At 40.3% G+C, this 72,089-nt stretch overlaps 2 protein-coding genes across 3 annotated transcripts in view; both read right to left on the bottom strand.

Moving 5' to 3' along the window:
- LOC132568263 (regucalcin-like) overlaps window positions 1–10,112 on the bottom strand; it is a 16,645-nt gene extending 6,533 nt beyond the window's left edge. The window contains exons 1-3 of one of the 2 annotated variants that reach the window (XM_060233890.1): window positions 10,014–10,112; window positions 7,258–7,499; window positions 3,465–3,647 (exon numbers count right to left, since the gene is read on the bottom strand). In XM_060233890.1, coding sequence (XP_060089873.1) covers window positions 3,465–3,647; window positions 7,258–7,420 — 346 coding nt within the window. In that variant the 5' untranslated portion in view covers window positions 7,421–7,499; window positions 10,014–10,112. Of the gene's footprint in view, window positions 1–3,464; window positions 3,648–7,257; window positions 7,500–8,533; window positions 8,666–10,013 lie in introns of those variants that run through there. The other variant, XM_060233892.1, reaches the window with a different exon arrangement.
- Window positions 10,113–15,197: 5,085 nt separating this feature from the next.
- Window positions 15,198–65,053, bottom strand: LOC132568262 (protein Jade-3-like). The gene is made up of 11 exons (XM_060233889.1): window positions 64,851–65,053; window positions 43,725–43,784; window positions 41,186–41,268; window positions 32,539–32,696; window positions 29,255–29,445; window positions 26,157–26,368; window positions 24,136–24,303; window positions 23,410–23,526; window positions 20,494–20,967; window positions 19,250–19,367; window positions 15,198–18,279 (listed from the first exon to the last, which is right to left on the bottom strand). Exons 2-11 carry the CDS (start codon window positions 43,771–43,773, stop codon window positions 17,384–17,386), a joined length of 2,466 nt encoding a protein of 821 aa, XP_060089872.1. The 5' UTR covers window positions 43,774–43,784; window positions 64,851–65,053; the 3' UTR covers window positions 15,198–17,383.
- Window positions 65,054–72,089: the final 7,036 nt, after the last annotated feature.

The following is a 72,089-nucleotide window of genomic DNA, read 5'->3' as shown; positions in this document are numbered from 1 at the left end:
GAAGATAAGGAAGATGGTTGTTGACTGTGCTGATTGTCTGTGGAATGTACTGGTTGTTCTGTGACTTTCTGCGATTTATAGTCTGTAGGGTGTTTTGCAGAACAGGGTACCAAGATTGGTGGATGAAAATGCCTTCTTCCTTTCTGTTAAAATTGTGCTGGTGTTTGTAAATCTCAATAGCTTCTCTGTTCAGGCGGGTATGATAATGTGAGACCGTAGAAAGGACTTCAGTTCTTTCAAAGTGGATGACGTGGTCTTCTTCTTGAAGTGCATGTTCAGCTACAGCTGATTTTTCTGGCTGAAACAAGCGACAGTGTCTCTTGTGTTCGGTGAGACGGGTGTTGATACTGCGTTGGGTAGTGCCAATGTAGACTGCACCACAGGAGCAGAGTATTTTGTAGACTCCAGGGGTTGAAAGTGGATCTCTCATATCTTTGGCCGAGTGCAGCATGTGGCGGATCTGTTGTGTGGGCTTGAAGACTGTGTCAACATTGTGACGTTTGAGAATTTTGCCAATGCGGTCAGTGACAGATTTTATGTAGGGCAGGAAGGCAGTACCCACATTTGTGTGTGGCTCGGGATTTGAACTCACCAAACTCACCGAACATTTGAGCCCGAAAGATTCTACAAACCCTGTGGCCCAGTCTCCGAAGGGAGGGGACCATGCTCTGCTTCAGTATGTCACAGTACATGTTGGCATTCATAGTTCTCTCAAAGAAATGTAGCTCCCCAGTGCCGGCAGCACTCATGCAGCCCCAGACCATGACATTTCAACCACCATGCTTGATTGTTGGCAAGACACAATTGTCTTTGTACTCCTCACCTGGTTGCCGCCACACACACTTGACACCATCTGAATCAAATAAGTTTATCTTGGTCTCACTGGACCACAGGACGTGGTTCCAGAAATCCATGTCCTTAGTCTGCTTGTCTGCAGCAAACCGTTTGCAGCCTTTCTTGTGCATCATCTTTAGAAGAGGCTTCCTTCTGGGACGACAGCCCTGCAGACCAATTTAGTTCAGATGGTGTCAAGCGTGTGTGGCAGCAACCAGGTGAGGAGTACAAAGACAAGTGTGTCTTGCCTACAGTCAAGCATGGTGGTGCTGGTCATGGTCTGGGGCTGCATGAGTGCTGCCAGCACTGGGGAGCTACAGTTCATTGAGGGAACCATGAATGCCAACATGTACTGTGACATACTGAAGCAGAGCATGATCCCCTCCCTTCGTAGACTGGAACCATGAATGCCAACATGTACTGTGACATACTGAAGCAGAGCATGATCCCCTCCCTTCGTAGACTGGACCGCAGGGCAGTATTCCAACATGATAATGACCCCAAACACACCTCCAGAATGACCACTGCCTTGCTAAAGAAGCTGAGGGTAAAGGTGATGGTCAAGCATGTCTCCAGACCTAAACCCTATTGAGCAACTGTGGGGCATCCTGAAATGGAAGGTGGAGGTGTACAAGGTCTCTAACATCCACCAGCTACATATATGTCCGATAAATTATCTATGGGCAAGACAATTCTTGAATCTCTCTTCCAGTGCAACCAAAGATGCCCACCATTTTGAGCTGTTGTGGGACGAGGAAAATATGAAAGTTGTGCTCTGTGGGAAAGCTCAGGTAGTTCCAAACCTTAATCTTCCACCAAATTGGAATTCCACAGAACTTTCAGAGCCAAAGAAAGACCCAGACATTCCTACTATCCCACCCCCTACTATACAACAGAATCATCAGAACATACCCCAAGTTCTCCTGTTACATTTGTTCATCAAAACAAAGTGTACACAGAACGATAAAAATTGCTTTTTGGCTTTTAGTTCTCACTACAGTAGGCTTGCAGGCTGTGTTCCATTGACAGGGCATTTATATATTTTATTGTGTTTTCCCCCTTCTCTACATATATTTTATGGGTTTTGAAGAAAGTCAAGGTAGTTTTGAGGAGTAAGGAATAATTTAAGTGCAAAATGACAAAAACAATGCATTATCAATACTATTGAGCAAACTTTTAAGTGTCAGCAAAAAAGAAATAATAAACAAACTATGGCAATTCTTATTTTCAGAGATATTTTAAGTCTGCTCAGAAACATAAGCCTGGGAGATAAATGGGTTTATAACAGTTAACAGTAATTAATTTTACAATAAAAAAAACCTACCCCAGTGAAAACAGACATTTAATCATTTGGAGACTGGCAATAATTGTCCCAACAAATTTAACAGAATGCACAAAAATGGGCTGGATTTTTTTTTAAAGAAAAACACAATCACATCCAGAACTAATAGCAAAATCCTAATATATTTTCCTGGAAGTAAGCAACACTGAATAGATCATTTTAGGATTGTTCTCTGAGCGTGTGGGGATCCCTGTTGAAGGAAGGCCAAAGCTTAACTGCTACTCAGCCAGTATCATAATGCCCCTGTATAAATCAATGGCGTGGTCTCATTTGGAGTACTGTGTGCAATTCTGGTCACCGCACCTCAAAAAGGATATTATAGAATTGAAAAAAGTCCAGAAAAAGGCTACTAGAATGATTAAAGTTTGGAACACTTTTCCTATGAAGAAAGGTTAAAACGCTTGGGGCTCTTTAGCCTGGAGAAACGTCGACTGCGGGGTGACATGATAGAGGTTTACAAGATTATGCATGGGATGGAGAAGGTAGAGAAAGAAGTCCTTTTCTCCTTTTCTCGCAATACGAGAAATTGCTGAGCAGTCAGGTTAAAACGGATAAAAGGAAGTACTTCTTCACCCAAAGGGTGATTAACATGTGGAATTCACTGCCACAGGAGGTGGTTGCGGCTACAAGCATAGCCAGCTTCAAGAGGGGATTGCATAAAAATATGAAGCAGAGGTCCATCAGTGGCTATTAGCCACAGTGTGTGTGCATGTGTATATATATTGGCCACTCTGTGATACAGAGTGTTGGACTGGATGGGTCATTGGCCTGATCCAACATGACTTCTCTTATGTTCTTACTGGATGGGTAATTGTAGCCAGGTCTGATGCCATTAATAATGTGCAACAACATGGGACCTGACTCCCGGCCTTACCCATCAATGCAGCTGGACATCTGTTTGGAGTGTGCACCTACAAAGATTTGCATATGCACACCCATACATGCACACATAACATGCACACTGCAAACATGTGTGGGCTGGTCTAATGAACTACTGATGTTATTTATGAAGGCTATAATCTCAAAAGATACTTAAACCTCTGGTAGGGTTTTTCTCCCCTTGGTCCTTTCTGTTTGCATAGCAAATCTCCATGGTACATCACAAGGCTGTTTCTCAAACTTTCCTTAGTTTCAAGCAAGGATTATGAGAGATTACTGTTCATGAAACAAATCCAAAGCAATGGAATTAGCCACACAATTAATTACAACCAAAACCAAATATTCTACAACCAAAACCAAAAATTAAATAAAATGAAGATGCTTAAAAATGTAATTATGATCAACTAACCTGCAAACAGTCTTCCTGCAGGATCCACCTTTCCATCATTAAACCGATTATTGGATTTATCCTCATCCACATGATTAATGGTGGTTACAGACTTGTTTTGCCAGTTCAGAGAAGCAAACCGGGTTCCTTGTGTAATAATGTAACCACCACATTTGCGAAGAGACACTAAGCTCACTGGAGCATCTGGAAATTAGGGATGACAAGTTATACGAAAAAAACAAAACCAGCAGTAGAGTAAGTGCTTCAATAGTTTATTTTATTTATCTTTATTTTATTTTTTATTTGATTTGAGTTATATCCCGCCCTCCCCACCGCAGCAGTGCCTTGAGAACCTCTTGTTCAAAGATGGTAGATATTTAGGACTGGGCCTTATCAGATGGAAAATATGGGAATCTTATGTAAGCCAATTTGTACATACAATTGCATTTGGCAAATGTTTGGATTCTATAGTTAACACATTTCCTCACCATCTTAGACAAATCTACTCTGACTGAATCTTTATTTTTTTTTCCCTTGGGTCTTGTTTTCATTTGAGTTCTAGACAGTAACATCATGCATCTCTCTTTTGTATTTCTGAACATTCTAGCATCACTTTGTAATAAAAATTGCCTCCCCCTCCTTATCTGTACTTAGGTATGCACCTATATGATGAAATAGGTTCATGATCTTGAAAGCATGCACCAAAATATATTTGCTAAATTTCTTTGTGATTTTAGCTAACATGCTGTTCCACAGATTCACCAAGAACAGGTCCAGCATTCTCAGTACAATGCCACACTGTCTCTCAACAGTGTGCTCTACATGAAGATGCCTTTCCAAAAAATTAAGATAGATCAAAATGCCACCACCTGTTGGTTATGTTCTTATCTCATTCTGGACCTATTTTGGTCATCTATACTGACTCCCAGTGCGATTTCTGCCAGGTTGAACTCAAAGTGCTGATTACAATTTTACAGACCTACACAGTCCAAAAATTGCTTAATTTAGGAAATACTTCTTTCTGTATGCGCCTCTGTTTGCCCAAACAAGATTTGTGAGCACCCCAAACTTAGTATTTTTTAGTGGCATCAAAGTTGTGGAATTGCTTTTCTGGAGACTCAGAAGACTGCAACAGTGAATTATTTTAGGCTGCTTTCAAAAATATTCCTATTTTATCAGCCTTGGCAAACAGTATCTGAAAAATATCATATTCTGGTATTTCCTCCTCTATAAACATGTGGTGGGTGTGGGGATTTTATGGTGGGTTTTTAAAATATCTATGGTCTTATGCCTTTTTCAGAAAGTTTCACAATTGTTAATGTATCGTCATGTTGTGGGCCTTGTGCAGAAAAATGGCATACTAATTAAAATAGTGGAACTATTTAATGGTGCAGATCTGACCTCACAACTGAACAGGGTACTTCTACTGAGAAGAGTGCATGGAAAGAATTAAAAAAAAGAATATATATCTTTATATCCCATTTAAATAGGTAAGATAAATGTGAGGTGGCATCTGAATGGGTAAGATTTTCAGTATAAGTCCACTTCTGCTCACAGTTAAACTACTTAAATCCCACTGATTTCAATGCAATTTAAATAGCCAAAATATATGCAGGATTAATGCATGAGTCTTGCCTGGATCATAATTCAAAGAGACTTCAACAAGTTCCTGACTGAATTCTGGTCCATCATTTGTCTGATTGGATTGTGTTCCAGGCATCTGATTGCCTATCCAATTTTGAAAATCCTTCAGATGAGATGAGAACCAAGTTTCTATAACTAAAGTCTATATACATTTCTGACTTCAGAATCCCTTTTATCTTCTGTTATAATCTAAATACTTCTCTGACACTAACATGAATGGTTGCTGACCTCAACTTCTAATTCTACAAGGGCTCATTGTTTAGAAAACTGCCCTTTTCATCTGGCTTCACAGCCCAATAGATAATACACAAACAACACCAAGGGATAACCAAGAACCCCTCAAATAACATGGGGGCCACATAAAAGAAGATGTTGAGGGATAACTATGACAGCAGTTGACAGTCCCTTCAGAAAATCATGATTTAATATTGAAAGACAAGATTTCAACTTGAAAGTTTGTATCTTCAGATCAACAATACTTCACACCTCCACAGCAGGACAACATATGTGTGACTAATTCAGAACAGTGCTTCCACAAGATACACAGATAGTATCTTCATCAGATGAACTTATAGGCGCTTGAAATAATCCATTAGGACTTCAACAACCCAATTATCCAGCTGAACAAGTACAAATCCATCCAGCATACGCACCTGATGGATACCATCCTCACAATCTCAGGTTGTTAGTCTTCAGGGTGTCACAAGGCTTGCTGTTGCTTTTTCTTTAAAATGTATTCTTACCAATTTGTAAAAGTGTGCTTATATATCCTATGTGTATGCTCCAAGGATGCATGTGGATCAGAGGGTTTCTCCGGGTATGAACCAGAAAAAGCAGTGCACTTTGTACCCTATTCTGGAAAAAGTTACTGACTGGCAGCCAACTTGAAATACGTTTTGTAGAAAACAGAATGATTGGGGCTTAGACTGCTTCTATGTATTCTTAAATAATGTACATTTTTACTTGTTGTTGGGTCTTTCTATGACTTGAGATATTTCAGTTTTTAGCTATTGCTATTATTCATTATGTTGGTTTTAAATCTAATATTTGCTATATTTATAGTCTAACTTTCTCAGAATGCGTTGCACAAACATAAGCTGATACAATCAGTGTGATGAGTCATCTAATAAGCAGTGTACTAGGATTACCAAAAATTTAACAAGCATAACATATGATATAGTGCAGGGAAATGTTATTAACATCAGCAGAAAATAACACAGTGACAACAGGATAATATGTGCAGCAAACAGATAATATCCCCTGTCCTTTTATATAGTGCCTTCCCAAACCATTCTATTATATTATAGCCCCATTACCCTTACAGAAAAAGCCCTTCTGAACAACTCCATGACAGAAGCGTGGGAGCTCTCCTGAACTCATCAAGCAGGCCATTCTGTTAAGAGCCAGTGTAGTGTAGTGCTTAAGAGCGGTGGCCTTGTATCTAAGAGACCTGAGTTCAAATCCCCCCGGGTGACCGTGGGCCTGCCACAGTCTCTCAGCCCAACCTACCTCACAGGGTTCTTGTGATGATAAAATGGAGGGCAGGAGAACAATATAAGATGCTTTGGCTTTCCACTAGGGAGAAAGGCAGAGCATATAAATACATAATTCCACAAAGTGGGGCCACAACAGAGACAACACATTGTTATTACTGTCACTCACCAGTGGTGACATTAATTTAATTTTTTTTCTTATTAATGATTCTGTGCAAGCCTCTTCAAAAACCTTTCTGCCTGATTTCATAGCACATATGTCTGTTCACATATTCTCATTTTGTACTCCTACTTGTATCTGATGATGGGAACTTTGCTACTTTGCGTCTTGAACACACATAATCTGGCACTCTTTTTGGTCTGTCCTTAAGGTGCTACTGGATTCGTCTTGTTCTTTTACTGCAGACTGATGTAGGTACCCTCCTGATACATTCCATTCTGTTACGCAGTTTTCAGACTTTCTTAACATAGAGTGCTCTTACTGCAGAGAACAGCCCCTACATGCACAGGGAAAAGTTTAGAAGCTACCAGTCTCTGTGGTAACCTCCTCCCAGAGAGAGTTCCCAAAGGCATGTGATGCTACTTCTGATCACCTAATTTTTAAGATCACTCAAAGAGAAATATTTCAGCATGACTAAGAGCAATATCAGTAGAGTTTTTTGACTGCTTGCTCTTACCCACAGGAACACTTTGTATTTCCTTAGTAAGTGAATTCCATCGGAAGACCTTTTTGCCAGTTATATCCACAAAGAGGAGTGAATTTTCCTTTTCCTCCCATACAGGCGACTCTCCAAGCTTGCAATGCTCTTTCACGGCAACCTCAATTTTTACAGAAGACATTGCCTTTGGAGGAAAGCAGCAATGCAGGTGAAGAACAGGGAGAAAGTTGAGAAGAAATGTCTGTGTTGATTCAGCTGACCTGAAACCCAATATAAAAAATGAACATTCCAGTTTTAACATCTTCACATAGAGGTAAGCCTAATAAATTTAAGTGGAACTATTTACAAACAAATATGGATGAGAAAATTATTGATCCAACACAGTGGCAAAGGCATGTTGTAATTTTAGAACTACATCTATCACACAGAGAGTCCTTTATTTGAGAATTTTCCAAAAGCATTTTCCTAGAGTCGACTGTTGGGACAGAACACTTTACTAGATAGTTCTTTGGTCTGATGTGGCAAGGTAATCCTTACATTCTTCATTATGTTAGGAAAGAATGAGAGTTCCCAGGTTCAACCTGACTCTCTGCTAGGTGCAAGGCTACAATTATTCCTCTATAGCTTCCTCAGATGTTTCAGCTATTTGTCCTAAAACAAAACTTTGATAGAAAGCATATATATGCTGCTTCCCTGCCACTGTCAGCAAAGTCCCTGCCATGGTATGTGCATTTGTTAGTGTGATCTCAAGGTCTGGAATATTCCTTTTCACCTCTATGCAAACCTGACCCTTAAATGTTTGTATAAATTTGATGCTGGTGTAACCCATTATGTCCTTACACATACTGTTTAGTGCAAGCTACAATGCATTTTAGAGGACAGCAAAATAAATGGTTTGTGTTTTTGAAGAACACAAATCCACTTTAAAAAAAAAACCTGCTTTATGTGCACTTAACCCCCCCCCACTTTATGTGCACTCTAAAAAACCCCACTGTAATGTTTAAATCTCTTGCAACTGTTTTAGAAATCTGTGCCCCACTTTTCCATTCCAAAGAACATCCAAGAAAGTTAAAAAAAAATAAGTATAAATGCTAAAATACCAAATGAGGTCCAAGACAATTCACAAAGCCACTCTAAAACTATACCAATAAAACAACAATAAAGCAGAAGAAGAAACTTAGTTTTGTGGCAGGAATGTGTCTTGAGGTTTTATTTCCGATACAGTTCAGTAATTACATATCTTTGTAAAACCTGGCAATTAAAAGACCAACAGTAGGTGATAAAAGTGCCTTACAGAATCCAGTACCAGTTGAGTGCATAGATCAGAAGTTCTGGATGGTGAAGCTCTGTGGAACAGCTGAGATTTCTGGACTACAGCTCCTGAAAACTTATGCCAGAATCTGACTAGCAGACCTCATGACCAACCCCTGGCTCTACAGACTTTAATTACACTTTAAAATTGTCAGCAACCTTAAAGCAGCTGGCAGTGCTAATCTTTAATGTCATGTATTATCTTCACAGTCAAACATTGCTGCATTCTTGCTGAATACGATCTTTTTTGTGAGCTGGAAAAGTAGGGCAAACTTCAAAGTCCTTGGTTAACATTCTACCCATGAATTGGGTGGTGGGGAGTGCGATACTGAGGTTTAGTTTTCGTACTGGGCAACAGTTCTATAACATGTAACAAAAATTAAACAAGGGCAAATTTAAATACAATGTTATAAAAGGCACCTCACAATACTATATAGCTAAAACTAAAGTTACTCTAATGTATTTACCTGTGGAGAACTTTTTGGCATAGAAACTTTAAAATGACCAATTTGATTAAACTTGGACTCAGTGGGGACTGGTTAGTTCACAACAGAAAGGAACTGTCCCCTTGTGTACACCATTCAGGTTTGTCGTGATTTTCTGAGGAGACATACCCATGCAAATGCAGGCATCTGCTGTTGGGATTGGCTCATTAAAGTTTATTTATTTAAGATATTTTTGTGTTGCCTCTTCAGAGTCTTGGCGCAAGGTGGTTTACCATTTAAACCATTATTAATACATTGGACAAAAGCAGTATAAGAATGAGTTGTAAAACAGGCTATTCTTACTCTCACAAGTTGACACATAATACTTTTATGGCGATTTAACAAACACAGACAAATTTCACGCTAGATCTTTAATCCTGGTTTAGCCCTGTCCCCAAGCTTACATTCTACACTAAAATCATAGAGTTGGTTTCTCTGATTCTAGTGTAGAATGTCAGTTTGGGGACAGGGCTAAACCAGGATTAAAGGTCTAGTGCAAAATTGGTCCAGCAGTGCTTGCTGGAAGTGAGCTACAGAGTAGATCAGGATAGCTATTCAAGGAATAATCGTAACTGTAAAAAGTAAATCTCTTCCGCATGTTCACAGAGATCTATGTCGACTTTTGGGAGCACAGAATTGAAGAGAACCATGAAGGAGGGGGACCGGCGGCAGAGGCGTCTTCAAAGGGTGGACTGAGTTCGGAAAAGGGGCAGAATTTAAAAACTATGTTCGAATCTACTCTTTAGACCTTAAGTCAGGGATCTCTGCTATAATGAGAACGGACGACTTTGCAGCGTTTTCTCCAAGATTCGGGACCTATTTTTGCAGGAGTTTGGAGTTAGTTGGGCCTCTCTTTACCTAACGCCAGATCGGGGGAAACTGTATAAAAAGCTGTATCCCCAGCTGCCGATGTGCCTTGAAGGAAATGAAGGTCCTGCTAGTTCTGGCTTGCAGTCACGAATGCCAATGTTTACTCACTCGCTCTGGAAGCTACGGATGCGGCAGCCACCATTCCATTCCCTCTTTCCAGCCCGCCCCACGAGGCTTGAGGCGCCCTATGGGAGGCATGCTTGCCACTCCCTCTATCCGGGAATCTCTAGCGAAAGAGTTTATCTGCGGCTGGAGTTTACCGCTGTTGAAGAGAACTACTAGTAAAAATGGACTGTGAAGCTCGGGATCACTATTTTTTATTTTTATTAATTTGTGCACCTCTTAGCCCTGGAGTGTCAAATTTAGGGGTGACCAATTCTCAAAAAGGATATTATAGCATTGGAAAAAGTGCAGAAAAGGGCAACTACAATGATTAAAGGTTCGGAACACTTTCCCTATGAAGAAAGGTTAAAACGCTTGGGGCTCTTTAGCTTGGAGAAACGTCGACTGCGGGGTGACATGATAGAGGTTTACAAGATTATGCATGGGATGGAGAAAGTACAGAAAGAAGTACTTTTCTCCCTTTCTCACAATACAAGAACTCGTGGACATTCAAGGAAATTGCTGAGCAGTCAGGTTAAAACGGATAAAAAAAGGAAGTACTTCTTCACCCAAAGGATGATTAACATGTGGCATTCACTGCCACAGGTGGTGGCAGCTACAAGCATAGCCAGCTTTAAGAGGGGATTGGATAAAAATATGGAGCAGAGGTCCATCAGTGGCTATTAGCTACAGTATATATATGTATATGTGTGTGTGTGTGTGTGTATACACACATATATTGGCCCCTGTGTGACACAGAGTGTTGGACTAAATGGGCTATTGGCCTGATCCAACATGGCTTCTCTTATGCTATGTTCTTAAGTGGTAATTTAGCAGGGAGATATTTCCAAGTAAATTCCCTGTGCATCAGTGTCAGGGCCATAAGTTAATTCCTACATAACCACGCTGAAGGCCACAGTCATCGTCAGGTGTCCTCTCCCCCGCCCAAAGCAACAAAAGCCTTTAAAGCCAACCTTCGACTTTGGTTAAATGATAAGAGCAGAGAATCCTTTTAGCTGCGACCAAATCCAATGGTAGGTGCACAGTAAAACCCAGCCAATTATTTTTAATGTTTTATAGATAACGGATTTTATGACTTAAGTGTATTTTGAATTGATTTTGTATCTTTTATATGCCTATCAATTGGTCTGTGAGCATCAATAAATTGATGATGATGAAAACCCTGCCAAGGAAAGCATGTTACTATGGTAGGAAATCAGCAGCAGCAGATAGAAGTTGCTTCTAATATCCTGCTTTTCTCTAACATCAAGGAGTCTGAAAGCAGCTTATAGTTGTGTCCCCTTTCCCTCTCCAAAACAGATAGATAAAGCTGCAAGAACTGTGAGTGGCCTAAGACCACCCAGCAAACTGCATGGGACATCTAAGCCGGCCTTCCAGATTAGAGTCCACTGAGCTTAATCACTACACTACGCTGGTTCTCCAGGGTGCCTGTGGGGGTGCCAAAATGGAAAAGACAAACCAGAGATGTTAGAAAGCTGCAAGTTATGAGAACCCCCATCACTGTGGTAGTAATAGACCTTTTGCTTCACCCTCCCTGGGTGGCTCCCACCTTCCTTCCTTCTCAGCACTTCCCAGGATCTGCACACATACATTTTGGGAGCCCTGGGCCTTTCCCTCTATGAAATATGAACACTTCTCACCCTAAAACTTGCAGGTATTTGAAGAGATTTCTTGCCAGGATTCATGGTGTGCTTTCAGAAAGTTGCAGGGTCCAGAGATGTGACGCTATAAGCTACTGTGATCAGAGCTGCCAAGCATTTTCTAGTATATGGAGCCCTGATTCAGATCAGGACAAGGATAGTGAGCCTTTAACCCTTTCCTCCTGCACTGTTTCCTTCAACTTGAAATGTGTCTCCATAAAGCATGGGTTGCCCTATATAGCCAATTCCATACTACTCTTGCTCTACAATTCATCTGCTTTTTTAACCGTACTTTTTTCTTGCTAATATACCTGTAATAAGAAATCGGGTGTTTTCCTTTTTAGCTCTAGACCTCCACTTACTGAATACAGTCTCCTATAGTGTAGTGACATCAGAAAATATTAAAACAGCAGAGACCATACTTTGCCTCTCATAAGTGTTGTATAACTTGGGACAGCCTCCTACAGCAATACATTTTCATATTATCAAAACCAAGTTAGCTTCTGGTCCTAAGTTCAAATGCCTTGTTGTTCTGTATATTGTGCTGGTTATACTTTGGGAAAAGATGCATTTTGGGGGGAAATATGTCTCATATCAAATGTAGCACAAAGCAACATTATAGAAGGAAGGATGCTGAACAATGAGCACTGCTTATCTCTCTCAGCAGCACACCCAACTGAGCATTTGCTGCTAGATGCTCAGCATGCGGCAATTTTGTGTCCTTATCACCCACTCTCTCCTAGGACTGCATCAGCCATGGCTTGCAGCACCCACTCTCTTGCAATGTATCTGCATAGCACAGCTCTGCCAGGCAGTCTGTGGGCTGGAACAGTGACACTTGGCAGTTCATTGCTGCATTTCTCATCCTGAAGGCAAGAGAGGCCTCAGTCCAGCACCAGCAGACTAGCAAAACACTGCAGCAGAACAGGTAAGATCCCGAATGCAAAACACTGCAGAACAGGTGAGATCCTGAATGCAAGTGAGGTGACTGCTATATGCAACACAGCTCTATGCAATATGCAGTATGCTGATTTAACTGCAGGGGCATCTAGACTTTTTGAATGAAGGGAATCCAAAGAATATTCAATAGGTGCCAGTCCAGTGTGGTGAGAGACAACACATCATAACTGTTCCAGAGGACAGCAGTGTTGGTCTGCACTAGAACAGTTAGGTCCAGTAGCACCTTAGACCAAAATGTGTTTCATAGTGTAAACTTTCAAAAGTCAAAGTTTCCATTGTCAGACACATTTGACTAGTGATGGACTCTTATGTTTTGCTTGCTCCTATATGACCTTGAAGTTAGTTAAGATTTGTCCCATTCTCACAGTCTGTGTCCCCCATCTTTGAAGATGAAGTGAATGGCTGCCAGAAACAACACTATCACCGTAGAGGCCTCTCTGTTATGGGACTTCATGCTATCTGCTTAGTTCTGTTAGTGTTAAGGACTAGGTTAAATAACTTCTCGTTTTCTGGTGCTTTGGGACATGTAAACACTCTAATTTTGAAACAGGAACAGGAAATAACTTATGTTTACATGGGTTTTGGTTAATCACTGTGGAGATTAGAGGGGCTGTTTCACCTACCCATCTTCTCAGTGATACTGCAAGAAAATCTACCCCATTGACTAGGAAAGTGCAAAGGGTACGTGACTGCTAACACAAGTTTTATGCTCCACTGAACTAGAACACCAATGGCCAAATCCCTGGACTTTTGTACTTTGAACTCAGTGGTATAACCCATTGTGACAGATTACTGCTCCCCTACCCCCCAGCATAGGTCCCTACAGGGGATGGCCTCAATGGTAAGCCGTTTTTGTTTTCAGTAACATAATCAGTAACAATGCTGTTTGTTTGAACACTAATTACATACCAGAGCTTCTTTTGGAGTTTCCGAAGCAATTTAAGTATTACAGGGATTTCATTTACAGAGCACGTGCAAAGGGACTTTCCTCAGAACTCCTTCTGCCAGCTCAATTTTTGCCCAGCCTTAAATTCATAGGGGGCAGCCATAGGTGTGCCTTTCCTGGTTTCTAAGGAAAAGCAGACCAAATCCCTTTCACTAAGAGCAGTACATGGGTATTTTGCCTTCTCCTGATGAGATCTTTTTAAAGCAAAACAAAAAAAAATGATGAGGGATCCTGTTAAGTAACCCCCCCACACACACTACTGTTACCTCCTAGCATTCACGGCAGATCATCCTCCCTCTTTAGGTAAAGGCAGGCTATTGCTGCTGCTTGCATTGGCTAGCTGGACACTCCAGATAGTCTTGTTCTTTGCTTAGTGTAATGTTCTTTTCTAAGCAGCCAGAATAGGCAGTGATGGCCAGGGCAACGACAGCATACCTTATCCCATTTTCTTTCCAATTCTGTCAGTTTATTCTCCCAGTGCACATAATTCTTAGGTGAGTACTCTCTTGTACTAATGTGGAACTAAACTGCTGCAGCTTAAAGATCTATGTTAAGTAACCGGACAATTCCAACACGGTGTGTGTGTGGGGGGGAGAAACCATCCTATTGAATTTGTATTTCATCAAAGGAAGCATTGGTGTATTTCAGATTGAATGGCTACCAATGGCTTGCTGAGTGAACTTCTTCCCTTCCTGTACAACCAGTTAATTAAACTATTATTTTTCATGAGAGGGGAGAAAAAATAATTACTGCTATATAATCTTAACTAACCATTATATGTGTTATCCCACAACCAAAATTCCAGCTACCCTCTGCAATCCTCATTAGTTTGACAGTTCTAATGAAATAAACTAATGGTTTACTTCAAAAACAATCTAATTAGTTGACCACGCATGGTGGGAAGACCTAGGGTCAACCTGAAAATGACAGAAAACTGGTGGCTACCACAAGTTTGCACTCACGACTTTAAAGTGGTTTTAAAAGACTGTGAGGGCTCAATCTTGATTGGGTTCACAGCTCATCCATACAAATTCAAGTGCCAAAATAGCCATGGGTGCATGTGTGTCCATGTACCTATTCCCCGTGGCTCTTCTGGCACTTGAAAAGGCATGGGGTCAGAAGGAAAGGATGGTGCCCTCCAGGGTTTTGTAGAAAAAGCCCAGCAGGAACTCATTTGCATATCAGGTTACACCTTCTGCTGCCAAGCCAGCTGGAACTGTGTTCCTGCTCAAAAAAAGCCCTAGTGACCCCACTTGCTCCCCATGATGTGTTTGAGAATCTAATGACTCTCCATTCCTCCCAAAGTGATTTCAATAGAATAGAGCCAATTCCAATAAGTATTAACAGACACCAGGGTCACTTTACACTTAACAGAATTTCCTCATGGGGCACATTCTCATGTCGAAATTAATGCGTTAATTTTGTGTAAACTGCCATATGTATATTGCACCTACAACAAAATGCATTGGTAGGGTAATCACAAACTTCCTGTCTAAGAATGTTATGACCTTTGAAGAGTCTTTTTGAGGTTATCTAAAACGTTGAAGTGACTATCAAACAATACATTTGTTTTACAATGTCTCCACAAATATCAAAGAATTTAAAATATTACAACAAAGGAAGTATGGTTAGCAGTTTCATAATTTAATGAAAAAAGCATTGTAAAAAGGGGATGTCTGAAAAAGACAATCCATTTTTGAAAAAATTGAATATATATATATTTGTATAAAGCAAAACAAGAGAACAAAACAAATTAGATTAAGAAGTAATACTTTAAAGAGTTAGCCACTGAACACACTGAAAAACTAGCAAATACACTCTGGAGAAACATACTTGAGAGCTATAAAGCCAAAGGCTCCTTCATGTATCTATTAAAATCATGTAAAAATAATAAAAAATCACTATTGCCTGGCAAGATATTTTAGTCATCACCCTTACATTTGGAAAACTCTGCAATCCTGTTGAAGCACCATTTACCACCCTTTGTATTTTATTCATGCCACTTAGCATAAAACATGATTGTGTTTATTCCTCCTGGCCCAAGGAATTGTTCCCAAGTTCCTCCATATACTCATACGACCGGTAAAAAAGTGTTAACAATAAATACATTTTTAAAAAAGAGAACTAAAACTCTCATAAAAGGGAGTGAACATTTTCAGCACCATTCTGAATGGCTCACAACTTAAAGGCCAAGCGTTTCTCAAAAAAAAAAAAGGAATGGGGACTTTTTTAAAAAGCTGCTGCATATTCACATCAATGGAAATGCCTTAAAAATAAATCACTTTGGAAAAAAGATAGAATTACATAAGTATATAAAAAGTAAACAAATCAAACTTTAAGAATGCAGGAAGTGAATAAACTGTCAGGTTCATTTTATTTCCTTTCTCTTATTAAAAACTTGCCCTTTCCAACAAAATGCATCAGAGTTGTGGCTTTCAAAGAAAAGCTTTTGTTTCTCTCTGCTATACCTTAATAATTGGATTTCAAATTTGACCTAAATACTTCAGCTTTAGATGGCAGCATTTCAAACAACAATTGTGATGATTCTATTAATGAAACAATTTTTGCACACTAAAACCAATTTTTTCTACTTAAAGGTAGGCAGTTGTGACACCATTTTCTTGAAAACCAAATTAAACGGCACATAATGTTTCCCACTTTTGATTACCATGGCTGCCTGCTTAACTTAGAAACCAACAAGCTCCTTTGCACACACAGATTTTAATGGCTTGGCTCAGAAACCTGACAAAGTATTTGCAAGCTGAGGAACAAAAAAGTGTGAATGAGGTGGTTCATGTAAAAAAAAGCTTTCTGAGTTGACAAGAGAGAATCTGGCATCACCGGTGATTGCCTGAATATGTCAAGAGATTCTTAAGTACTTCTAGTATTAAACACTATCCACATATCAGCCATATCAGAATTGGATGGCCAAGTAAAATATTTTACAAGTGCAATCCACAACAAGCTATATATATATATATAATTTATATATATATATTTATATACACAAGGATTACAAAACAATTTTTATAAAATACTAGAAGTTAAAGAGTATTTACAGAATACAGCAAGTTGCTATAGCAAAGGGAAACAATCTTCAGCAAGAGCAAACTATGAAGGGGAAAACCGAGAGGTCAGTGTGTTCGGCAGCATTGACTGTAGTGTCTGTAAATCTTCAGCAAGTCAGGAGAAAATATTACATACATCCTGATCCTAGCCAGGTTTACTTGGGAGTAAGCCCTATTTAAACTCAATGGGTCTTACTTTCAAGTAAATATCTAGGATCACATGCTTTGTTTGAAAACTCACTGAAAACATGATTTCTATCTAGTAGTCATGTACATTCCCCCCCCCCAAAAAAAAATACTGAAGCACCTGACTCAGCTTTACTGAGTACTAGCAGCTGACAAGTTTCCCTTAAAAATCAACTGCTTAAAATTTTCCTATAAACCACAACTGTATTGCAGTTGCAAACAAGAACTGTCAGATAGTTTCCCAAATTGTCATGGAACAATGGAAGGGCTTTTTGAATACCTGTGCACCAGTACAAAGCCCAGCACATTCCATGCCATACAGGGAAGCTGACACTTAAAAACTCTCTTCAGAAATATGCAAGTGACCTTTATAGCACACTGACCTTGTAAATCCCAATCAACAATTTCTCTAAACAGCAAGCTGTTCACTGCTAGGTGATAACATATTTTGTTCATGACCCACAACTGCATTATTTAACCTGTAGATCCTGTGGTGTACGCCAGTATTTTTAGATACACAAGGGCTGAGTTATTCTTGTGACTGAGGGTTTCTAATCATCTTTGTACTGAACTATGAGAAATCAAATTTCTTTTGTTTCTACTGTGACAATCTCTACTGAAGTCTTTACTTGGGCTCTCTCTCTCTGAGCTACTTCTCCTCAATTTGACCTGTCCTTTATTCTCATCACTTTCAGCTTCAGAGTCGCTGAGCTCTAAATCGGGACAATAGCCATCATTGTCCTGGTAAGGAGCACTGCCCATTGGATATTCAAGCATCTGCTTGCCCCATGAACGCTCTCTCATTGAAAGTCTTCTTGTAGGTTTTTCGCAGCATCTGAGATCTTCTGTGGTCCTCACCAAACTGTTGGTTGCTTCTTTGAAGGACCTGCTGAAGTGTTCTATGGTGGATTTTCTGAAGCTGCTCTGGCTAGCCAAATGTGCAGAGAGTACAGACTGTTGCTCATATGTTGTTTGACTGGAGCTGTCTCGTTGAGAGACATCACCAATCCTGCTCATTAAGCCATTAGATTTTGCTAGTTTAGAGTTCTGCTGCATTTTCCCATTCCCAATGGAAGAATGTCCATGCAATGCAGCTTGAAGTGCTAAAGGTTTGCCAGATGACTGTCCGCGATGGAAGTCTGAAGAATGTGCCAGGCCAGTCTCTTTTGCTTCATTCCTAGACTTGACAATCCCTCCAAGTAAACCATTATTTCTATTTTCATGTTGAAACCTTGAGTAGGATTTCATATTTGAAAGAAAAGATTCCTTGGGATATGGAATACTCTTCTTGCAGTAAATTGTAGTATTATTGTCAGGAGAAAGGGGCTTGTTACCAGGCTTCAAATTATTTTTGCAGTCTCCTAATGCTGATTTTGGCATCTTTAGCTTTAAGGTGATTCTAGGAGGCGGATAAAATAGTGTGCTCTCCACTGCACTTGTAAGAGAATGGCCTAAAAAAAAGGATACAAGAGAGGTGGGAAGAAAAACCATGCATTTAAAAGAGACAAATCTCATTATACTAAGTGATTATTGAATCTATTATAGCAATTTGCTTCATCATACCTTTGTAATACATAAAATTCATGCAAGTCTTTTCTTAGTCTCCCTAAAGTTTATTCAATAAAATTTAAAATATTTTAAATCTGTTTATGGATATTCCTTGCATGAACTATTAAACAGCTGTATTTCTCAAAAGCCAAGGAATACATATTAACAAGAAAGCACTACTTTGTAAATATATACTTATCCTAATAACTGATATCTATTGCAAAACTTCTACAGACTGATTCCAGTGTAAACTATACACTTTTACTTTGACAGAAGGTTCACCATATAAATAATCTATAATCAGGTTCTAAGCATTGGGTTGGACCCAGCACAGTATTTCTGTGGGCACAAGGACATCTACAAGTGCTATCCAATGTTCCCTCTAAGCTGTGGAGTTTTGTGAGCAAAAATTCTACTTCATGAGCTACTGTCATCAAAGTTGTGAGCTACTGCACAAATTAGTTTGCTCTGGTATCATTTTCCCTGAGCCAAGACAAAAATGTGTGAGCCAAGGGCTACAAAACTGAGAGCTAGCTCGCACTAACTCAGAGGGAACACTGGTGTTATGCAAATTTCTTGGCTCCACTCTAGAAATGCATCTTAGAAATTCTGCTCCTAAGGGAGGGGGGCAGAAACAGGATTTCAGGCAGCATTCTCAGTCTGCTACAGAGAGGAACAGAGAAAGTAACTTTCTATAGCAGAATTACTCAGAGAAATGCTATGACGGATCCAACCCGCTGGCTTGGACATGGCACTAAGGAGGAAGAAATAAAATAAAATTTCTAAAATAAATGGCTTAAAAATACGAGACCCCATAACATAACTAAGAATAAAAAATGTTAGCAATTACTATGTCTCTTATGTCCTGATTACCTGCAGCAATTTCTTGATTAATAAGCTGAACTTGCAAATTGAAAACTTGCTCATGTGCTTTGCTGTGAGATAGTTTTAACTTCTCTCTTCTGCTTACCATGTAGCAAAGATTCCGTACCTATTGAAGGAGAAAGAAAAATGAAAAATCCCTACACATTTAAGCCTGCAGATTTTTCCCCACAGCTGCAGTCTACGTTAACATGCAACTGTAAACCACAGGATTATTAAAGCATGTATACTTAAAATCATTTCAGACCATGAATTAGAAATACAAAAACAAACTCAAAGGTGTGATCCTAAATACAAATATAGCTCCTCTCAAAAATAATACGTTTGTACTATAATGATCAGTCTCCTTCCATGTTCAAAAATGAAAGGTACAGGGTATCAAACGCTGCTGAGAGGCAAATATCACTTAATCTTGTTTTATGCCTTATACTATTCATTTTAATCTGTACAGTTGGTCACCTTATAGAGATTTCCTTTCTGTTTCTAGTTCCACCTCTACCACCTCCAAAGCATTTTTCCAAGGACTTGAAAACTCCGAATGAAAAGATTATTTGGTTTAAACTCTCTGATGGTTACTATTTTATAGGGCTAGATCGGTTCCCTTCCCTATTTAGCTGGCAGTGGATTTCTAAAGCGGCAATTGCAAAACAACTGGATGAATCTCACCAGACCTTGCACTATTATATCTCTCTCAAAACAAGATTAGGATCTTGTTGCACTGTCCCAATGCCCAAGTATGTCAAGAAGGCAATTAACTGATGACTGTAGCACTAGCAAATCCAGTGTTTTATTAGTGGTGTTATAGACATAGAAGATAGTAATTGGTGACATTTGTGAAACACAGTACAAAGGGTGCGCTGATGATCAACAGGGGAGGCAAAAGGCTCTCCTCTGCAACTTAGCTTCAGCACACACAGGATAGCATAGCAAGCATGTGCAAACCTCACCTGCACACAGCATCTTCCCAAATGGAATCTGCGATTGTATATGCTGTAGCATGCCACCACTAGAACACATCTTCAGTTCTCTGTATTAGTGGTGTCATTTGGAACAGCACCAAGACATCTCCTTCCAACTAACTATCTACTTAGATTCTTTGCAAGTTTCTTACTTTTTCCGTTAGTCTCTAGCACATTTACCCCTTTTCCTTCTAAATTCCTAACCTATATGTTTTTTCTCCCCGTATACTTTTTATTTTGAGATATTATAAGAGCAGTTTAGCATGCAGATTTTACCCTTTCTAGATCCTGTCTCAAGTGCATGAACATCCTCATTCGAGTATGAATACTATCTTCTTTTGGCTGAACCAAGCCGTTTTCTTCATCCTCCTTGGGAGGAAATAATGGTTTATTAAAGTTACTTTTCCGTTTTAATTTCCAATAATTATAGATCAAGTCCACAGTGAATTTTGGAAGGCCTAGTTCTGTTGCAACATCTTCTATTCTCACTAATGAGTAGAACTCCTCCTCCAGCTCTCGAAGTTTCTGAGCACGCAGGCTGGTTTTCTCACTCTCAGTTTGCTTCTGGTCCACTGTGCTCTTGGGGTGGTCATCTGACTCAGGCAACAAGCTTTGCTTGGTTTTGCTATGCTTTAGGCAGTATGACTTGAACTTGACCTCATCACCATCGTCCAGGATGGTTTTCATCTCTAGGCTATGCTCAAAGGCACAGGTGACATGAAAGGCAGTGATGCAGCTCTTCACAGAGCACTGTGGAAGGAAGGAAACCCGTCAGTCAGAAAACCAGACCACAAAAACATAACAGCTTCACAGAACTTCCATTATTAAAGGTAACATTTTTATAGGGGATAGTCAAAAGAAGCTGCTTCAACTTAAAGGTAGTAGTTCAAAAGTTGAACGTCTGCATGGTAACTGTTGGGCAAAAATCAAGCTGTTCTGTTTCACTACAGCCTCTAAGAAGATATGGCCTGTAAAGTATCCAAATGCTCAGTCTAAGTCTTGATGCTACTGAAGCTAGGAAGACACTGCTAGTAGCAAAGCCAGCATTAAACAAAAATCATTCAAAGGCATACTTCCCATATTTAGCCCAGGACTACCAAGCAAATTACTCCAACAGACAAAGCTGTTGGTTAATAAATAACTATCAACCAATCTTTACACTATCTGCTAGCAGCAGTAAGGGGCTTTTAGCTCTATGGCAGATGCACAGGTTTATAATATTACCAGTTTTGAATACCCAGCATTTATTTAGAACTTGAATATCCAAAATGTTTCATATAGATTATGTCATGAATCCTCACAACAACCCTGTAAAGTCAGTCACATTGTGGATGGAATAGCGTCCTGCTAAAACCACCTAGTGCAGGGTTGGCCAACGGTAGCTCTCCAGATGTTTTTTGCCTACAACTCCCATCAGCTCCAGCCATTGACCATGCTGGCTGGGGCTGATGGGAGTTGTAGGCAAAAAAACATCTGGAGAGCTACCGTTGGCCACTCCTGACCTGGTGAATTCATGGTTGAAAAGAGCCTGAAACTTCCTTGTAATGGGTTGCTCTGACATTGTCCTCTAACCATCCACACTAAATAGTGCAGGGAAATCAAAGCCCAAGGAGGGAAAAGCAAGAAAAACCTAAATTCTGTGAAATGTAATTCAGACTATAGCTGTTATGTTTGCTTTGTGCTACACCAGGCAAAGGCATAAGCTTCTATGTCAGGCATTGCAGCTTTGAACTGTCTTTCCTAATCACCTGGCAGCATAGTGAGGGAAGAGCAGTAGTGCAGGTTCAAAGCCCACAAAACACCCAAGATCTGGCAGATTACTCTGCAGTAAGACATCCTCACATCCTCCTTCAAACCCCCCACCCCTGCTCCAGAAAGACTCCTGTATTTAAGTCATATTTAGTGACTATAGTACAGAATCAGGTAGCCGATGTTATGGGGGGAGGGATCTAGAAAATTATTAGGCAGCAAAGGCTCCACTATGAGGGATGGCTACTGACCTTCCTTGCTCATGCACTCCCCCATTCAAAATCTGTCAACTTATGTATTTCCCTCAATCAATTTATATGTATCTTCTCACTCCCAATGCACAACTCCCCTTGCAAAATAAATAACTAATAAAAACTCGAGTAAAAAGAAACTTACAAACTAAAAGCAAAGAATTCAAGCTTTCATATATATTGTGGTGCATGTCCTGTGGTATGTGCCCTGGTAATATTTAGATTAAATTTCTGCTATGAGCTTTACGTGGGCCTGTCCTTGAAGACTCTCCAGAAACTTCTCTTGGTACAGAATACTGTGGCCAGAATGCTGACTGGAGTGGGTCACAGGGGCCATGTCACTCCAGTCTTGTTCCATCTATACTGACTCCCAGTTTGCTTCCAGGTCTAACTCAAGGTGCTGATATTGACCTTTAAAGCCCTATATAGCTTTGGCCAGCATACCTTAAAGAACTTACTCATCTACTGCTTTGGGTGGCAACCCAAGATACAGCCTTCTTAGACGTGGTGCCAAACCTTTGGAACTCCTTCCCCAGGGAGATCTGTCTGTCTCTCTCTACTGTTGTCTTCTGCAACCAAGTGAAGGCTTTTTTTATTTTGTTTGGCATACCTGCATTAACTTGTTGGCTCTCCTCTCTGATTTTGGTATTACTGATTTAATACATTTTATTGGATTATTTAACTGTTGAAATGTTTAATGTTTTGATGTTCACCAGCTTGGGGATTTTATTTGGGTGGAAAGGCTGCACAGAAATGCTAGAACATATTGTAGTGATTTTCACAGTTGAGTACCAAAACAGCTTGGGAGTGACTTTACAGGCAATCAGATAAGATGACAAAGTGTTTCATAATGTTCAGTGTATCATTGAAAAACAAAAACAAAAGCAGATTAGTTTTGAATCATATTTCTTTGAAGCACCCATGGAGAGATTTAAGCCAAATCAGCTCTTCTCAAGCTTTTATATATCAATCCTGACTGTTGATGACTGGAAAACTTCCATGAAGAACACAGCCATTTTTAGTGAAAACTGCTACTGCTGGAGACTTAGTCACAAATTACTACTGGAAGGCAAGAAACTACTACTACCGAGTCTTCCACTATAAGACTAATTCTGTCAAGCAACATGAAGTATTTAAGCAAGCTTGCCTTACTCTATGGTCTTAAAGATCACAATGCAGAGCTAGTACATACCTGAATACAAGCACCAGTTTTCAGTTTGCATAAGCTGCAGACTAAAGCCCATCTACTTGGTGGAATGTGAGATACTTTTGTAATTGGTTCCATTCTTTCTGGGCAAGCAATGCTCACCTGAAAGCAAAGTTTGATACAAATTATTAGTCATGACAGTGCCAGAAAGAGCTGCTGAACCTGCATCTCATAATATTGGCAAGCAGATATGATGTAAAATCTGTTAACTTACTGTGAATTTCCCTTTTTTGGTGGTTCTAAGGTAGGGCATTTGTTTGCATCACAAATGCCTCTCTGCCAGTCACTTATGTGCAGGTTAAGATAAGAAATGCTCAACATACGAACATGCAAGATTCTTTACTCTTATTCAAAGGAAATAACTGTTCACTTGTTAACCATCACATATACTTCAAAAGAACTGCATGCAGTAATCATTAACTGATTATATGGACTGTGTGGTCATTTGCTTGGGAGTCATTCTGTTTTCCAGGCTCTAGCCTGGTCAAATGGAATCTGACCTCTGCATGAATAACTAGGTTCTATAATCAAGTTACCTTCTTTTCCTCCCAAGTGAATTATTTTTAAAGAAAATTTGGCATAAAAACCCAGCACCAGATATAGTTGCTTCATAGCCAAATTTGCCCCTCCAGCTGGCCACCCATATATTGTCTACTATAAGTAATATCATAGAAACATAGGAAAGACTAAGGAATTAAAAGTTAGCCATACCTCTGGAATCCAGAGAGCACAGCTGACATGTGCCCACTTGGTGCCCGTTCTGGTAGCTTTCATGGCTCCCCCTCTCTTTGGACACAGAAGACACTGAGGGTGTATTCCAAGGACACAAGTACGGCACAGCCAGCTCCCTTCAGGAACTTTTAGAATTCCATAACATGCCTGATAACAAAAGTGATGTTTCATGAGTCTGTAAGTCAGACATATCAATACCGATCACAGTATATTTCTAAATTCTACACATGAAATGTATTTTTAGATTGGTTGAAACATAAATGGAATGGAAAATTCTCATTGTCAGTTCAGTACAAGAGGCTGAGAATCAGTGTGCTACAGTAGTGAGAATGTCATAAGAGGATGTTCTGGGTTCAAATCCCATTTGACCACTAGGATCAGCGAGTAATCTTGGCCAGAAACTTTGCCACCTGAACCTACCTCAGGGTGGTTGTGAGAATAAAAACAGAGGGTGGTAGAATCATGTGTGATTCCCTGAGTTTTGTGGAAGGGCAGTAAACCAGATGGATGGACCTCTGGTAAAGAAACCATGAGCATGCTTTCATATTGTGCTCTCTCCTCTAGTCCCTCTCCTCAATGCAGATAAAGTATATAATTTTATTTCATTTATACCCTCCCTCTATCCCCAGACCCAAACCAGTTTACATCATTCTCCTGTCCTCTACACAACAACCTGGTGAAATAGGTTAGGCTGAGAGTATGTGACTGGACCAAGGTCACCCAACAACCTTCCATGGCAGAGTGGGGATAGAGGTGTTCTTTTTTTTTTTTACTGGTATTTTTTGGTTCAGGTCTATTGTGCCAAAAAAAAAATCTTGTCTCCAAATACCAATATGTTATTTAGATCTGGGATTTTTTTAAAATCCCAAACATATTTGGTCCAATACACACGAACTGAAAAGTGCCAGTCAAAAAATACCAACCTGATCCTGGGGTTGTCTTGGCTTCTCCTGCAGCCCAATTTAAACTGAGCTGCAGGAGAAGGCAATGCATAGCTGCATCTGCAGGGAGCTATTGGTTCCTCACAGGCACAGTGATCCCGGTTGGGCTGTTTATCAGTTTATTTTGTGACATCTGGTACTAGTAAAGACTGACTCTGTCTTAGAAAAGTAGTCTTCTGGTCTTACAGGAACACTCCAAAAGAAGAAAAATATTTCTGAAATATTCCAGATTAATCCAGCAGAGTTCACTCTTGCCTGGGTTGACAACCTTAGTAAATCAGGATTCACTCCCAAATAGTCTTCATTCCCCACCATCACTCACTTACCAGTACTGTCTTGTCATTTTCCAGTACCATTTACTAAGTTTAAAAACCTCATTCCTCTCTAGAAAATTTAAACATTTTCTATAGACTCAGCCTTTTAAAAAACCTTCTTTGTCTTAACCAGCATTTAAACACTTCCATTACTAAGAAAAATATATCTTGGGAATTAAGCTACAGGGTTCAATAGCAAAATACTTTAATAGTTCCAGTATAGTCCAGTTTAAATGTATTTGTGTGCTTATTAAATATGCTTAAAACTGGAGCAACATCCTTATTGTGTAACATTTTAAGGAAAAAAGCCCTGGACTTCCATAACATCGTTTCACCAAGCAAGCTTTGCTGATATTAGAGTTTAGATTTCTTAAAATAAAAATGTGTGTAACTTTATCAAAGCAAGTTTGAACATGCTGGTTTATAAACAACTAGCCCATGATGGAAACTGCAGCTCTCTCCGTTGTATTTTTAAAGAAAATCTATACATAGTCTTTCCTGCCTTCCAATAATATTTTCCAAACTTTTACAACTTCTATTTTAATGGGCAATGGAACACTGGAGAACAAGTCATTGTGCAAGCTGAAGTAGATCTTAGCGTTAATACATCACAGAGGGTAAAATCTTTAGCCTTCATTTCAGATGTCAAACTTTGTAATACTTTTTATAGAAAGTAAATACCTATATAAAACAGTATTCTAATTACTCATATAAAAAGTATTTTTAAAACTCTCATAATGCTAACCTGATGCACACATATGTTGCATTTGTCACAAAACACCATGTCGTTCCCATCTTCACTATCAGGAGATCGGCACACATCACAGATTACATCCTCATCGTATTCTATACCTAGCCCTTCCTCTGTCTCAATAGCATGGTTCATGTTCTCATGGCAATGACGTTCCAGGACTTCCACCATTTTCTCCATTGTGTTCTCATCAAGCTGCCCACACCCTGCAAGAGAATTAAAAGTTAAAATTTATTTAAAACAGTCAAAGAATTAATGTAACTATGTTCATGTCTCAGAGAAATCAAGCTCAACCCTGCTACCATAAATACAAAATTTAAAAAGAAAACACCCTACTTTGTTTTATATTAGCTGCCTGGCCCCAATTCACTTGTATTATTAAGCTTAGTGATATTTCATTTTTTAGTTCATGTTTTAATGCTATTTTGAATTCTGCATCACATTCAGCATTATAGTTTGATAAAATATAACTACCTCTCTTAGTAAAAATATGGGATGTTGTATAAGAAGTTGCATATCTAAATTACAGAAAACCCAAATTCTGAGAACAAAAGTAGGTTCTAGTTTTTATTATTATTATTATTATTATTATTAAATTTTATTTATATCCCGCCCTCCCCGCCTAGGCAGGCTGAGGGCGGCTAACAACATTCAAATAAAACATTATACAATATACAATAATTAAAAACGGCGTTAAAAGTTATACAGTAGTTAAATCCGTGTCTTAAAAACCATTCCAGTTTATATAATTTATAATTTAACAGCAGCAGAGATGTTCCTGGCGCTATTCTATCCATTTACATAATGGCAAGGATCACTATAGAGTTACTTTGATGGATCATCAGTTCGGCCATCCTTTGTCAGCAGTCTGCGAAGGCCTGCCTAAAAAGGATGGTCTTGCAGGCCCTGCGGAATTGGTCCAAGCTCCGCAGGGCCCGCACCTCTTCCGGGAGCTGGTTCCACAGGCACGGAGCTGCAACAGAGAAGGCCCGTGCACGAGTGTTCTGTAATTTCGCCTCCTTTGACCCAGGGACAGTCAGCTTGTTCTTCCCTGCTGACCTCAGTGCTCTTTGGGGCTCGTATGGGGAGAGACGGTCCTTCAGGTCCTCGACCATATAGGGCTTTAAAGGTAATGACCAGCACTTTGTAGCGAACCCGGTATGTAACTGGCAGCCAGTGCAGTTCGCGCAGCCTTGGCTGTATATGCTCCCATTTCGGGAGTCCTAATAACAGCCTGGCCGCTGCGTTCTGCACTAGCTGCAGCTTCTGGGTTCGACACAAAGGCAGCCCCATGTAGAGGGCATTACAGTAATCCAATCTTGAGGTGACCGTTGCATGGATCACTGTTGCCAGGTCCCGGTGCTCCAGGAAAGGAGCCAACTGCCTTGCCCGCTTCAGATGAAAAAACGCCGACTTGGCAGTGGCAGCTACCTGGGCCTCCATCGATAGTGAAGGCTCCAGTAGAACTCCCAGACTCCTGACCTGGCGCGCCGCTTTCAGCGGCGCACCATCAAAAAGTGGGAGAGGTATTTCACTTCCCAGAGCACCGCGGCCCACACAAAGGACCTCTGTCTTTGTTGGGTTCAGCTTCAGCCCACTCAGCCTAAGCCAGGTTGCCACGGACTGCAGTGCCCAGTCCAAATTCCCTGGGACGCAGTCAGGCCGGCCATCCATTAGCAGATAGAGCTGGGTGTCATCTGCATATTGATGACAACCAAGCCCAAACCTCCGGGCAATCTGGGCAAGGGGGCACATGTAGATGTTAAATAACATCGGAGAGAGAACTGCTCCCTGAGGCACCGCGCAGTCTAGTGTGCACATCCGGGAGAGCTCACCTCCGATTGCCACCCTTTGTCCCCGTCCTTAAATGGAACAGAAATATTCTCTTGAATAATGACTGCAAATGCCTAATTACAAATGATATTGCAGTTTTGTGATGAACTCCAAATACATTTTTGTCCTGAAAAAGCCCCTTCTGGGTGTGAATCAGGATCATGACATTTGGGAGGGGGGAGTTTAAACTCATCTTTCATACTGCCATACAGTTATATGCTTTTAAATTTTTGTAGGGGGAAAAACCATGCATAATATGAATACCTGTTTTTTTCCCCCTTACTGTAGATTAAAGCAGCAGGACCAAGGGACAATTGCTTTTGAAAAAAGGTGCAGGGTGGGTTAAACCCGCCCCTTTTTCTAGCACCAAAGCCCAGATCCTTATCAAGGAGGGTATCTAATAGTTTTTATATTCATCCATTCCATAAAACCCCCACACTTCATGCAGTCTGTTAAAACAACATTTATGCAAAGGAGATGATAGTATTGTTTCAGTTTGATTCTAGACTATGGCAAAGAGCTTTGTTTTAATGAGATTGTATCTTAACATGACTAATAGACACACCACCTTCAATCAAATGTCTCAGTGAACGCCACACTCTTCCCATTTAGATTAGCAATTTAAGTCTATAAATGTAAAACTGAAAAAGACCTGCCACATCAAGACAATGATAATCTCTTGTTAGGCTCTCTGGGGATCAAGATTGTCTTCTACAGCTTACTGAACTGTCATAATTATACAACACTCCCTCTTCGTATTACTCTCCCTTAAGAAGTGGCAAAGTGCAACTCTGCTAAATGCCCATTTGGTCAGGCCATTAAGAATATTAGCAGATTCAATTAAGCTCAAGTAGAAGTACATACAACTGACTGATATTGCTCTAGATAGCCAGCTGTTCTTATTCCCAATATAAAATGAAATAAAATGCATTTGGCAAACAATTAAGCTGCAAGTCTCTTTCAACGCACACTCTGTCTTAAGGACTTAAGGCTTTCTTATTTTAAAAATATATATCCCATCATTTGAAGCATAAAAATACAATAGAAGAAATACACCAACAACTAAAAACAGCCCGTAAACACTTCAAAATTCAGATTTCAAATAGCCAGTACTGGCTACAAGAACAGTTAGCTGTATGAATGTAACTACTGTACAAGACTTAATAAACACCACCTACATTCAGTTTTTCCCCACAACTGTACAAATGGAATCAATTTAAACACAGAACCATTTTTATCCCAATTCTCAGCATCCTCACCCATTTCAGCAAGCTCTTCATTTACTTCCTGAAGCCAGAAAATATCCATGTCATCCAAGTCATAACGGCACATTGATTCTGCCAGTTCCAGAATGTTGATGTAACCAGGCTCAGAGGGCTCTTGAGTTGAACAACGGATGTACTTCCTGGGCCGTGTGTACAGTACTTCTTTCACCTTTTCTGCTACAACTCTAAATGAGATTAATATTAAAGTCAGCTGTCACCTCTCTGGGCAAGGAACACTTCCACAAGTTGGAGAACTGGATATTCTATGGCTCCAATTTATACTAAACATCTGGGTAACATTGCAGTGCTAGCTCAAGGAACATTGATAAGAAGTACCTAGCTTGTATCTGCATGGCAAGAATAAAGCACAACAAAAGCCGGTGTGGTTCAATGGTGAAAATGTCAGGTTGGGATCTGGGAGAGCCAGGTGTGAATTCTCACTTGGCTAAGTTATGAAAGCCTGGGTAGGCTTTTTAATAAATTATGTGAAATTAAACAGAAAAAATTAAGTTTCAGCTGCACTGTGTCATCTGTAATTTTTTTTCCATTCCACAATACCATTTGTCACAACAGTTATGCAACATTTAATCAAATCAAGATGCATACGCCAGCTACTTTGAATGTATGTTCATTCTGCCTTCAATCTAAAACTATGGCTTCTCAATACAGTAGTTTAATTACAAAGATGCTCACTAAAAATATGAATAATAAACAGACTTTAAAATTTGGTTGTAGCCATAAAAGACTTTCAAGTACTGTGGATGGCTATAACCTGTACTGCTCACAGCAATTTATGTTATACAACAGAAATGGGAACACTGCAATGAACACTCCTACCACCTGCACATTTAGTGCACTGCTGAGATCACAGAATCATAGAGTTGGAAGGGACCTCCAGGGTCATCAACCCCCCAAATGCCAAGGATGCTGAGAATTACATTTGCTAACCATGCATCTTAATTTGAACAACAGCCAACAGTTAGGCATGGATAGAATGCTTTTAGTGTTCAAAGAGTGTCAAACAAATCACATTACTATAATCATTAAAACAGCCCTCTAAAGTAAAACCCAGTATTATTATTGCCATATACTCTGTGTGTATGTGAGAGTGTAATGATGAGTAGCTTACCCAAAGAATCCTACTGGGTTTGTGGCAGAAGTGATATGTGAACCAGGAACTTTCCAAATCACAGCCAAAATTGTTTTAGCCACTATATTACTGTGACTCAGATATCTGTGCCATTACACACATTACACATTACACACTGCATATTAAACAAGGAAAAGCATGACTACAAACACTGTGATGGAGGCTAAAACTGGCTTTGTCCACATGTGATAGCCATATAAGCATATTCTAAGGTTAAGATTTTATTTTTGTCTTCTTAATTTTTTTCATCAATAACTTTAGTAGTATATGAGGCAAGAGAAGGCAGCAGTCTGGAATTCCCCATATACCTGGATCCAGCTCACCTTCTTCAACTATTGACTACTTCAGCTCATTTATTTCTACAGTCATTGACCAGATACATAAAAGAGGAACAAAAGATCTCATATCAGCCAGTACATTATCAGAAATTCATACAGACAAATATCAGACAGTAAAATATTAAAAGTAAAATAGTATTAACTAATTAAAATAATTAAAATCTGTTTGAATAAAATATGGGCTGACTAATTGTTACTGGCTTGTTTCCAGCCTGCATAGCAGATTTTGCCATGTTTAAAGTAATTACCTGCTCTCTGTCAGCTAACAATTTATCTGAATAAAATCTTTCATTTCTCCCAGAGAATCAAGAGCAGATTGGGATTATGTAACTGGCTCTAATGCTTTGGTACAACTTACATTCAAACATCACATGTTCCCTCGTTTCTATCTTCCATTTGTCAGGTGTAGAAGCCATATTAGAGAAAGCCATCTTAAGAGGAAAATTCCAGGTAAGATTTCATTTTGCTGTGCTCTGATTTGTCTGCAGGTGTCAGCCACCCTATTGATCCCACCTTATGTCATGAACCTTTGTCTATTTGAAATACTGTTGAGATCGTGTCCCACTTAGAAGCCAATATAATTTGGATAAAGATCCAAACAAAAAGCTTTTGGAACTTTTTATGAACAACTACTCCATAAGGAACCTTTACAGAAGTATAGACACTGATTGAAGAGGAGATCATTTTTGCAGGAATGAGACCAACATACCTGGGGATTTCAGATACTTTGAGATTTTGATATTTGGGACTTCTGTATACATGCACATATTGTTTTGTTTCATATGAGAATATTGTATATTGGTTTTGAACTATGAACTAAGAAAAAGGGAGACTAAACATAAACTGATTGTTGAGAAAGATTTTGTTGTGTAAATCTGTAAAGTGGTCTTAACAGCGGTTCTAATTTCTTCCCTGTAAATTAGGTCATGCAAGCCAGCTGGGAATCTGTTAAAGAAGGGGGAGCATGCTCCTGCCCATAATATCCCATGGAAACAGCCCAGTGGCTAGCTGGGGAAGGTCCGGAGGTTATGGCTAGCTTTTTCTATAAAACATAGCCTATAATGGGAGAAGATACTCTTCTGCTTTGACTTCCTCCACTTACCACCGCCTCTCCCACGCTACCAAAATACTTGTTGTATGCTCTGGAACACCATGCTTTAGCTGTTGGAGCCAACATTTCTGCAGTAAGAATTGAGTAAGTAGTTCACTAGTTTAGCTTAGTTATTTTCTCTACACATGACTGCCTCTGAACTATATACAAAATATAGTATTTATTATGTTTGATTTCTAGCCTGCCTTCCCCAGACCAGCAGGACTCAAGACAGGTTACAACACTACAGTAAAAACAGTACATACAATAGTTTAAAAAATTAATGTAACAATCACCAAAGCCCAGTTTAACAAATTATTACTAGGCAATCAGATGGCAATCAATGGTATAAGATGATACATCTGCCCTTGAACAGGCTCCGCATATGCATAGAAGTAGATACTAAAGAAAGTGGGTGGACAGGAGACAAACTAGGACAGAATAGGGTCACAAAAAGTTGGGAGAGCCACTACAAATAAATCTCTGCCACCTCAACCAAAGGCCTGGCAGAACATCTCTGTTTTACAGGCCCTGCAAAACTGTAGGGCCTGGATCTCACTTGGGAAATAATTCAAGGCTCATAGAAAGCCACAGTTAATCTGAACAAAAATGCATAATAAATTGTGATGGTATATTAGGATAGAAACATTCAAATAAAGTTTCTGTACAGTTCAATCCATATATATCTGATAAAAATTACCTTAGAGAAGGTTGTGGAATAGTATCTAGACTGGCTGGGACCTGCACACCCTTTTCCCATTCTTGTTTCCACGTGTCAGCAAAGAGGTAATATTCATCTGGATTAATGTGATGAGAATCTGGAAGTTTCATGGCACTAATGAGGTCTTTTCTAAACACCTGTAGAAGGAGAGTAAAGACAGAAAAGATGTTCTGGCAGACTTAAACATTAAAAGCCTTAATAGTTTTGTTTCTTTAATTACGAAACTCAATAGTGCAAACTGCAAACTGTTGTTTATTCATTTAGACTATGCTAAACAGCTACCAGAACGCCAGTGATCAATCAATTTTTGTTCCACCAAGCTGGACTCTGGGAGATTGACCAATTGAGAATACACAGTGGTGCTATTGTATTATGTGTCCATTGTGAGAATGAGATGTATGGTGTATATTATGATCTGTATGAATTTCTACATTGATTGTGTATGAATTATTGTTTAAAATACTTATAGATACTGGAAATTTTGATTATGCATAGTTGTTTTGTTACTCCAGTTCTGACTATGCGTTCCTTGATCAGATGCCACCAAGCTCAAAGGCTGGAAATACATTAAGTTTATTGGGTACTTGACTTTTTCATGCAAATTATGAGAGAACGTGCCGCAGACATTTCAGATTAAAGGACTACAAGAAGGCCAACTTAATATCTTTTGTGCTTTTCACTGTGAACAGAAAGAAAAGCATGGACTATTATTTGCACAATCATTTGAACACAGGGTCTCCCCTAACATTGGGATACAGAAACATGCCAGAAGGTTGTCTCAATTTTCAGTATTGGAGAGTTTCAAAGTTCAACTAACTACAGTTCAGCCATTTCTTCTATGTATATTACCATGGAAAGAAGAAGAAAACACATAAATGAAAGTCCTGTTCTCAGTCTCACTGCCATCTCAGAAGCAGGGATCAATATTCAAGATGGCAATCTATTTTAAAAAACAGTGTTGTCTCTTGGAGCTGTTCTGGAGACTGGAAACATTCTTCCTTTAAATCCTGATAATCTGCAAGGTAGCAACTGAAGAGTTAAACTCAATTTAGCATGAATAAAGTTATTCTCCTTTAATTGCTTTAGGGAACAGAATCATTTCAATGAAGAAAATGGACTGCTAGCATCAGAAGAAAAACTAATCTCAAAGGAGCCTGCATTTTAATAGCACAGCTTAAAAGCAAATGCGACACCTACCCATCAATTTCTCTAATACTGTCATCTGTGTTGGTACAAGTAACTCTAATCACACCAGGCACACACAGAACAAGTGGTCCTTAATGTCTATGAAAGTTAGTCAATAAGCATTCATTTTCTAGATATCCCAGATATTTTTATTCTGCTATTCCTCCAAGAAGCTCATATGACACATGATGTAATGGTTCAAATGTCAGACTAGGATCCAGGCCTGAATTCCCACTCTGCTATGGAAGTTTGCTGGGTGATTTTGCACCAATATCACACTTTCAGCCTAACCTACATTACAGAGTTATTATGAGGATAAAATGATACAGGGGAGAACGTTGCAAGCTACTGTGGGTCCCAGTGGGGGAACAGGTGGAATATAAATTAAATAAACACACACATGGTCTTCCCTCATTTTATATCCAGTGAGCTTCAAAACTTAGAATGGATCATCTCAGCACTCTAACTGTTACAGCACAGTAGGGGTAATAAAAGAGGGCTACATAAATGTTTTTGGCAACTGCCCAAAGAAGAACCTCAGCATTAACTGGGTGTTGTTTGCTGTCTAACAATGAAAAACAATGTCCAGAACCACAATGAATCCACTTAAAATCTTCTTGGCATATGTCATCAAAATCTGAGTCATACCATTTTATAGTAAAATATCTACAGTGAAATTAATACTTTCCGTTTCAGTAGAGAGAAAAACATAATGTGCTTGCTGTCTGAGCTTGTTAATTTGGGAATAAATTACCCTGCACTCAGCAAGTATGCATGGAAGAGCTGATTTTGGTGATATTTTAGTTTAATTGTGACACTTTTAAACTACCTTCAACAAATATTCATTATAATGAGTGGAAGAATTAAAGAAGAGCTGGTTTTTATACCTCTCTTTTCTGTAGCCTAAGGCGTCTCAAAGCAGCTTACAATCACCTTCCCTTCCTCTCCCCACAGCAGGCACTTTGTGAGGTACATGGGGCTGAGAGAGTTCTGAGAGAACTGTGACTGGCCCAAGGTCACCCAGTAGGCTTCATGTGGAGGAGTGGGGGAATTAGACCTGGTTCTCCAGATTAGAGCCAATTGCTCTTAACCACTGCACCACACTGGCTCTCAAATTAAAGAGGCCAACAAATTACTCCAATCACTCAAAAAAGTGACTTCAACGACTAAACGACATCCTAATCTTAACACAATGTGTTGGATCCTGCTGTCTGTCAGCAGCAAGCATAAATGGCCACAGGTCTTCCCAAACTCTCCCCTCCCCTCAGCAGCCATTTTTGACCCTGGGAAAGTTGGGATTTCCAGGGTTGTGGGACCTGTGTGAAATAATAGAGATAGGGAGTCTGTAGTGGAAGAAGAGGACTAAATCACTCCTTCCTGCCTCATAGGGCTGCTAGGCCTCTCACTATGGTGGTAGGCCACTTGCCAAAAATGCTCATTGCCTGCCACCATTTGGAATAATAGAGGGAGAAATTACACACACAAACACACATATGTCTCTTCTGGGGAAACTCTGGAACTGATGCTGGGAAACTCTAGGAATTACCGGAATAGAGTTACCCAGTAAATCCTATAACTACCCGATGTCACTTGCAGTTTCCCCCCCAGAAGTGACATTGTTGCACACACAATAACACCTCCTCCCAAAGCTCCTACTGGTTTTCAAGCCTGGCCTGGCAATCCTACTGTCTCATCAACCAGTGGATCTTTACTCATACAAGAGGTTGTGAGGAACCTTTCAAATCCTTCCCTGAGAAATTTCGCAACACATGTGGCTATTACTTCATGTAGATCCCACAATCATAGGAATAAATTAATAAATACTATGGTCCTTTTATTTTACTATACCAGGTCCACTGTCAACTTTAGGTTGTGTAAGGCACAGTGGATTTCTCTTGTTTACAGTGTCTTCTTTTATACATACAGAATACAGATTGGCCAGGGATCCTGGAGGGGTTTTTTGCCATTTTCTGAGCATGGAGCAAGGGTCACTGGGGCTACCTGAACCCAGCTTCTGCCAGGATAGAACTCAGGTCATGAGCAGAGAGTTTGGACTGCAGTACTGCAGCTTTACCACTCTGCGCCCCTTTCAGTTTTGGGACTCCGAAAGCAGTGAAATCAACCTAGAAACTAAGGTTAAACTTGAGAAAAATTAACTCATTAGCTTGACAGAACATGTAACTGTACCAACAGAAGAATAGTATACTGAAATGCATAGGTACAGAACAGATATAGAAGAAGAGCAACACCAGAGATAATGGATGATGATGGAGGGTGTGGTGAGATGTCCTCCTGACCACTGAGGAGAAGGACATCTCTGTGGGACCTTCTAGAGCAGTGTTCCTTAAATAGGTGAGACATCATTGTCAGCTGAAGTACAATGTGTTGCAAAAAATATTCCAAAGGCTGCAACTGGTCACTCTATTGAGTGTTGCTTGTAGTGTACAATAAAGATGGAGATGGAAGATCACACGGCTGCTGTGCTAAAGTTATTCTGTCTAAGATAATCTTCTAAATCTCCCTTTGAAATCTGTTCATCCTCATATAGCTTTTTATAGAATTGTTCCAAAATTTGAAGTATCTCCTGCCTTTGAAATTTCTCTTTATTGTTTTCATCTCTCAATACTGTTATGACTCTCTTTGCGTTTTTTCTCAGTCTGTATGCCAATCACCTCCCAGGTTTATTAGCATGTTCAAAATAATTTTGCTTTGCAAATTTGAATTTTTTCTTTACTTCTTCCACCAATAATAGATTAAGCTGATGTTGTATTTTTTTTAATTTTATCTTGAAACTCCTGTTTTGATAGTTGTAGTTTTAGATTCTTGTCTGCTTCTTCTGCTTGGATCATTAACTTTTGAAAGTTCTCAGATCTTTCCTTCTTTTTCTTGGCATTGAATCTAATTGCCAGCCCCCTAAAATATGCTTTAGCTGAGTCCCACACCACCTATATCTTCACTTCTGGTGTTATATTTTGTTTAAAGAAAAATTCCATTTCATGTTTTGCTTCTTCGAGAAAATTTTATCTTTTAGGATTTGAGTATTTAGCTTCCAATTTCTTCTTCTTTGTATTCCCTTAAATTTGATAAATACTGGACTATAGTCAGATACCACTCTGAACTGGATCTCCACCTCTACTAATTCCGTCATCAGGCCTGTGGATAGCCAGCACATATCAATTCTTGACATAGACTGATGACTGGGTGAATAATAGGTAAAATGTCTTGACTTTGGGTACCTTGTCCTCCATGCATCCACTAATTCCAGTTCCTCAGCTAGTCTAAAAAAGCTGGTTGGCAATTGCAATCCTTTAGATTTGATTTGTTTATGCTGCTTCTTGTCCAATTGTCTATCAAAAACTGCATTAAATGTACAGATAAGCAGAGGAGAATTTTAAATGAATAATGACAAGAAATGAATCAATAATGACAAGTGTGTGAAGCAATAACCTCTCAAAAATGGCAGATCACCTGGTCCAGATGGGTCACCTGCAGAATTTTACAAAGCCTTTGAAGACTGTCTATCGGCTCCACTTAAGCAACTTTTAGAAATGATCCAAAGGGAGGCTGAAATACCTTCTTCATTGCAAGAAGCTACAATATCGTTAATTCCAAAAGATGGTACAGATTTGAAAGATGTAAGAAATTTTAGACCAATCTCTCTTTTGAATGTGGATTATAAAATTTTTGCCTCAATTCTGGCACGTTTGAAGAAAATCCTACTGACTATTATACATCAGGACCAGGCAGGATTTTTGCCAAGAAGATATTTGAAAGACAACATTAGAACAATATGTAACATATTGGAGTATTATGAGAATCATCCAGAGAAACAGCCAGATGCAGAGAAGGATTTTGACAATGTCCGCTGGCAATTTATGATACAACAATTGAATGGTATGGAATGCGGCGAGAACTTTTTGAAAATGATACAATCGATTTATTCTTCTCAAAAAGCAAAGGTGATGGTGAATGGCTAATTATCAGAACCAATCATTATACAGAAGGGTACAAGACAAGGCTGTCCATTATTGCCGCTTCTGTTTATTCTATGCCTGGAGATTTTGAATAAACAAATTAGAGACGATCCAAATCTCAGAGGTGCGTTGGTAAAGGGTGAACAATACAAACTGAGGGCATTTGCAGATGGCTTGGTTTTTATTTTAGAACAACCGCTTGATTCAATTGACTGTCTGACAAATAAGGTTAACCAATTTGGTTATTGGGCAGGATTGAAGATAAACTATGGTAAAACAAAATTTTTGGCTAAAAATATGACAATAGAACAAATCCAATCCTTGCAAAAAAAGTCCAGATTCTCTTATGAGAAGAAAGTCTTTGGGTATTTATGTTACAAACAAATGTAGTACTCTAAAGGTGGATAACTATGACAAATTATTGAAAGAGATTAAAAGAGATTTGGAAAAGACTTGAATATATCATTAATGGGAAGAATAGCCTCAATAAAAATGAATATTGTTATTTTTATTTCAAACCATTCCAGTACTCTTAACTAATGCTTTCTTCCAAGAGTTGAACAAGATGATTTATGCATACATTTGGCAGAAGAAAAAGCCAAAAATTAAACTAAAAGCGCTATAAGACTATAGAGCAGGTTTGGGCTTGCCAGATTGGCAATTGTATTATAGAGCCTCGGTGCTGACATGGTTGAGAGACTGGGCTCTATTACAAGATAGAAGACAGCTGTCTTTGGAGGGCTGGAATGCATATTTGTGGTATCAAAGACTAGAAGGACATTCTTATTTTAAAAATCATTGGCTATGGAAATCTCTTTATCATACATAGGTATGCTAAAACCGAAAATCTATAAAAGAATCCCAAGATGGGTGTCTTCTGTTGAAGCATTTTCACTACCAACTCTTATAAAACCAAATCAATGTTATAGATATGAGGAGATACTAGAACAAGATAACCAACTGAAAACCAAGGAAAAGCTAGAAAGTAAGAATATTAACATGAACTGGTGGCTCAGAATAAAAATAGAGTCTAGATACGTTAAAGACAAGACAACAGGGTTTCATACTGAGCAGTACTTCCTGGGTCCTCAGGAAAAACCGATCTCGAAAATATATTCTTATCTATTACAGAGGAAGATGCAAGAATTGTATGGTACAATGGGCTAAGAACATTGAGCGCACTATTATGTTAGATGAATGGGAGACCCTATGGAAATCTAATATTAAATTATCCAAATCAGTATCTTCTAAAGAAAATTTGTATAAGATGTTTTATAGATGGTATGTAACTCCTCGAAAACTTTCTAAAATGTATTCTGATATGTCTAACAAATGCTGGAAATGTACAAAACAGGTGGGGTCGTTTTATCATATGTGGTGGACTTGTGAGAAGGCGAAAGATTACTGGAAGATGGTGCATGAACTATTGCAAAAAATGTTGAAGATACAGATTCCACTTAAAACAGAACTGTTTTTGTCGAACATGTATCCCAGTGACTATATAAAAGAGACAAGACATTTAATGGCACACATTATTACTGCAGTAAGGATTTTGTTTGCTCAGAAATGGAAGCTTCCAGGAGCTACCTACAAGACAGGAACTGATTGGTAAAATGCTGGAAGCAGCAGAGATGGACTATTTATTGTTACTGCTTGATGGAAAATCCATGGAAGAAGCAAGAGAATATTGGGAGAAGTTATATGTATGGTTAGACTCTTAAACTGCATTGGTGTGAACTGTGGTGTAAATGGTAGTTAATATTCTTCAATTTATATGTTTGAAATTTAAGCTTATCTGATAACTTAAATGGGAACTTACAATATAATTCTAGATGTCTAGCTTGCTGGAGGTAAAGTGCAGATGACTGGGGACGGCAATGGCAAACCACCCCGTAAAAAGCCTGTTGTGAAAACATTGTGAAAGCAATGTCACCCAAGAGTAAAAAACGACTGGTGCTTGCACAGGGGCCTACCTTTACCTTTTTTATTATTGTGATGAGAGGTTAAGAGTGTAATAATATGATGAATATGATGGAATTTTCTTTTATATGAATGATATAGCAACATGCAGAATGTATTTTATTTTCATAACTGTTGTATTACTACTTTTCTACTTCCTTCTCCTCTTTTTCCTTTTTCTTATCTTTAAAAATAAAAATTTCTTGACAGCACATGGCTGCTATGCAAGCCCCTTCCCCTGATGGTTGGTTAAGAAAGGCCATGTTGGAAGAAACACCGCACAAAGAGACTGCAGTAATGCCTTTAGGAATTTGTAAACCCAAAGACTTAAAAGCTTCCATGATGGATAATTTAAGAACAGAACTGATTTAGTTCTGAGACATAACTATCCCTACACCAGGAAATGAAAACTCACAACCATGTGGTTAGAGTTCCAAATAGTGACAAATCCGGCAATGTAAATCTTTAGAGGCTGTCTGATATCTAAGGCATGCCAAATAAATTCCTAGGAGCGCTACGGCTGAGGACAAAGGATTGAAAGGGGCAGGTTATTCTGAAGGTGCCAAAAGGAAGAGCAAAAATGTTGTGTTCCTGCCTCCCTAAAGGAATGATAGGAATAACCCACAGATATGTCCTCCTGAGGCAGCATTTACTGGCGCTCTTCATGAGTGCACCATCTGTGGCCTCACTAAGGACGGCACGAGCAAACTGCAAACACAAATTGGCCCCTCTGGTGAAATTCGAAGCTGCTGCTGCTGCATGAGTTTCCCTCTCCTTCTCTGAGGGGAAGCCGACAGAATGGTCTCCGGTTGCAATCTGGCTGATTGGAAATGCATGAGGTTTCCTCACAAGTAGAGGTAAAGAAGTAGAGGAATTGTTATCTCTTGAGTAGAGGAGAGAGAGAGGAGGATAGACTGGATGAATAACAAGATAGAGATATCCTCTGCCTCTGAGGGAGATGGGAATTTCTGCCCAAATTCTTTCAGGCCTTTGTATTTCTAGGTGGAAGGGATTACTGCAATCACCAACCAAATATGGAATTAACAAGGAACACAAGAAATGTTATGTAGAGTGACTGTGAAACTGAGGTGCCCCTGTGACCCCCAAAGAAGAGTTAAAGTCTGCTGAATTAGATGCACAGACAACCACATCCACAGAACATCATGCATGGTTCTTAGATATGCTAAAATTAGTGTGTCAACAGTTTTTGGTGGTTTTCCTTAATTTAAAATAAAAGTACCGTATTATTTCAATAAATATAATTGCCACATATAATATTGAATTTTTAAAAATATATTATTGCAATCACTTAAGGTTTTTTCCCTAATCAAACATCTGTTGCTATTGAATATAAAAATTAACATGAGATACTTTTAAAGTCTGTTTACTAAGTGTATGTCAAAATAAACACCCTAAATCAAATCATACTCTATTTAAGACAACAGATAATTTTCCAATTCTAGTTCTGGAAAAATCAAAATTGCTGGGCAAATGCACAAATTACTTACCTCAGCAGGTTTCTTTTGCTCATTTGCTGGAGTTTTTGATTTACTCCTGTACTTGGAACAAGAAGAAAAAGAAGTGGAGGGACCTATATGTACAGCAACAAAAGACAAAGAATTAAAAGCATGCTGAAATATTCTCTAATCTTAGACTTCCTAAAGTTACAGGGAACCAAGTACCAGAACAATTTATCACAGTGCAACTTTAATATTTAGCCTGTAGCTGCAGCTACATTTTGCTATGGCCTGCTGCCAACTACTTCAGTCTCCAATTTGTTTATACATTTAAATTTTAAACAGCTGAAGAGAGCCAAAAGGCAGCAACCACTTGCAAATTAAGTGGTTCTGGGTCCTACTCATTTTAGTGCCAGGAAAGATTTACCATACAAACAAAAGCAAGGTTACTGGTTGTTTTTGAGGGGTTCAAGTGCTGGGTTCCATAAAACCTGCTGATTAGTACGTGAGAGTCAAGGAGGTAGTATGGCTTACCTCAGTTCTCACATATCCACTTTCAAGTTCTTGATTTTTAAATATATACACACACTCACATAACTGATCTATAACAGTATTTTCCATAAGAACGCACATGGATTCAAAGAAAGGAAAGAAAAACTTCCATTGTGATATTGCTTGTTCTCAGATATAAAAGGGGCATGGGCACAGAAAAACAGAACTGAGGATGCTGGGAAGCAATCTGGACTAATACACAAAAATATTGTGCTAAAACAGGCCCAGATTTTGCCTTTGCTTGACATACAACTGAAGTTTGTCATGTAATAGGTTACTGAAATAGCATAATACTTTCTTTTGATAGCTAAGTGAATGCTTAGTTTGAAAAGAAAACATTTTAGATATATAAATCACATAACAATCGTACATGCTATCACCAGACTCCTCCACATCCCTTCTTCTTGGAGGAAAAGTCAGGTGGGCACTATTGTTGTTGTAACATTTCTGTAGGACAATCTTCAGTGACTCAAGTCCTAACAAATTAAGGGCAGAGTCGCACACTATGCTACAAATGTGGAACAATGCATTCCAAAGCCTCTGTGTGCTTTCTAGATGTCTCTATGTATTCATAGGTACCTTTAAGTAACTATTGAGAAAGACTCTCTAGAACTATCCCCAACATCTTTGCAAGCATAAAGATACTACTCCAAGAGCAACTTCCTTTTAAGTCAGCAACTTCACTTTTACTTTAGCAACAACAGAGGAAGGGGAAAACAACAACAACAACAACTAAGCTACTACGTTGATTAGTCCCCCCCCCCCGTTGTTTTTTTCTTTGCCTTCAACTGGCTGTTTGGCTGAAGAAGTGAGATGTTACTGGGAGACTGAGCAGTGACAATTTTCTCATGGGGAAAAGAGACACTGAAGGACAGCTCTTCTGTTATGGGTGCCTATAATGTTCATCAGAACAGATACCAGATGAAGACACACAGAGGCTTTAATGCACATTGGTACCCAATTTAGATCATTTCACACACAGAGAAGCAACTTTAGCAGTCATGAAAATGTAATTCAGAGTGCAAAGGGGTGCTCATTCTTCTGCTCTGATATTTGGTTTCTATTGACATAGCGTTTTATTTAGTAATCACCTTATGTTCACCCCCTCCAAAAAGGGGAGGGGGGAAGCTGCAAACCACAATAATAAAACTACAGTGGATCCTTGTCATTTGCAGGGATCTTTTCCAGTGTTCAATGTAAATGACAATCAGCAAAGAACAAAACCACCACATTTCCTGCAAAATGTAATGATATAACGATTACAATGTGATGGGAGAAAACAGGCCAGGGAAAATATCGCATTACCAATAAGTGAACATATGAACATAGGAAGCTGCCTTATACTGAATCAGACCCTTGGTCCATCAAAGTCAGTATTATCTTCTCAGACTGGCAGCGGCTCTCCAGGGTCTCAAGCTGAGGTTTTTCACACCTATTTGCCTGGACCCTTTTTTGGAGATGCCAGGGATTGAACCTGGGACCTTCTGCTTCCCAAGCAGATGCTCTACCACTGAGCCACCGTCCCTCCCCAAAGTGCGAATTAGTGTTTTATTTCTGCTCATTATGTAGTCCCTGTTTCCCTCTGTTTCACTTGGAGGACATCATGCCACATCATGTGTTTAAGTCACATACTGTAAATAAACAAAATTGCAAGTCACGAAAGGACAAATGAAGGTTTACTGCAAATGTTAGTCAGCTGTGTCAGCTTAAAAACAAAGATCACAAATTTATTTGCTTGAAAAACTCTCAAGTTTGAATTCTATCAACAGCTTTTTGTAGCTTTAAATTCCAAAAAAAAAAAAAAATAGTCTTAAAACTATTTTGAACAGTCATGTTCTTCTCCCTGAAATTAGGTTCCTTAATTTGAGGGGTTTTTTTGGCAGTGGTGGATGGTTTCTGAGAACAGAGGAAATGAAATCAAACAAGGGGTTTTTTTTGTAAAACCATAAAAAGAGTTAAAATGGTTTGCCCTCAGACCAGAGAAGGAAACCATAAGAGGGGATGATAGATCAAAGGAACACTAGATCATACCACTTACTTTCATTGTCTGAACTGTCACTGCTGCTTAGGTGCCTGTGGCGTTTCATCCTGACGCATCCTAGAGAGGAGGAGAAGAAAAAGAAATGGTTGGTGAAATTCATCCAGCAAGGCAAACACAAACATACACTGTGAATATTGCTTCCCAATAGTGGAATATTCTCACATGCATACACACACACACGAGCGTGTTTTCTGAAAACAGCTTTCAGCCATGTATTAGCAGTTCACAAATTAAGCAAACCGTAGGGAGCGACTAACTAAACAGAACAGCAACACAAATTCAGTGCCTTCATATTAAACTGTTTATTTTTAGTATAAAGTCACTTTAAAATTTAGAGGCACAGTCAACACACCATTATATTAGCAAGGAGAAGGCTTCATGATATTAAAGAGAGGGAGGGGGTGGCAGAACATTCCATCTGCAACAGGAGAGTTGCTATGGCAGCAGTTGCTAAATGAAAAAAGTTTCTCATTTCCCCAGCACTTTACTTGTACAAAGTATTTCACACATTCTCAAACCATTTGTTCTCACAACCACTACAATGACCTTTTAATGTTTTTATTTACTATATTTATAGTCCATTATTACTGAGACTTAAGATAGATTTCACAGTACAAATTCATGCAATTGATAGGACGAGACATCTAATTTCCAATGTACTTGGACTAAGATTACAGAAATCTGAAACAAGCACAAAATGTTAAGACATGAAACAGCATGCAGAAGAAAAATGGTATTATGTTGGTAGAAAATAATGTAACAGGCAACATAACATAGACAGACAACAAATAACACATCTTCAACCAGGGCTTTTTGGTAGCAAATGCCCAGAAGGAACTCATTTGCATATTAGGCCACACCCTCTGATGCAACCAGCTGGAACTGCATTCCTGCTAAAAAAAAAAAAGCCCTATCTTTAACACAGTTCCTTTCCCTTTTAAATGCACAGCTCCTCCCTGTTACAGTACAGCCCTATTTCGTTTCTAGAAATGCCCTCAACAGTTCTGTTTTATATAGGCTGCAGAATAACAAAAGTGTGGGAGGCTTCCTGACCTCTTCAGGCAGGCACAACAGAGAATGCACATTGTTGATTTTGCCTTGAACAGATGGACAAAACAGTCATGGTGAAACACAGAAGAGGTAGTCCTTTAGATACAAAGGTCCAAGACCATGTAGGGGATAGCCAGTACCTCAAACTGAACCAAGTAACTGATGGGCAGCCAATGGAGTGACTGTGGAATATGTGTAATACCTATGCTCCACTTAGCACTTGATAACAGAGTATCAACTGCAATTTCCAAGCAGACTTTGAGGGCAGATCCACATAGAGAGCATTACAGTCTAGTCTTTCTTTTTGAAGATTGTGTTTTCTGTTATCGTAGAATTCCACCCTTGTCTGTGTTAAGAATTCTACTTGCACCCAGTCGTATTTAAATATATTTAGTGAATGCATTAACTCACTTGTGTATAATGATTGATGGAAATTATCATTTGTTACATCTGGTATTCCCCACTCCCACTTTCACTCACCCCCATTAAATACTGGCACCATTTAGACTAGACACCACCTTGTTTTAAAGAACTGTAATGCTTTTATTGTTATTAAGCTTTTTTGAAATGCAACTTGTTGTGAACCATCCTAAACCCAGTTATTGGGAAGGGAATCAAAAATTCAAATAATAAATAAATAAATAACATAATAAATGTACACTTCTTTATAGTCCGCCTTTCTTATGATTCCTGGAAAGAGAGAGGTAATGATTAACAGCCGACATTGTGTGTAGATCTGGTCTTGTTCACTGTACTTTATGTGAGCAGAGCTATCCAGAAATACCTACCATCTAAAAATAAAGCTGGAATGAACAAGTGCAATGTAATGGAACCTCCTATTACACCATGTAATTAATTCCAAACTGAGCCATAGTGCAGATCATCAGATCCACAAAATAAGCTAGGGACAGACAAGGGGATTTCTCTGAAAACCTGAAGGAAATTCCCAGATTTGAAGAAAAATCTGAAATTTAAACAAACAAAAACACATGGTGGGATTAATTTTCCCACAAAGTAGAAAAAAAGTCTGTTGCGTAAAAAAAAAAAAAGCCCACTGAGCTCTCAATGCCCATTTTGGAGGTTGCTAGGCAACTGCAACAATATTGTTGAGCCTTCCAAGCCTTTGTTTTTGTAAAACAAAGCCATGGAAGGCAGGACAGCATACAGCAGGAAATAAGATCCCCCTGCCAGTCCATGCAGATATCCTGTTTGTTGATATTTAAAATTAACAGAGCCCTTAAACCAGGACTAGACACCATCTTTCCTTCCTTCCCCAGGGAACCAGAAGGGGAAGGCGCCTCAGCCAATAGAAGGAAGAGAAGCTTAAACCAATGGAGAAAATTTGCTCTGTAGTTCCTGTGCAATTGAGCAAGCCTTGCAAAGCAAGCTGTTAGACAGAAGGAAGCAAGAGAAAGAAGGAAGCAGATGACAGTCAGTTGTTCGGGAGCCTGATAGAAGCCCTCTGAGCCTGATAGAAGCCCTCTGAGGGCCTGATTTGGCCCCCAGGCCAGATATTGCTTTTCCAGGCTATCACAATTTATTTATTTATTTATTTATTTATTTCGTTTATATCCCGCCCTCCCCCACCACGGCAGGCTCAGGGCGGCTAACAACATTCTACAATCATACAATAACAAGTAAAACCTTAAAATTACAATATAAAGCAATAAAACATTAAAATATTAACTTAAAACCAATCCAGTAATACAGTTGTGATGCGGTATAGATCTTTAGACCGCATTGGCGGACCCTTGGTTACCGTTTTTCCTAGCAGTCCGAGTATGCTAATTTAAAAAGGGTGGTCTTGCAGGCCCTGCGGAACTGTTCCAGGTTCCGCAGGGCCCGCACCTCCTCTGGGAGTCGGTTCCACAGGGTAGGGGCCGCGATCGAAAAGGCCCGTGCTCTGGTACTCTGATATTTAATTTCCTTCGGCCCAGGGACAGTCATTAGGTTTTTCCCGGTTGACCTCAGTGCTCTCTGGGGTTCGTATGGGGAAAGACGGTCCCTCAGGTAGACAGGTCCTCGGCCATATAAGGCTTTAAAGGTAACGACCAACACTTTGTACTGGACCCGGTATATAATCGGCAGCCAGTGCAGTTCACGTAGCCCCGGCTGTATATGTTCCCGTTTTGGGAGTCCCAACAACAGCCTGGCCGCCGCGTTCTGCACTAGCTGCAATCTCCGGGTCCGGCACAGAGGTAGCCCCAAGTAGAGGGCATTACAGTAGTCTAGTCTTGAGGTGACCGTTGCGTGGATCACTGTTGCGAGGTCCCGGCGCTCAAGGAAAGGGGCCACCAATCAGAAGGAAAGAGCCACAGCTTCCTTTGCCCAGTTCCTGGATCCCCAGAAACACAAAGAAAGCACCTTTGAGACCAAAGAGTGCTAAAGTTTTAAGCATGTTTTAAGTTTAAAAAAAAAATTAATTGTGTTTTTGTCGTTTATAAAGTTTATATCCCTGCTATCTAATCTTAAATAGGTACACATATGGTCTGGCCCAACAAGGTCTCATTTATATCAGATCTGGCCCTCGTAACAAATGAGTTTGACACCCGTGCTTTAAACAGTCACACACCAGGACTTAAACACATCAATATGTTGTATTACATGGCACAATCCTAAAAGTTTCAGGATCAAAGACAGAAGCTTAAGCATTCTCGTGGTATAAACAATTTTATTAGTAATATATGGTAGCAGAACTATATCTACAACTTATAAAAGCTTAAAGTAAAAGAAAGATCTTTCTACCCCATATCTTACTTTCCCCCCACCCCTCCCTCCGTTACTTGACCCCCGCCAGTGTTATTTTCTTAAAAAAAACAAATATTAAAGGTACCCTTAACTATTAAGAAAAAACAAAAAAAACCCCAAAAGTTATATTCTTATTTTAAAAATCTTAATCATCATCAAAAATTGTCCAATGTCCTTTTATTTTCCACTCTTTTTCTACATATCTTCTGAATTTCTTCCACTCCAAGAAGCTTAAGCATTCTCTATGTAGCCAAGCATATCACAGTCCAAGCCTCAACCAGAATCACATTTGGTGCCAGGAGATGGTTGAAATCCAATCAAAATACATTCTTGCTGGAACCCAGGGGTGTCGAACTCATTTGTTACAAGGGCCAGATCTGACATAAATGAGATACCGTATTTTTCGGACCATAAGACGCACTTCCCCCCCCACACAAAAAAAAGTGTGGGGGGAAGTGTGTGTGTCTTATGGTCCGAAGGTACGTACCTTCAGGTGGCGTGATCTGCTGCCTCTTCCTCCGATCCGGCGCTTCCCCCGCGCCTGCCTGCCTGGCTCCATCTTTTTCAGGCAAGCGCTGGGATCGCTCCACGTGGCCCGAGCGCTTTGCAAGCACCGGCTGTGGAGAGGGCAGCGTGCTTTCTCCTTGCCTGTGTGCCTGCCTTCAGCTGTGATGTTTAAAGCAAGCACTGGGATCGGAGGGGGGAGGGAGCGATCCCAGCTTGCGAAGCGCTGGGGCCACGTGGAGCGATCCCAGTGCTTGCCTGAAGAAGATGGAGCCAGGCAGGCAGGCGCGGGGGAAGCGCCGGATCGAAGGAAGAGGCAGCGGATCGCCCCCCAGGAGGAAGGTGCGTCCTATCCTCTGGAGCGCCTTATGGTGCGAAAAATACGGTATTTTTGGGCCAGGCCGTGTGTGTCATAAAATGTAATGTCAGGTAGTGGAGGTATAAACTTTATAAAGCAGGGGTGGCCAACGGTAGCTCTCCAGATGTTTTTGCCTACAACTCCCATCAGCCCCATACAGCATGGCCAATGGCTTGGGCTGATGGGAGTTGTAGGCAAAAACATCTGGAGAGCTACCATTGGCCATCCCTGATATAAAGGATACAGAAAACAGAAAGATTTTTTAAAAGCTTAAAATAAAACATGCTTAAAACATTAGCACTCATTGGTCTTAAAGGTGCTTTCTTTGTATCTCTCCTGTGCAATCCAGGGAACTAGGCAAAGGAAACTCTGGCTCTTTCCTTCCTTTCCCAGGGGACTAGGAGGGGGAGAATCCTCAGCCAACAGAAGGAAGAAAGGCTTGGGTCAGTAGTTCTGCTGTGCGATAGAGCAAGCCTGGCAAAGCAAGCTGTTATGCAGAAGGAAGTGAGAGGGAGAAGGAAGCAGATAACAGCCAGTTGCTTGGGGGCTTGATAGGAACCCTCTGTGGGCCTGATTTGGCCCCCGGAGCTGCATGTTTGACATCCTTGCTCTAGAGTGCTTCACAGTCCTCCTCCTATTACATCTGCTGAGTTTCATCTTACTAAGAAGCCTTTGATAACGAACTTTATCAAAAGCTTTCTGGAAGACACCCTGACCTGGATAGCCCAGGCAAGCCCCATCTTGTCTGATCTTGAAAGCTAAGCAGGGTTGACTCTGGCAACTATTAGAGAGACCTTCATGAAATATCAGAGGTGAGAGGTGGGGGCAGGCATTATTCAGCCACCTCTCTGAATATTCTCCAGGTCCTCAGTAGGGATCAGTCACCAGAGGTAACATGCACACACACACACACAGTCACACATACACATATAAAATACAAAAACACACAAAAAAGAGGGGGAAGCATTCTGGAAGCCTATGTAAACAGAAACTACTGGGTCTCCCTTGTCCACGCTCATGCCCTCAGAGATCAGTGAGACAAGAATCTATGCTTGTACTTTCTCAATAGCTTTTGTTTATCTATCTTTAATAACTGATTCCACCAACTTACCTGGTATCAACATCAGAGTGACTGGCCTCTAATTTCCTGGATCCTTTTTAAAAGATGGGGGTTACATTAGCTACCTTCCAATCCTTGGGAATGGAGGCAGATTTCAGTGTCAGGAGATTGACAAATTCACATTTGAGTTCCTTTAGAACTTTTGGATACACACCATCGGGGGCCTGGTGATTTGTCAGTTTTCAATTTGTCCACTGGTCGTAGGACCTCTTCTCTGACTCAGGTCTTTTGACCCCTCTCCTGAAATTGGCAGTTCTGGAATGGGCAAGCACCTCCAATCTTCCACAGTGAAGACAGAAACAAAAAATGCATTCAGCTTCTCTGCCATTTCCCTATCATCCTTTTGTAATCCTTTTACTGCTTGGTCATCCAAGGGCCCCACTGCCTCCCTTGCTGGTTTTCTGCTTCTAATGTATTTGGGGAAAAATATTGTTGATCTTTATGGGGTTTTTTGGAATATGTTCCTCATAGTCCCTTTTCGCCTGTCCAATCATCAACTTGCATTTTATTTGCCAAACCTGTGCTCCCTTTATTTATCTCACTCAGGCTAGCCTTCAATCACTTAAAGGAATCCTTCTTACCTTTTACTGCTTCCCTTACTTTGTTCGCTAACCATGCAGGCCTTTCTTTATACCTATTTGCACCTTTCCTAAATTGCAGTATACATTTGATCTAAGCTTCCAGTATTGTCATTTGGAATAGTCTTCAAGGTTCCTGAAGAGAGTTGACCCTCTTTTCCTTTCAGATTCTTCTCCCCAAGCTCCTCCTTTGATAGAATTTATCCCTTCTAAAGTTAAGGGGTAACAAACTTTGTTGCTAGAGTTTCAAAAAGTATTCACATTTCTATCCTTAGATTTCTTTTATTTGACAATTGACTTCATTTAAAAAATGCTCTCAGTTGGCACTTCTTTATTGTTATTCTACATGTTCAATACTCTAGGGACATTTAATCCCCTAAACTTTGGGGGATTGTTATGCACTATGTACTTCCAGGACCATTACTTAAGAGTCCATAATGTTGTTGTGTTCTCTTTAGAGATTATGTTTTCATTCAGCATGCTTTGTGATAATTGGCATTGTGTTCCCCAGTGAATTATTACAGGTTTAATAGCTGAAGCCCAACTAGTCTCTGCTCCCAAACTTACTGGGGAGTAAATTTAAAAAGTAATTGGATTATTCCAACATATTTTATATTTTCAAAATTAAAAAAATGTTTAAAAGGTAGCCTATAAGTGAATTTTTTTTTAAAAATATATCCTCTTAGAATATAACACCAATTGTACAGCTGTACCCAGGGTTAAGTATCTAATAAATATTGCCTGTTGCCTTTGCTACTCCAAAATCACACAACAAACATGCATTCTTAACTTAATGGAATAATTACTGTATTTGACCATAGTAAAATAATAGTAAGTCAACCAATCAGTATTATAACTTTAGATATAAATGTCTATATAACCAAGACACGACATGTACACAAAAACTCTTGACTTCATAATTAGATAATTTCCAGATCAGCATAAAAGAGATCTGAGCTATATAGGCAATTGAAATAAATTAGATCTTTCAGTTTCATATTAATAATGTACTTGTACCAGGCTCCCCAACCCACCCTGGGTCACTTGAAGCATAAGAAAGAGGATCATATCAACAATATTCCCATTACACAGTAAACTGGCTAATATATCAGGTTTGTTTAGTATGACCTGTACAAATCTAAGACAGAGGGAATACAACTAAAACTATTTCATTTATTCATTTTAACCTCTCTGGAATTCAAATCAGACAGACTGTCATCTTTGACAACAGAACTTCTTTTCCAGGGTCAAGTATGACAATGCTTCAATTATTTTCCAAAGGTTTCTAAAAGATGGCTGGTATTACCTCTTGACACTGCTGTAGATCTTTAGCTGAAGTTTCTTGATTGGCTGGAATCATTCAAGGCAATAAAAATAGTCTTTGCTAAATCTGCTTTTTGCTTCTTCCCTTAACATCTATCTTGATTTGAAAACAACATTGTCAGGGAGTGGGGGGCAGAAAATCACACACAGCATATATGTAACAGGCTGGTAGGCAGACAGCAATACAGTCTGAAAATAAATCAGCAACAGTGTGAAATTAAACAAAGCTTAATTGAATTATTTTTCATTGACCCTCATGTCATTTGTCAGACGTTAAATGTAAAAAGACTACTACATAAACACAAGATTACATTTCCCAGCAATTTTAAAATAGAACTATTTTGCCATCAGTGTTTTAGGACTCACATTGAATACATACTGTAAATATCACCAAGTTAATTGGCTTATCTCTAAATGTTATTTGCAAATATGAAGCACAGGACATCTGGCAGGAAGCTGTAAGATGTTATTTGTTCAATATGTTAAGCTGAGACAATTTAATGGAGCAAGTCCCACTTATCTTAATATTAAATACAGCTTTCCAAAATTTCTAGCCAAAAAGTTAAATTAATATATATAAAAATATATGAACTCTTTAGACTTTGCATGAAGTATCACTGTTCTTATTTAATATACAGAATTAACTTGTACAAAGTTTCTGCTAAGAGCAAACAAAGTTACTGTAATGAACACTGCCAGAGATGGGGGTTAAGGGAGGCCAGTATCTGCTTCATTCTCAGCTAAATGGGTTTTTAAAAATAATACGCAATCCCACGCGAGTTTGTGGTCCCTAGCTTTCTTAGCTATGAAGGACAAAACTATCAACCTTGTCATCAAGGTGAACCATTAATGAAAGCCAGTGTGGTGTAGTGGTTAATAGTGTTGGACTAGTATCTGGAAGACCTCAGTTTGAATCTCCACTCAAACCATGGAATTAGCATTTCCACCAACAATACCATCTTCAAATCCACTACAAGTCTTCCTTCTTTCATAGGTTCATAGTGCGAACAGAGGCCACTTCTGACTGTGCTTGTGTCCAAGTCTTCCTTCTTTCATAGGTTCATAGTGCGAACAGAGGCCACTTCTGACTGTGCTTGTGTCCACGGCCTAGCTATTATTATTGCTAAGTTGCTTCCTCATCCATCTAGTTTATCAGTAGGTGAGCCGAGAGAGATTGACGATGCAGAAAATGCCAAAAAATGCCAGTGCTCATCTGCACAATTTCAGTGATCATATAGAGACGGTCTTCTCAAGCCAATCTTGGGACCTCATCTGGTTAACCTAGATTATTAAACACCAAAAGCTTTTCTCATGGTTGATCATTTCCTGTTAAAGGCACAGCTAGTTTTATGACCACTAACTCCCTCCTAGGTGAAGCAACTGAACGGCTGGTGAGGAAACTATAGACCCTCAAGACAACAATCAGCCCTTCATCTATTTCAGTTTGACTTAAGGGCTTGGTTATGGAAGGAAGGGCATTTTTAGTTGTTCTGGAACACGTCAGAATCCAATGGCACCTTTAAGGCTATTTTTTTTAAAAATTAGGGCATTAGCTTTCATGTGTATGCAAACTCCGTCAGAAACTGAAATACAGTGAGCAGTGTTACATATTAGTTGTTCTGGTATATGATTTCCACTTATGAATCAGGAAAATGCATTCATCTGTATCACTGTATTTTTTGATATAGCGGAGATCCAACCTTGTCAAGATAATTAGAAATTAGGATGGCTGTTCAAAGAACAACATTCAAAATAGTTCCAGTCTTTTCTAACTGAGAAGAGCCCCGTGGCGCAGAGTGTTAAAGCTGCAGTACTGCAGTCCTACACTCTGCTCAAGACCTGAGTTCGATCCCCGGCAGTAGCTGGGTTTTCAGGTAGCTGGCTCGAGGTTGACTCAGCCTTCCGTCCTTCTGAGGTCGGTAAAATGAGTACCCAGCTTGCTGGGGGGAAAGTGTAGATGACTGGGGAAGGCAACGACAAACCACCCCATAAAAAGTCTGCTGTAAAAACGTTGTGAAAGCAACGTCACCCCAGAGTCGGAAATGACTGGTGCTTGCACAGGGGACCTTTCCTTTCTAACTGATCATACATCATACATACATGATGCAAACTTTGATGTTTGAGACTTATTTTGGGGGGGTCTCACAAGGATTAATATCATCCCCAATGCTTTTAAATATCTGTTTAAACACCACTAAATTAGATATATGATCAGCACATTGATGTTACATAGCTAGTTATTTAAATAAGTCTCCGGAAGAGGCCGTTTCTATCCTAAGCTGGTGCCTGGGAGAAAACAGGCAAACATTGAAGTAGGTAAGACAGAGGGGATGCTGTTTAAGTTAAAATAAGTTAAAACAAAGTTATTTATTTCTTGGCTCATCCTTTCACATACAGTATGTCTTCATTAATATACAAATCTGCAGAATATGGTTATTACAATATACTACCTTTCTTCACACAGAGACAGCATGCTCAGAGAATACATAAACACACAGGACAAAGTGCTTCAAAACTTTAGTTAATAAATTTGAATTTACATCTGTATTATTCCACTCAAATTTCAGTTTTGCTGAATCTAGTCAACAATTTCATTTTAGTAGAATGCAGAACCCCCAGAAATGACACTCCAGAAGAACAAAAACATCTCATCTAAGAACTGTAGTATCACAATTAACTTCTCATCCTACAATGAACAGTAGAAGCTCCAAGTTTCTATATAGTGTTACCGATCTTAAGCATAAAGCACACAGAAAGAGAAAATTATCCCGTTATAACCCTCATACTAGATTATATTTTGATGACATTTAATAAATAAGAGAGGGGCCAGCATTTAATTGTACTTTAGTAACTTATGCAACTGGGATAGGGAAGGGATTGATAAAAACACTTGTGTGTCAAGAGGACAAGCAGTAAGAATGGCTTTATCCTGTGCTACATACCAGCTATGACCTGGAACTTCAATCAAGGTGCCAGATTTGTTACTTTGCAGAATAGACCCAGTGTTGTGCTCTTTCATTATCTGGATCAGGAATGTTCTATTGCTATAGCTGCACCTGAAGAATCCCAATTAGCAGCTTACCTCCACATGTTTTTAAGACAACAACAAATCATCTCCCTTTGTTGCTTAAATGCTTGACAGTGTTTGTATTTCACTTTAGAAGAATTCTCTTTTCATTGCCACCCTTCCATTCAGTCACTGGCAAGAAAGAGACACTTCTGCATGCACTTCCTTCCGGGCTATAGCAAACAACACTGCTGTTCTTTACTTCCATGCTGCATTTGAGCTACCCCCTCAGTGAATAGCAGCCCTGTGTCTGCCTGTGGGAAAGCTGTGAGGAATGGCCAACAGCAGCAGAATTACACCTAATCCTTGTCAGTTTTTACCACAGTCTGCAGAATTACAGTATTCCATGATTGCTTTTTGCCAACAAAAACCATGGAATGGAAAACTTAAGTCACAAATACACACATGAAAAAATGTTAAATTGTTTTAGAACCATTTGGCATAATTGTGTGCTTCATGTGATGAACAATACAGGATTTCTACAATAGATTGACTTTAAAATACATTTAAAATAAGATTTTAAAAAACAACAACACTGACACCTATGTTCCATATTTTGTTTGAACTCTAAAAGCTCAACATACAACCTGGAGATTTGACAAAAGAGCTTTTAAATGATGAGATATGGAATACAATGTTTGTGAACAGAAAATCAATTTTCTTTCAAAAAGGTCTCCCACTGAGGGAGTAATCTAAACCAGATCTTCTCAGAAACACAATGTTATTCATTAAGGCTTTCTCCCAATAAGATGTCCTTAGGGCTGCAGCTTAAGACTTCACACTCCTCATTTAAATGCCAAGATATTTAAAGAACAATTTACTGATTCTGCTAGCACTCTCCAAAACTGTGCACAAATTTTAATTGTAATTATTCTATTAAAAGGCAAGCTAAACACCTCCTGTTTATTCCTGTTTGTGTGATACACCAGAAAAAGATAATCTATGCACATTTATGTCTCTGACAGGAACAAACATCACATATAGATTTCAACCCTATTTAAATGAACCTATTCATTTAAGTAATTTAAAAAATCACATTTTGATTAAAAAAGAAAGGTTCACAAATACATTTTTTCTACTTCTAGTAAATACTATATTTAAAATGAAAAAAACCTTTGGGCCATATCAGGTAGAAGTAACATCTAAATTCACATTACAGAAACTATTCGATAAACAAAATTTAAATAATTCAAATTTTGGAAATAAAATGTTAACAAATCCTTAAGTAAAAATTCACAAAAAAGGTTTCAGTAAGTGCCTCAGTTGCTCTCGTTTGTGGTCTTGTGCATATATTTGTACATTAACTTTTCTCTGGAATAAATAGAATACAAAGAATTTCAAGCACAATATATGGCTCTTTCCTGGATGCCTCTTACAGCTATGTAACATATCTGACAGATCCTTTTTGCAACATGAGCAGTGTTAATTACTTGATGCAACAAAGGAATACAGTGTCTCTAAACTTTTCAAATATAAAAACTAGGATTGCAGATAGGTGCATTTAAAAGAAAGTGTACAGAATTTGAACTTCTGGTCAAATTGTGCAAGCATATCCTACCTTCATTCACAGCAAAACATTACACCTCAATTTCCTTTCTAAATGCACAGCCACATGAAGACCCCCCCTCCTTTCCTAGATCGAAACACAACCTGAATTGTACATGTGCAGGTGCTTTTAACATGCTTGAGATCATGCCAGTGCTGTTTCAATCCAACCTTATTAGCCTCTTACATACTGAAATCAGATCCCTAAAAGACTCAGAGTTCTTTCCCCAAAGGAAGGGTGAACTATTTATGAAAGGGAGGTGTAAGAGGGAAAAACTACAGTGAGAAGAAATAAGACTGGTTTGCAATTATGCACATGTATGGGGCAGGGGCAGAGATTTGACTTTTCCATAAAAAGGAACACCTGGCTGGCACATTTTATTTCTGAGCTCTCTTGCCAGATGTTGTTATTGAAACAATTTTATATTTCAATAAAAAGCAGGGCAATATTTTAAAGCAACATTGAAGGCTTTTCTATTACTGCTAAACCGGACGTATTCTGTTTGCAATATGAAATTCAACAAAGCAAAGCTATTAACCACCTCTAGATAGTTAAAGAATTTTCTCAAATTTATATCCCTCTCCTTTGCCACTGCTGCCTGAAGTGTAATTCCTGGGGGCTGGTCTCCAGGAGTAAGAAGGAATCAGCAGAAAACAAAAACAACCCCCCCACACACACACATACCTCTTGCACAAACAGAAGTGTCCTGCTGTTAGAAGATTATATTGGATTGTCTTTTTTTTTTTTGCCTTACTTTGGTTTGGTGAAAATCAAACCAGGGAGAGAGCTGGCATGGTGTAGTGGTTAAGAGAGGCAGACTGTAATCTGAAGAACTGGATTTGATTTCCCACTCCTCCACATGCAACCAGCTGGGTGACCTTGGGTCAGTCACAGTTCTCTCAGAGCTCTCTCAGCCCACTTACCTTACAGGATGTCTGTTGTGGGGAGAGGAAGGGAAGGAGACTGCAAGCTGCTTAGAGACACTGAGTGAAGAGCAGGATATAAATAAAAAAATCCCATATCCTGTACTTAAAACTAGCACTCCAGGACTTGCTTCTTGAAAGTCTTCTGAACAGCTTTGAAATGTGAACATTCAGTGCTGAAATCCCACCCACATATATAGCAAGACCTAATCTAGCCACTGGTCCCTCAAACCCCTTTTCTTTCACAGCAAAGAGCTAATCATTTAGATATTCAATAAAGTGAATTTATAATAAGTATTTTAGTAATTTACGTCTTGTGAAGAAGCTATTGTAACTTAAAATCTGTAAACCTTCTTAGTTATTAGTTTGCCCAATTAGATACACTTCCTTCTATTCTGCATCTCAAGTAACATTTCTGAAGATGTTCTCAAGTACAATGAAAAAAGCAGAAAATGTTTTCTTCATGTACCCTTTATGATACATGAAGACAACCAAGAGATTTTCCTTATTATTACAAATGGAATTTTCCCCCTTCCCACCTTTCCTTAAAGATATCAGATCCAGTCATGCTGGAGGTGAATGGTTTGTTCACATACTCCAATGAATTTCAGTATATGGATGTTGTCTGGTACTTTGGAAATTCCTTTCAAGCCGACTGCTCTAGAAGGGTAATTTTGCCTTTACATGGCACACTTTAAGTAGAGATTTACAGATGTGAATGAACGTAATCTGAGGCATTTATTTTTCAGAGGCTAAAATCAAACCCAGTATACAGACTCTGCATTAATTCTTCCATCTTTTATAAAACACCATATTTTACTATATCACCACAAACACAAGTCTACAAAGTCATGTGAGAAATACAGTATATATAGCTATGAATGCTATTATATATACATGATAATCTCCTAAAAGCAGAAAAACAAAAGACTGCCTACAATCTCTGCAGCATTTGTAAAAGCTTATTTGTAAAAGCTTATTTGTAAAAGCAGGAACAAATTCATTCAGACTGGAGTAAGATTTTTAAAAGTCTTCGCAATCAGAATGCCTCATCCTTTTATGTTAGTTCTAACATGAATGTTGTATAATTCAAATTCACTGTTTGTTCTAATTTAAATTACTATACGTTTGATTTTCCATAGCATTAAGATGTTTTAACTCCATGCATAACTCTAAGTTCTTAGACTGAACACTACAAAGTATCTCCTAAAATCCATAGCTATCAGTGGGATGCTTTCCCAGTTAACTGATGGAAAATTATAGATATCTCGATTTGAAGATAACTTTCCCCCTCAATACTAAATATTTTATCTCCTTATCTCTTCAACCTTTCATAGCGAAAGATGGATTAGATTTAAATTAAATTGGGGTGAAAATTGGTGGAAGGAATATTTACAATTTGAGCTGCGCAGATGGCACAACAGTGACAAAGTGTCCCAGCTATAGTGACAAAGTGTCTGGAACAAGGGAATAAACAGGCAAGTTCAGTAAAAGTTTAAGTTCAGCAAGGAGAGGAATCCAGGGCATTAGTCTCTCCACATCCATAAAAAGGTAAACACATATTTTGCAAGCAAATCTAAATAAACAGGACATTTTATTTTAAAAGGGGATATTTTTAAAAAGCAATTATGAACGTAGAATGCCAGCAGAGAGTTCATATCCGATGTATTGCACTAAATGAAATATGTATGTCTATCTGCCAGCTGGACAGAAGTCATGGGTATGTGCATGGTGCAGGAACCTCCTGGTTCTCAAGAAACAAGTTCACACCCTTGAGACCAGGGTGGCAGACCTGGAGAAGCAGAAATAGGGACACAGCTAAGACTCTCACAGACTTGTAAGATGTGTTCCACTCTGAGAATGGCAACTGTCAGGGAGCATGAGTATCAAGTGAAAATGGCACCATGCTGATGAAAGGGGGACTGTTCCCTCAAGAGATCCCTTCTGCAGTTGATGGACAGGTATCCTTTAACACGAAGGAACATTCCCTGGGCAGAGATGAGGGAGGCACTTGGTAGTTCGTATTTGATCCTTAGACATATAGAGAGACGGACTGCGAACCAGCGTAAGGACTACATGGTGACTTACCTAACATTACGCATGGCCTAGGCAGGCTGGCAGATAATGCAAAGGAGAAGGCAGTGGTCATGATACATGTTGGCACCAACAATGTGGGGAGATGTAGTCTTGTGGTTCTATAGGAAAAATTTAGATTGCTAGACAAGATACTCAAGGCCAGGAGCTCCCAGGTAGCCTCCTCAGAAGTACAGCAAGTTACACATACAGGGCTTGCCAGACAGGCACAAATGAAGAGTCTCAATGCATGGATGAGACAATGGTGTAGCTAGGAAGGGCTTTGTATGGCACTGGGATACTTTTTGGAACAAGCAGGACCTCTACAAAAGTGACAGCCTCCATTTGTCCCAAGAAGGAACCAGGCTGCTGGTGCTTAAAATAAAAAAAAAGAGCAGTTTTGAAATTAAATCTTGGAAGAAAGCTGTGCACAATGGGTTTGTTCCAGCCTGCAGGCCCTATTCCACCCTGCCGCACTAGCTTTTTCCAACATCTGGTGAGGCTTTCCACCACACCTGACCGCTGGAAGGGTCAGGACTAGGGATAAGCATGAACTCGGAAAATGATGGTTTGTGAGAAACCACGAGCCATGGTTTGTGAACCTCCACTAACTTCCTGGTTTGCCAAAACAGCTTGTGGTGCATTAGGTTCATGACTGAGTATCCAAAAGATGCTCCTGGGCACCCTCTCCGATATCCACCTTGCTGCCACCATGTGCAAGCCCCCACTTTGTTTCCTGAAAAAGCAACTTCCTGCAGTGCTGGAGATCTCATTCTTTCACTGTTCACACTTCCTGGCCTTCCTCTACCACCTCCAAGGGTCAGGCCACCAGCATAACCACTGCAAACACCCCCAAATCCACTGTACACCCTTTTCCTTGTTGACAGTTTCCTTCTCCTGCATCAAACCCCCATCCCTCCCCCCGAAATTGCCAAGGCTCTTGCAAGTGAATTCACAAGGCATTTAAATTCCTTCTGAGCTCACTGAAGTGGCCCACCATTGCCTTGGGCATCAGCTTGTCTGGTCCAAGGATCTAAACCGAACAAAACAAAAAAACAGGCCAGTTTGTGGGTGTTTCATGAACAACGTGATTGCCTGAATCATAGTTCGTGATCCAACCAACCTGCCTGGTTCTTTATGAAATTTGGTTTGTGCTGATCCCTAGTCAGGTCTCCCAGCTTCCCTTCCAAGATCTAAGGCCTTGTCTCTGTGTCTCACGCTGTCCAGCACCAGGTCACCACAGGGACAGTTTACTGCCTTGTGCACCCCTGGAAGAACAGCTGCTTACCAATTGCCAGTCATCCCCCAGCACTTCTGTTAAAATAGTGAGTAAGTACCTTTAAGACCAAGAAAGTTCTATTCAAGATACGAGCTTTGTGCCTTGCTTGCTACAGAGTGGGGGGGGGGGGAAGAGAGGGGGGGATTTTTAGTTGGCTTGTTAAGACACGGATCTCCTGGGTGCAACTGGCTTTGCCTCCCCCTTTTCACTGTATTAATGTCTTCATGATCCAGTTCTTAAGTAGGAAAACAATGTGAACTATTTAGATGAGAAATAACAACAAGCCTGTGAGGTGAATTAGGCTGAGTGTGTCCAGACCAAGTTCACCCAGCACATTTCCTTTGCAGACTGAGGATTTTTAACCCACATAAGTAGGTTGATACTAACCACTGTAAATTGCTGTCTTTGTATTCCTGCACTGCCTCTCCGGGGAAGACTATACTTTTGTGCAATAAATTTTGCTGTAAAATAAATATTAATAGGCATAAGATATAGATGGAACACTATGTCTGGGGCAGTGATGCTCTGTGTTCTTAGTGCTGGGGGCAACAGCAGAAGGGCTTCTGAAGTTCTGGCCTCATTGGTGGATTTCCTGATACCACCTGCGTTTTGGCCACTGTGTGACAGAGTGTTGGATTGGATGGGCCATTGGCCTGATTCAACATGGCTTCTCTTGTGTTCTTATGTTCACATACTGTCTGAAAACAATGAAGATTTGAAATGAAGAAGACATTGAAGAAAACATTGGATTTATATTCCGCCCTCCACTCAAGAGTCTCAGAGCGGCTCACAATCTCCTTTATCTCCCTCCCCCACAACAGACACCCTGGGAGGTGGATGGGGCTGAGAGGACTCTCACAGCAGCTGCCCTTTCAAGGACAACCTCTGCCAGAGCTATGGCTGACCCAAGGCCATTCCAGCAGGTGTAAGTGGAGGAGTCAGGAATCAAATCTGGTTCTCCCAGATAAGAGTCCGCACACTTAACCACTACACCAAACTGGCTCTCATGACTACTGCTGAAGGTTAAAGCAGAAAGTGCCAAAGCAGGATCACAGCTGAACATCAAAAAGGCAAAAATAAGGACTACTGAGGAATTACACAACTTTAAGACTGATGATGAAGAAACTTAAATTGTTCAAGATTTTTATTCCTTGGCTCCATCATCAACCAAAAGGGAGACTGCCACCAAGCAATTAGAAAAAGATTGACACTTGGAAGTGAAGCCATGAAAGGGCTAAAAACATTCTTAGGGGACAAGGATGTGTTGTTAGTGACCAAGATCAAGGTAATTAATGCAAAAGTATTCCCCATTACTACGTATGGATATGAAAGCAGGATAATGAAGAAAGATGAAAGGAAGAAAGTTGATTCCTTTGAAATGTGGTATTGGAAGGAGAGTTTTACAGATGCCATGGACAAAAAAAGACAAATCAGTGGGTTGTAAATTAAATCAAACCTGAAACTCTAGAAGCTAAAATGACTAAATTGAGGCTATTGTACTTCACATTATTGGCCACATTATGAGAAAACTCACGGGGAGAACCATAAAGTTGAGCACAGCAGGAAAAGAGGAAGACTCAACATGAGATGGATTAAGTTAAGGAAGCCATAGCCCACAATTTGCAAGACCTGCACAAGGCTGTTTATGATAGGATGTTTTGAAGGTTATTAATTCATAGGGTCACCATCAGTCAGAAGCAACATGACTTCATACACACACACATACCTCAAAAAGAAAACCTCTTTCCAGACGTTAACAGGGCCAATGGATCAGGTCTTCTGAAGCAGCAATTGTGGGAGAGTATAAGTCTTTGCAGACACGGTTAGCACTGTACCAGAGTTTATGGTATAGCTTTCCCTATAGCTTTATTTTAAGGCCAAGATGCAAACAAAACATACTACACCTGCACAAAGCATGCGACATAATTCAGCAACAGCTTCATAATCATGCCACTGGACCAAACATTATTTATTTGGGATATTTTTATGACACCTCTTCAGAGTCCTGCTTGAGGCAGTTTACAATTAACACATTAAAAACACCATTCAAGAACTATGCCTAAAACAAGGCCAGACCATTAAAAAGCTGGTAAAATAAAACTCCTAATTAAAAACCTGGTAAAAAGATGGATGTTAGGTGATCTTCAAGGGGAAGGGTGTTCCACAGAAAATGCCTTCTCCCCAGTTCCTACCCACCTCACCTCCGAAGAAGCAGCGTAGGGAGCAGGGCCTGAGAAGCTGATACTAAGTGGCAGGATTGATAGTATGAGAGGAGACAGTCCTTCAAGTGACCTGGCTCCAAGCTGCTTAGGGTCTTAAATGTAAAAACAAACAAACAAAAACCAGAACTTTGAATTGTGCCCCAAAACAGGCGGTTAATCAGGCAGATCTTTATGGCTGCAGACAGAACAGTTTGTCTACTCTATACCAACCAACCCTAATGTTGTGCCCCAGGCACCAAAATGCCTGTCAACACCTTTCCTGGTAAGTGGTTTTAGAAAGTGGATTTGGCTATGCGGGGCTTTTGCCTAGCAGGGCTTCTGACTGGCCACTGGAGATCTGACTGGCTGTGTAATTTTTAAAAACATTGCTTTGGCAACAACTGTCACGACAGCACAAGAATCTTCACTGTGTCTAAAAGATAAGCTGTGGCAGTCGTGGTTTGCTTTGTCTCCTGCAGCAGCCATTTGCTGGTAGCCAGTTTGTGTCTACTCCCACCATGCTGTGTCAAAATTCCAAAAATACCTGCAGGCTGAAAAAGGCCATGGTCTAAACATTCCCTTACCACTAATGGCTTCAGGCCAATTAATTTAGGTAGCAAGATGTTTCTCAGGTCAATCTTGTTCTCCTTGTTATACATACTCCTGTGGAACCTCCTGTAGTTCAGTCAGTTCTATCAGCTACCCAGAACAATCTTACCAGAAAAATATTTGTATTAAGAAATTTAACAAGGCAAGTCTAGTTATGGCATGATATGGTGCTCTTTGATCAAGAAGAACTTTTAAGGTGTATTACAGCACACCTCGCATATAAGCAACAAAACAGTTTTTGGAAGATAGATGTGCACACCAGGTAGCCCCAGCACATATATATTTTTATACTATGTAGAATGTGCTCCCCAAGGCTTCCATTTCACTGTACGTCTGTATGCTAAATATCAGCATATTTGAGAACTATGGCCATTCAGAAACACTCTCCATTAAAAAGCAGTAATGAACTCGAGTAGCCAGGCCACCACATTGATTGTAATCTATTTCTACCAAACTCTACACTGATGTTCCTAGGTGATCAAGCACCACACTAATATGGATTTAAGGACTCCCCCTGACAGAGGTGATTTTAGGAACCCATTGTTTATTCAGTTGAATCCTCAACAATCTATGTTATTGTGTGCACTATGATAAATCAAACCAGTCAACAAAATCAAAGGTTAATTAGACAAAGTACTATAAATTTGTAAAACAAAGCTGCAATTCTACTTAAACATCTATTCGGGAGTTAATCCTATTGAAATTCCATTATACATTCTTCACAAAAAGCATCTATAGGGACCAGGCTTCAACAAGTTTAGCAAGTATAAACATAACAATTGCAGTAGAAAATAAATAAAAATTGGTTTATTTTCCACATATACAAGAGCAGAATCAAGAGGAGCTAATTTCAAGATTACAAGGGCAAGGGCCTTTATATCACAACTAGATTTTAAAAGATTTTCAGCAAAAAGAAGTGGATATAGTTGAAACCAGCAAAGAGCTCATCATTAGGAAGCAACAAAGCAAAAGGTATTGTGCACACTCAGCGCTGCCAACCTGTACAATATAAGAACTCTAAGCACAGTTTGCCAGTGTGGGCCAATGATAGTAGTTTTCTGCCTGCCTAGCACAATGTGCCCGGAAACAAAAACAGACCATTCCTATGCAGATTGGTTAAACTAATTGGGGGGGGGGGATAAATGAGTGTGCTTTTATTAGAACAAAGGATGTTGTGGAATTCGAGTTTTTTGTACAAGCCATCTCCCTCACACACAGAAGCCTCTGGCTGCACCTGAACACGAATTCTTTATGCTCAGTCACGTATAGACAGACCTATCCCTAACTTACTCGATACATTCCTGAGGTGAGGGACTGGGGACTCGGCGCATCACCAGACACACACAACCACGTGTCCTACCGTCGCAAACGTACACACACACACACCTGAGGCGGCGCCAGAGCCGCCGCTCCTCCCAGCTCACCTCATGGCTGCCCTGCCCCTTCCAGCCCCGCCAGCGTGACTCCAGCCCCAGGCCTTGGCGCCAAACGCCGCCTTCGCGCGGGAGGGGGCCAAACCGCGGCCTAGGGTCGGCTCCACTCGTAGCCCGTCGCCTAGGCCGGGCGTGCTGTCTTCCCCACATACCCGTCCCCAGCCGCTCGCTCCCCCCGCCTTCTGCCTGATGAAAGGCCAAGGTACTGCTTCTTTTCTTCGCCTCACAAAAGGTCCTCCATCCGCGGCAGCGCTTCTGCGCCCTTTGCTCCTGGGGCTCCTTTCCTCGCCTCAGACGCTTCCACAGCTCACCTTGTGGCTCTGGAGCGGGCGGCAGCGGCGTGTGCGTGCGCCGGGGCCCGGAGCTGCTGCTACTTGGTGCCGCTCATTTCCACCTCGGCGCCTTCTCCCTCCGGCCTCGGCTGCTCTACGATCCGGCCATCCCCTTCATCATGTCGGCGACTCCCCCCTTTTTTCCGCGCTTCGCAGGGCGAGCAGGCCCTTGCCCTTGTAATCTCCCTCCTGGAAGGCCAGGCGGCGGCACAAGAGCCCTATTGTATTATTGACACTGCTGCTACTGCTCCCAGGCTCCGCCTCTTCCCCTTCCCTTCTCTCTCCCACCCCACCAGTAGGAGCGCTTTGAGAGCCTCTCTCCTGGCCGGACTGGGCTGGAGTTCCCCGCCACCTGCGCACTGGAGAGGGGCTTCCCTTTCAGGCACATCAATGCGGCTTTGCAGCCTGCCTCTGACTCTTCTCGGCCTGCCTTCTGCATGGTTACTTGGAAGGAAAGCGTAAGTCAGCGCAGTGCATAAGGAATTCAGGCAGCTGGGGTTTCCACCGCCCCCCCTTCATATTTGGGGCAGCCTTGCTTTTAAATGTAAACGCGCTTCCACTTTAAGAGGATGGAGTCCAATGTATTCAATTCATTTCAATGGCCACTCACTGTGATTAGCATCTTCTCCCCCTCCCGTACCATAGGACCCTTTAAAAAGAGGCACTATTCGCTTGGTCAGCCACTCTGAAGAGGCTTCCTCAAATCTCATCTCCCCCCCCCCCCCCCACCTTCTTGGTTCAGGTTCATGCACGATACAGCCTTTTCGCTTGAGTTTTGTCTTTGTCCCCGTAGAAAGCAGCATTCTTCGTCTCCTTGCTCGTAAAAACGATTATAAAAAGATGGAAATTTTTTAAAGGGGACTTTTAATTTTTAAGAGGGTGCCCAATTATTATTTTTTCTGGGGGGGCGAGGTTATAAAGATAATATATGTTGATGGCTCCAGACCTTACTCAAGTGGTTAAAAGAGGGAAACCACCACCGGAAAGCCACTGGTGCAAGGATAGAATGAGGCAAAGTTTCTGCAAGTGTATAGTGAAGTTAAAGTCATAACAATGCCCCTCTGAGCACTTGGTTCACCAATGCTTAAGCACAGTAAAATATTGGTCTAATATTCTTCAGATCACTTCCTATACACAGGTCTCAATGAAAGCTCATATCACATTAAAAGAGTAATTCTATGCACTTACATATGAACATATGAAGCTGCCTTATACTGAATCAGACCCTTGGTCCATCAAGTCAGTATTGTCTTATCAGACTGGCAGCGGCTCTCCAGGGTCTCAAGCTGAGGTTTTTCACACCTATTTGCCTGGACCCTTTTTTAGAGATGCCAGGGATTGAACCTGGGACCTTCTGCTTCCCAAGCAGATGCTCTACCACTGAGCCACCGTCCCTCCCCTACAGTACAGGGAAGTTCACCAGAACAAAAAATAAATTACATATATAGCTTTAAACTTCCAAATTAATTTGCTTTGAATGGAGACACAGCTTCTGCCATAGGCAGATCTACTAAGGAGAGGTCCCTTTAAAGGCTCTGCTTGGTACATTTTAGAGAAACAGGAAACACTAGATTCATAGCAGTATGTCATAAGAATTCTACCAGACACTTAATTTACAATTCCATGCAAATTTCACAACGTACCATTCTCTAAAACTAGAGGAAAGCCAACAGAAGATGCCAATACTTGAAAGCGTAGGTATAAACAGTAGTTTTTATTACAACATTCTAATTCCAAATTATGAGAAAGCACCATTTTTACCAAGAAAAATGCTTTCTCCGAATAGTGGTGAGCCACACTTCTCCATTGCTGGAACTGAGCTGAAACAGACTGCATCCCTACTCCATAAGAGTTCCAAAGAGTTAGTAATGTTTGCTGCAGCAGAACAATTGTCAAGGTGCCAAGGGCTCCTAGTTACATCTATATATTGTGCATGCTGAGCCAACACAAGGTTAGCTATTTTTTTCTGTATCACTATTCTCACACCCACAAGTTTGTCTGTTCAGTATATGCAAATACCACTTCATAGTACTGCCATACTAATGCTTAAAGGGTAAGACATGGGATCCAGAATCATCCTGCACACCTTTTTTTACCCCTACAGGAATACATCTTAAAAAAAACATACTCCCAAGACTTAAATCATGGAGTAATGTGGTACTGTATTCCCTCAGTGTTGTGTACTGAGCAATACAACTACATAAAGTTGCAAGTCTTTGAGAACTGGTCCCTTAAAAGCCTCACAAAAGTACTCTCGTTACAATATCCATTAAGATTGAATTGTTCTATAATCCTAAACCTACACTGAATGCAGAAACAAATTACAACATGAATTGTCAATGGCTCTGGAGAAGTTAAGTGACTGATCTTTTAAAAGGGAAATGACATTAAGCAGGTTCCTAGCCAAATGATTTTCTAGATCTTGACTGGCACAGCGGAGGTCATGGTTGTCCAAGATAAGCAAAACTACAGATCAAATATACAAAGATTTTTGATCTGGATCTGTACATTTACAGAGTAAGCTGCTGGACTAGCTCCCAGAAGAACCTGTGGGAAACACTGTACAACATGGCAGTAGTATATGTTTGCCTGCTTTTCATGTTTGAATGCAGACCTCTACATTCTCGCAGGTGATCACAGCAGCAGTACCCTAACAGTTTTGTTTAGAACTTCACAAGGCCAAAATGCTATGCCTCACCAAGTAGGCAAAATTATACTTTCCATTATGACAAACACCTGTATCTAGTGAATAAAAACTGGAAAAAAGAATGCAAAAATGGTGTAGTCCTGCCTTATCTACAGGTGGACAATGCACAGGAGCTTTGGCCAAAATAGAGAAAAGTACACTTAATACATTCTGTAGCTTTGTAGAATAGATTGGCTCAGATGAGTGCAACTATTCTGACACAAGCATGACTTTTTACACACTGGAACAAAATTCAAGTCCAGTGGCACTTTTAAGACCAACGAAGTTTTATTCAAGGTATAAGCTTTTCACACACTGCAGGGCTGCATTACAAATCTAGTTTTGCATAAGAAATCTCAGCTCTTCCATAAGAAAAAAGGCCAAGAGATCACATCTTCCACTTTAAAACTGTGCACAGTTGAAATTAGGTATTGAAGGGCACAAGTTTCAGATTCTCCAGACACTAAGGATTTTTAGAACCTTATAACATATTGAGATACAGAAAAAATATCCACAGAAGTGTTTGAAATAACTGAAATGAAACAGTTTGCAAGGTTGTATCACTTAAATCTATCAAGGTCTAAACTCATGTACTTCAGATTAAACTCTAAAAGAGTAGTACATGCAAGAACAAGGTCATTCAGAAACTAGGATTAATAGAGTAAAAGTGGAAAATTTCCTAGTATATTCTCTTCATTTTACAGCCTGTATTATTGTCAGTCACACGTTATCTTGAACTCTTAAACTGAATTGGAGAAGTTAAATTCCCTGGCCGTTTTCCCACTTAGCGTTTGCTCCCCTTATTCCCCGGCGCAATTATCTCCGGATCACTTTTTTCGTTTTCCCACTAGTGACTCTTTGCGGAGTCGCCCTCCCTGAAGCGCCGGCTCAAATCGTTTTCCCACCGGCGTTTTCCCAGTGGCATCGACTGGAGTCGATGCCCTGTCAATCATTTTTTTTTAGACGTCATTCTAGTTGCGTAATTACGTAACAACGCAACAACGTAACAACGTAACAACGCGACAACGTGATAGAGAATCCCCTTTTTCGCGGGCAAACAATCACGTGATGGTTCTGTTTTAATACTGGCCGCAGCGGCGTCCTCCACACTGCCTCGTATCGTCAGAAGCATTCACAATGGAGAATCCTGATGACGAGACTATGGCGCTGCTTTATTCAGCAGTGGATATTCTGATTTTGTGTATCTACGCCGCGCGCCAAGTGCTCCGCGCCGGAGAAAGACTCCTCGCTCATGGACTTGGATCACCGAAACCTCTGGCCGCCTCTAGGAAGTCTGACCGGCTTCGGCTGATTAGAGGTGGCAGTCGCCGCCAGCAACGTAGATGGCACTACCTTGCCGGTATCCGGTTCGCGCCCAGGTATTGGGTGTTCCCCCGTGAACTCGGCTGGTGGGAGAACTTTGTGCTTGTGTACTGGGGCGACGAGCAATGGCTGGATAACTTCCGGATGACCAGAGGGACCTTTATGGAGATTTATGCCGCTTTGAAGGACAAGCTGGAAAGGCAAACCACAAGGATGAGGTCTCCGGTCCACCCTGAGAAGCGGCTCGCGGTAGCGCTGTGGTACCTCGCTACCGGAAGCGCCTATCGGGAAGTCGGTGCGCAGTTCGGGATCGGCGTTACCACCGTCCATGGGATTGTGATGGAGATCTGCGAAGCCATCGAGAAACGTTTGTTCTCAAAGGTCGTGTGCCTCGGTGACGACATCGGAACGGTGTGTATTTTTTTTTTCTTTTCCCTAGTTTTGCGTTATAACGTAACATCGATATATCTGACCCTGATGTGATTCTCTATTGCTAATACAGTGGAAGTTGAAATATCCCTGATCCATTGTGCTCCATTTCTCTACAGATTATGGACGGTTTCGGTAAGCTCGGTATGCCGCATACGGTGGCTGCTCTGGATGGATCGCACATCCCGATACGGGCGCCTGGGGGCAAATCGGAGGAGTTCTGCAACCGGAAGATGTTCTGCTCCATGATCCTCCAAGGCACGGTTGATCACACAGGACGCTTCGTGGATGCAGAGTTCGGCCACAGCGGAAAGACCAACGATGCCTTTGTTCTCGCGAACAGCCATCTCTGCTCTGGCAATGATGCAGGGCTCTGGGTTCCGGGGAACCCCACGGTGACTTTGGGAAATGTAACCATACCTGCGCTTGTATTGGGCGACGGAGCATACCCCCTTAGACCGTGGCTGATGACCCCGTACAGGACACCCGTCGGGCCCGTGCAGAAGCACTTTAACAAGAAACACGCCAGGGCCAGGAACGTGGTGGAGCGTGCTTTCGGGAGGCTTAAGGCTCGCTGGCGTGTCCTGCTAACGCGAATGAACGCGCAGTACCGGAGTATTTTCTCCATCGTGACCGCATCTGTGACTCTGCACAATATTTGTGAGGGAAAGGGACATGCGGTCAACCTGGACATTCCAGATAAGGAGATAACACTCCTCCCAGACCAAGAAGAACCAGACTTCAGGGTTATAAACAGGAGGCAGTTAGAGAGTGGGAGGGCTGTGCGGGATGCTGTCGCAGAATATATTTATCAAAGGAGATGATTCTTCGGCTTTCCGTCCCCCATGGCTCTCGCTGCCGCTGCCCTTGAATGAAAGACTGCTTTTCCGGTGCTGCGAAGTTACGCTGTTTCAACCGTTATATGTATAATCGCCTTAACGTTATACCTGCGTTTGTTTATACTGCTTCCCGTTTCAGCGAATAAAGCTTTGGGCATTATAAACTGCATAGTGTTCATTTACTTTGGTTGCGGTTGGGGGGGGGGGCAATATTTCGGTGCACCGGTGGTCCTACACGTGCTCCTGGGCTGGCTCTGTTTTTGCCTTGCCGATCATAAAATGCCTTCCCCATGATTGGATGGATGAATTTTGATTTTGCACTTTCTGGCAGCGACCCCTTCCTTCTTTATTACTGCTTTATGGCAGTACAGTACAATTTCCCCACCCACCCTCACCCTTCTAGTTTCTGATATGCCTTACTGGTGGGATGTGTGCCAGGGGGAGGCACCAGGTCTGTGCACAGACTACCACCCACACCCACCCATCCCAGTTCTGATAAGCCCTGCTGGTGTAAAACCATTCTTATCAGGAACTACTTGGATACTAAATAAATAAATCACTTAAAATGTTCTATGCCTTTTTTGTGCTTTGTTTATATTTTCATTCACCCACCCTCACCCTTCTAGTTTCTGATATGCCTTACTGGTGGGATGTGTGCCAGGGGGAGGCACCAGGTCTGTGCACAGACTACCACCCACACCCACCCATCCCAGTTCTGATAAGCCCTGCTGGTGTAAAACCATTCTTATCAGGAACTATTTGGATACTAAATAAATAAATTACTTAAAATGTTCTATGGCTTTTTTGTGCTTTGTTTATATTTTCATTATTATTGTTTGTATTTTAATTTGCTGTTGAACATTCTAGCTACTGGGAAATTTTTTTATAAATATGTTAAATCAAATAAAATTTGTAGTTGTATGTATTTATTTACATTATACTTATATCCTGCCCATTCCATACAGACTCGAGGCAGCTAACAGCATAACATAGGCAGTAAAGAGGCAATATTAAAAGAGTTGAACAATCAGATGCACAACAATGGCGCTACTTCAGGCAGTTCATATAATATCTTCTTTCTCACACGCACAGATCATGGGCAGTTTGTTATAAAAGCGCTATTGATCCAGGTGTGGTTGCAGCCCTCCCCTATTAGATGTAATATGCAATCCTACAACCATAAAGGAGAAGGCTCAAGAAATTTACATTTTCTTATGCTATTGCTAAGAAAAGAGCTGTAATGCATGGTGTTTCTGCGGATCCCCCCACCAGCCACCCTCCCCTGTTATGATATTACTGGTCCAATAAGTGGCACTGCAGATTCCAGTGCATTTCTCACAGCTGCTGTGTGCTTTCATTCACATGAGTCTAATTACTTTTTTCTTTTCTATATCCAACCGCAGTCGACAACCGTCCAGGAGGCGCGGTAGAGCAGCCAGGCCCACCCCTGGTGGAAGAGGATGATGAGGGCCCTCAGCTGGTTGGCCTGAGGGAATAAGGTGCATTGCCTGACAAAGCAGGGGTGGGGGTGCTGGGAGGGGTGGGGGTGTTGGGGAATAAAGTTTCATTCTCTTAAATGTGTTGTTTGTTCAAATAAATTATTGTTACTTTTGAAACCTTAAGGTGTCGTTTTCCTTTACCTAGACACTGAACAGGGAGAAGTGCAAACATAACTTTAATAAAAGTGCGTAAACATCAGAGGAACAAAGCAATAGCTAGGAGCACACTGCCTGTGCAGGCATAAACACTGAAATAACATCATAAATGACATCATGCACAGCATGTGAACAATGAAATAACATCATATAAACAGGTATAACCAATGAAAAAACATCATGAATAACAACATGCACAACATGTAAACAATGCCTGCAACTCACACCTTCCCTTGATGGGCATTGGTTCTGGTACCCATGAATGGGACATTGCTGGAAAACAGCA

Source organism: Heteronotia binoei, chromosome 3 (genome assembly GCF_032191835.1).
Source record: "Heteronotia binoei isolate CCM8104 ecotype False Entrance Well chromosome 3, APGP_CSIRO_Hbin_v1, whole genome shotgun sequence".
Classification (NCBI taxonomy): domain Eukaryota; kingdom Metazoa; phylum Chordata; class Lepidosauria; order Squamata; family Gekkonidae; genus Heteronotia; species Heteronotia binoei.
Note: the sequence above shows the minus strand (reverse complement) of the source record. Positions and strands in the feature narration are given on the sequence as shown.

What these genes read in the sequence shown, in the direction of transcription:
- LOC132568262 (XM_060233889.1), bottom strand. Translation starts at nt 43,773, where the DNA reads ATGAAACGCCACAGGCACCTAAGCAGCAGTGACAGTTCAGACAATGAA. An exon ending in TGACAGTTCAGACAATGAAA is followed by an intron (nt 41,269 to 43,724) that starts GTAAGTGGTATG and finishes CTGTACATATAG; the next exon opens with GTCCCTCCACTTCTTTTTCT. An exon ending in ATTCCACAACCTTCTCTAAG is followed by an intron (nt 29,446 to 32,538) that starts GTAATTTTTATC and finishes AATCTCATTTAG; the next exon opens with AGTTGTAGCAGAAAAGGTGA.